Source organism: Sorex fumeus, unplaced genomic scaffold (assembly GCF_029834395.1).
Source record: "Sorex fumeus unplaced genomic scaffold, SorFum_2.1 ptg000092l, whole genome shotgun sequence".
NCBI classification, from domain to species: Eukaryota; Metazoa; Chordata; class Mammalia; order Eulipotyphla; family Soricidae; genus Sorex; species Sorex fumeus.
In genome coordinates, this window is record NW_026606149.1 from 7,418,694 (window position 1) to 7,490,782 (window position 72,089).

The window sequence follows — 72,089 nt, forward strand, 5'->3', positions numbered from 1 at the left end:
CCCTTGGGTAGCAAGGTGGCCACCTCCTCAGAGCTTATTGGAAATCCAGGTATGTATGAGCTGGCGGTGACAGGGCAACTGCAGTCTTATGGGAAGGGGGGCGGTACTGGCTTGTTCTTCATGCCCTACTGAGGTCACGAGTTGACCCCCACGAGAATGTCTCTGGCATGGCCATGGCTCCAGAGGCAAAAGGACTTAATCCAGAGCCCGGCAGCTTGAGGCAGAAAACTGAATGGACCATGCATTAAACTATGGCGCCATGCCTCCCAGGGAGGAAAAGGTTGTTGCTCCCTTCCACCTTTCTCCCCCCCCCCCCCCCAGTGGCAAGGTGGCCGCATCCTCGATGCTTATTGGAAAGCCAGGTATGTGCTGGTGGTGACAGGGCAACTGCAGTCTCATGGGGAAGAGGGGCGATAACGCCTTGTCTTTCACGCCCTACTGAGGTCATGAGTTGCCCCCCCACGAGCGGCCCTCCGGCACAGCCATAACACTAGATGCACAGAAACCAATCTCTAAATTATCTGGCTCTTTGCAGAAATCCAAAATTGCATGTCCGCAATAGCGGCCACGCAACATTATATGATTCACATAACCAGCTATAGAAAAAAAAATTTCACAATGCCTTTTCAGCAATTCTGATTGTTGGGGGGGGGGGATTCTAAACAATAATGGTGAATCTTTCATCGAAATGATGAATGTAATCGATGTAGAGAAGAGTTAAGTAGAAATCATCTGCCTCACAGGCATTGGGTGAGGTGGGAGGGGGAGTATATTTGGCTTAATAAATCACTTAATCACTTAATCACTTAACTTCCCGTTAGTCGTCGATTTGCTCGAGCGGGCGCCAGTAACGTCTCCATTTGTCCCTGTCGCATGCTAGTGTAGCCCAATGGTATCTCTTCGCTCCGGGAACATGAAGGGCCTCAAACCGATCGTTCATGATCTTGACGAAGAAGTCTGACCATCTGGTAGGTGGGCGGGCACGCGGTCTTTTGACATCCCGTGGAATCCAGTCGGTAACAGCTCTAGTCCAGCGGTTGTCTTTAAATCTCATTACGTGACCAGCCCATCTGATTTTCGACACCTTGGCAAATGAGACAGCGTCCCTGATTCTTGATCGTCAACTGATGTCAGAACTCCGGATTCTTTCTCTCATTTGAGTGAAACGTGATATTCCAAGCATAGCTCTTTCTATTCTTCTTTGCAAGACCTGAATACCGTTCTCATCCTGTTTGCATAGGGCCCAGGTCTCTGAGGCATATGTTAATGCAGGAAGAACAGTGGAATCAAAGAGATGTGCCGGAGCCGGAGGTTCTTCGTCCTCTCAGCTATTTCTTCCATGTTCTTGAAGGGTTTCTAAGCCACTCTCTTCATCCTGAGCGGCTCGGGTGCCAGGTCATTTGTCATGTTGAATTCTCGACCTAGGTACACATAGCTGTTGCATTCGGAGATGGTCGTACCGTTGAGAGTGAATGGGGCATCAGGAACGACGCTGTTTCTCATAAACATTGTCTTCGTAAGATTCAGCTGTAGTCCTACATTTCCACACTCATGGTCAAAGTCGGCCAGCATTTGTGCCGCTTGGCGGATGTTTGTTGTTATTAAAACAATGTCATCAGCAAAGCGGAGGTGGTGTAGTTGCCGACCATCTATCTTCACTCCCATTCCTTCCCATTCCAGTCGTAGCATGATGTTCTCGAGGGTGGCACTGAAGAGTTTCGGTGAAATAGTATCCCCCTGCCGAACCCCTCTCTTGACATCAATGATCACTTCTTTGTAGAACGGTGAGATCCTGGTAGTGAATCCGCAATACAGCTCAGAGAGGATCTTGATTTATTGGGCTTGAATGACCTGATTGGCTAGGGCTTCAATGACCGCTTCTCTCTCAACAGAATCAAAGGCCTTCTTTAAATCAATGAACGTTAAACAGAGCGGCATCTTGAACTCCCGAGAAACCTCAATGAGCTTGGTTATCATGTGGATATGGTCAATGGTGCTGAATCATTTGCGGAACCCAGCCTACTCGCATGGTTGTCCTTCATCTAGTGTTCTGCCAATCCTATTCAGGATGACTCGAGTGAACAACTTGTAGATGAGAGACAATAGGCAGATCGGGCGATAGTTGCCAATGTCATGGATGTCTCCCTTCTTGAACACTAGTACGGTCCTACTGGTTTTCCATTGGAACAGAACCTTGCATTCAGACAGGTAGCAAGTAGAGAGCTGAACCAGTGTATTGATGAGTACTGACGGCAGGTTCATGTTCTTCAGACCTTCTCTGGGCCGGGTGCTGTTCATTTCTTTACCAACGAAATGGCGTGTCAGATTTCGGAAGAGAGAACATTGGGAACGACATATCCGTCTTGTGGAATTTGGTATGTCGGCAAGTGGACATGGCTATCGAAGAGATTTCAGTAGAAGTCGTGGATAATCTTCTCCATTGCTGTTCTGGAGGATGTGATGGATCCATCAGGACGTCGGAGGGCAGTCATCTTGCTCTTGTAGTTGGCGAAGGACAGGCGGACGGTACGAATACTTTTCCCGGCTTCTGCCGCATCTACCAGTACTTCTGCTCTTCTCTCTTTGAGGTCTTCCTTGATCGCATCTCTGCACTGCTTTGCGAGCTCGGACGTTAGCTTGCGGTTGCCTGAGGCATGCGTCAAACCATGCTGGCGAATTAGCTCAAGAGTTTTCTAAGACTGGCGTTTTTTTGTGGCTATCTCTCTCTTGGCATTCCTCGCGCATTCATGGAGGTGCTGAACCAGTTGATTGTATTCCTCATCAATGTTTTCAACAATGGCATCTTCCCATGTTGCCGTAATAGTGCCAAAGAGTTCCCATTTGGTGGTCATTCTGGGAGTACTCTTTTTGAACTTTGCAGCCCTTTCTCCTCGCTCTGTGAAGTAGAATTTTGCACGAAGGAGACAGTGGTCCGATCCCGTTTGAAATTTTGGGACAACAGCGACATCAGTCAGGCAAAACCGTCGATTGAATATGATGTGATCTATTTTGTTGTGGAATCGTCCACCGGGAGACTCCCATGTCCAACGTTTAGATTCTGCCTTCTGGAATTGTGAGTTACCATGGATGGTCTTGGTCGACATGATGAACTCAGACAGTCTCTCACCCTGTTCGTTCTATTCTAGGTCATGGGTCCCGATATAAAGTTCTTCAGCTGATCTTCTCGGTCCTATCTTGGCATTAAAATCACCCACAATGAACTTGTAGAAGGTGTGGTCTTCTTTATAGAACTTCTCTAGCTCCATGTAGAACTTCTCGATTTCTCTTTCATCATAATCAGATGTTGGTGCGTAGACAACAAAGATAGTAACTGCAGGCAGTGAGCCACATCTATTCAAATGTAAACGTCCGATTCGGGTTGTTAGGCATTCGAATGAATCAGTGCTCATGGCCAAGTTTGTGTTCACAAGGACACCGACGCCTCCAACACCTCTTTTATCGCATGTTCCGAGGAACAATTTTTCTCCAGTGTCGAAAACGGCATGGTGAGATTCGTTCCTTCTTGTCTCGGTCAGACCAATGATGTCATACTTGATCATTCGCGCTTGTACCATCAGGTCCTGGATGGATGCATCTGATGCTAGCGTATGTGCATTGAAAGTACAGACGATCATTTTTGTCTTCCTTCGTTGTGGCAGCCTAGTTTGGCCTTGAGATTTTGTCGGCCTCTCCTTTCTCATCCTTCTCAGTGCTGCCATGTCGGTGAAGCCTTCAGGGTCAGGTGAATGAGACAAGTTGTATTTACTGGTTTGGGCATATGGAATACACAACAGATACCTTGCCAGGCTCTTCCGTGCGGGAGGAATACTCTCGGTAGCTTGCCAGTCTTTCCGAGAGGGATAGAGGCTTTTTGGGTGACCTCTAATCACCCTTGTAGGTGTTACCATATTTGCACCCTATCAAATGTGGTACCACAATTCCAGAAGATGGTTATTTAGTGTCTTATGATGTGTCCGGAAAGCATCCTGGAGTGTGGCGGTGGCTGGGTAGTGGAGGTAGTGTTGATAGTGGAAGTCTGCCAGTGGGGTATTTATCTGGGTAGGGTGGGTCTTCTGTGCGCAATCTGATCCCTATGTGGTTGGTGGAAGCAGACAGGGCAGGGTAGGGTGGGGCTCCTGATTAGAATCCCTTTGTCATCTTTGGTTGGTGGAAGCAAGCAGAGAATCTCTGTCCCTGGGTCCGCTGAGCCTGGAGTCCATGGTCTCAGAGAGTTCCACTTATCTTGTTCTGTGGGTCTTCAGTCGTGCGTGGGTCTCAGCCGGAGCTGCCGCGCGGGTCCGGAAAGCGTCCTGGAGTGTGGCGACGTCTGGGTAGTAGAAGTAGTGTGGAGAGTGGAAGTCTGCCAGTGGGGTATTTATCTGGGTAGGGTGGGTCTCCTGTGCACAATTCGATCCCTGGGTGGTTGATGGAAGCAGACAGGGCAGGGTAGGGTGGGGCTCCTGATTAGAATCCCTTTGTCACCTGTGGTGGTGGGAGCAAGCAGAGAAGCTCTGTCCCTGGGTCCGCTGAGCCTGGAGTCCATGGTCTCAGAGAGTTCCGCTTATCTTGTTCTGTGGGTCTTCAGTCGTGCGTGAGTCTCGGCCGGAGCTGCCACGCCAACACTACCTCCACTACCCAGCCGCTGCCACACTCCAGAACGCTTTCCGGACCCACGTGGCAGCTCCGGCCAGAGATTCACGCATGACTGAAGAGAGGTTATATATTAATTTGATTAATATTCAAGTGGAGAGTGAACATCTGTATCTCAGAGAAGCACAATTCCTTTTAGTGGTAGCAATACTTAGAAACCATATTCTGAGTAACAGGATGACTAGATCACACTTGATCACTTGATCACTTGACATCCCGTTACTCTTTGATTTGCTCAAGCAGGCACCAGTAATGTCTCTATTAGTCCCTGTCCCGTGCTAGTGTAGCCCAATGGCGTCTGCTCATTCTACGAACACAAAGAGCCTCAAACCGATTGTTCAGGGTTTTGACGAAGAAGTTTGACCATCTCGTAAGTGGGCAGCCATGCGGTCTTTTGACAGTCCGTGGAATCCAGTCGGTAAGGGCTCTAGTTCAGCAGTGGTCTCCACATCACATTACATGTCCGGCTCATCTGATTTTCAACACCTTAGCAAACAAGACAGCTTCCCTGATTCTTCTTTTTTTTTAGTATTCTTCCATTATTTTAACAAACTTTTAGGCAAGTTCTATGTCAATTATACCATCAAATTTTTTCAACACCCCCACCCCCATCAGGACTGTTGATGGAGGTCTGAACTCCAGATTCTTTCTCTCATCTGAGTGAAGTGTGAAACTCCAAGCATAGCTCTTTCGATTCCTCTTTGGGAGACCTGAATTGCGGTCTCCTCCTGTTTTCGTAGGGCCCAGGTCTCTGAGGCATTTGTTAATTCAGGAAGAAGAGTGGAATCAAAGAAATGTGCTCAAAGCCAGAGGTTCTTCATACTCTTAGCTATTTCTTCAACACTCTTGAAGGCATTCCAAGATGCTCTCTTATTCCTGTGCAATTCAGGTGCCAGGTCATTTGTCATGTTGACTTCTCGACCTAGGTACACATAACTGTTGCATTCAGAGATGGTCATTCCATTGAGAATGAAAGGAACATCAGGAATGAGAACTGTTTCTCAAAAATATTGTCTTCGTGAGATTCAGTTGTAGTCCAACCTTTCCACACTCACGGTCAAAGTTGGCCAGCATTTATACCGCTTGGCTAATGTTTGGTGTTATTAGAACGATGTCATCAGCAAAACGGAGGTGGTTTAGTTGCTGATCATCTATCTTCACTCCCATTCCTTCTCATTCCAGTTGTCAATGATGTTCTCGAGGGTGGCACTGAAGAGTTTCGGTGAAATGGTATCACCCTGCCAAATTCCTCTCTTGACATGGATAATCACTTCTTTGTAGAATGGTGAGATCCTGGTAGTGAATCCTTAATACAGCTCATGGAAGATCCTGATGACACGTATTTTAAAATATATATAGTGAATATAGCACTATCCTCCCATTGTTCATCAATTTGCTCGAGCGGGCCCAATAATGATTCCATTGTGAGACTTGTTGTTACTGTGTTTGGCATATGAAATATGTCATGGGTAGCTTGCCAGGCTTTGCCGTGCAGGTGAAATACTCTCAGTAGCTGGTGTGGTTCTCCGAGAGGGGCGGAGGAATTGAACCTGGCTCTGCCAGGCCAGCTGAGTGCAAGGCAAACGTCCTACCGCTGTGCTATCGCTCCAGCCCTATATAGTGAATAGAGTAAGAAAATATACATTTATGAGTGCATAAATGTAAAACAGATCTTCATTTACAATTTTAACAAGTTGGTGTTCTTGATCTCCTTGTTCACGTACTAATATCTGTATAGAAAAGCTCAAATGCAGCCTTAAATGTGTTTTTTAAAGTGATTGTATCCTATTACAATTTGTAATGTTAATTTCAAAGAAACAGTAAAAGAGTACATTTTAAGGTTTAAGGCTTTTTGTTTTTTTTTTACTTAGAATCCCAATGGGGAATTGTAACCAAAATGCCATGTTGTGAAGATACTTCGATAAATTGAGTAGATTAGAATCTCTGTATGTGTTAGAAACCAATTTTATACATGCTCCAATTAATTTATTCCAGCTGACTTTTCTACTATAGGATATTAATTGATTTTGAAGCAATGTATAGTAAAAAATCCTCTATTCTAGAAGTAAAATTATAAACAACTGGGGGAACAATTGTTTTCAATTTTATTGAAGTGTACATGGGATAAAGTATTTCCAAAGATGCCAGTCACACTAAATTTAAAATAAAAATCTTTTTTCCTTGTTTGATTGACATTAACTTATGTAATACACGGCAGAGCCTTACAAGCTACCCATGATGTATTCGATATGCCAAATATGGTAACAATAACGGGTCTCATTCCCTTGACCCTGAAAGAGCCTCCAATATGGCAGCATTGGGAAAGATGAGTATGGCGAAGCTACTAAAATCTCAGGGACTAATGAAGACATTACTGGCGACTCTGGAGTAAATTGATGAACAACGGAATGATAGTGATACAGTGATAACTTATCTAATGCGTTATATGGAAATACATCATTTATAAACATATCATCTATATTTGTATACATATAAAGAAGGGGGATGAATAATAAAAGTAATTTGGTATATAAATTCATTAATGTATCTACATGATGTGTGCTTTGTTTCAGTCAGATTCTGGTTCAGAGTTTCCTTTGGGGTGATATTGGTTGATTAGTCCTTCAAACTGCAGAGTGATGTTCAGTCATAATTACCACTAATCATGGTAATATGATACCCGGAGTGTGGGGCACCTTTGAGGCAAAGATTTTAAAGCTTAAATGAGTAATGTCACAGTTTAGAGTTTAAACAGTGCAGTAATGTCACCGACTTTCAGGAGTGAAGCAATCTATCCACACGTTGGTTCCCTGGCAAAGGCACCCTGGGATTTGGCTGACAAGTGAGGCGATCCCAGACATTTTCCCTGCTATTCCTCTACAATTCTGTTCAAACTTTTCAATAGAAAATCTGGCAAATGCAGCAAAAGAAAGAAGAGAAAGAGGAAGAAAGAATGGAAGTCAAATGTTAAAAAATAAAGGTAACAATGAATGTGAACTCTCTGACCTTAAATAAAAGAGAAAACCAGTACAAAGTAGCGAGCTCCACAAAGCACTGCAGGAAGAAAGAGACCGTTTCTGTCCACTACCTGTGCAGATTGTTTAATAGACCTGCTTGAACTCTGGGTCTTTTTTTTTTTTTTTTGCAATATGCTCTTCAGTTCCTTAGCATTGTTGGTGCACTACCAACGTCAACAAGTAATTTAGAGTTTTCAAATAAATTAGATATGCACGAGAATACTCTGACCCAAGCATAGCTGGTCACCTGAGTTTTTAACTGCTCTTAACTATTTGGGGAATAAAATAAACTATAAATTCTGAAGACTTCACAAGGGAACTGAACTTTCAAGATAATTCGCAAAGAATGACAGTTAGAAAAAGACATGATCAGGAAGTTGATTTTCGCAACCAAGGTGCTTCCACTACTCTTGGGAGATGGAGCCCCCGTAAGTCCCGTTTTGCAAGAAACTCAGCTGCAGAATTTCTTGCAGTTCAGGACTATCTGCTTGTTAACTGATAAGGAACTCACACTAACACACTGAATTCACACTTATCTAGTTATCTCCACTTAACATTATACTTTGTTTTTGTGTGTGGTTTGGGGGAACACTTCCAGAAGTGCTCATGGGTTACCCTGCACTCTGCACTCAGAGAAGACTCCTGGCAGGGATCAAGGGATCATATGTTGGTAGGGGGATAGAACCTAGGTCCACTACATTTATCATATAAATGCCATATGCACTGCACTATTTCTCTGGTCCACATTATGCTCTATTTCAAAAGCATTAAATCTTCTAAAATTATTTTACTTTGAAGGACTTCAAGTCAACACTATACTTATGGATATACCATTACTATATTTTTATAATATCATGTTAATTAATTTGCTGTAAATAGCAAAGGGATTAAGATGTTTTCTTTCATTTCAATGTGTTACATAGAAGAAAGGGGCAGATATTTAATATTATTTGCTTAAATATCTGCGAGATATTTAAGATATTTAATATCTGGGAGAAGCATGAGAAAGGTAGACTATAGACTAAACATGATTGTCACCCATTGGCTCTTTTGCAAACCACAACACCCAATAAGAGAAAGAGAGAACAAAAGGGAATGCCCTGCCACAGAGGCAGGGTAGGATGGGGGGGATGAGGGGTGGGAGGGATACTGGGATCCGTGGTGGTGGGAAATGGGCACCGGTGGAGGGATGGATATTTGATCATTGTATAATTGAAACCCAAGTTCAAAAATGTGTAAGTCTGCAACTGTACCTCATGATGTCTCACTATTAAAAAATTCTTTATAAAAAAAGATTATTTGCTTCCTTGATTTATACTTATGAAGACAGTATGACGATAGGACTTAAATCATAAATTTTTTTCCTAGATTCCCAAAGACAGATTTGTACACACCCCAGACAATACTCTCTCAGTTGTCCCACTGCTGATAAACATGGCTGAGATTCATTTTACCATAAGTTAGTCTTGCTTGTTTTTCAATAAATAAATTGATACTCGATAGTAAGCAAAATTCAATCACACTGTAGTAAAGGTAAACATTTTAGTATTGACAAAATTGACAAGCTATTTTTTTATTAAAAAAAAAACTTCTGGAGGTTCACATTTAAGTACAGAATGGGATGCAAACAACAAATCTGATATGTTTTACCTTTGTCACCCACAAAACATTGATTGACCAGGATTGCCACAGATGGTCCTAAATATCAGGAATATCTCTTTGGTTTCTTGTTTGTTTGTTTGTTTTAATTAAAAAAATTTTAATAGTGAGACATCATGAGGTAGAGTTGCAGACTTACACATTTTTTTGCTTGGGTTTCAATTATACAATGATCAAATACCCATCCCTCCACCAGTCCCATTTCGCACCACCACGGAGTCAGGCTCCACTCAACTTTTTGTAAGCTTGGGATCTCTCTATATGGTATTTTGTCCAATTATCAGTCTTTTCTCACATGTGAACAGATCAGAATGACAGGATAGTCCACAAGACTTTGCAAAGCTCTAGGCGTTTCCTCATTGCTGCATCTCCTCATAGCAGGTATCTGGATTCCGTGAGGCACCACACAGAGCCTGGACATGGGCAGGATGCACAGAAGCCCACAGGAGTGACTGTACAGAGTGGACAACACCATCCCAATCTCCACACTCAGTTTTCTCTCCTTGCGCAAAAGATGTGTAGAAGTCAAAGCATGAAGTAAAGCACATTTTTAGGAAATCTGTGGGAGCAGAGAGCATGGGGCACCCACGTTTAGAGTGAATACAGGTTCCACCAAAGTGAAGAAGCATCATGAGGTTAAGGACTCACACACTCCAACTTTGGGTGTAGGCACACTCCAGGAATGGTTTGAGCCTCATAAAGTTAGTGAGAAGGAGACACACAAGCGTGGATAGGCAGTAGGTGTGAACAGCTGTGGGGAAACTGGAGAGGTGCCATGGGAATTTCCCCAAAGCTGATCATACAGTGCTCATGCCATGGGGTCCATTTTTAGGTCACTATCCAGGAAGCTGCTAAACTATCTCTTGATGGGGGCTTTTATGTATCCTTGTTGAATACAAGCTGGGTCTAATGTTATTAAATTCATCTTTAATTCATTGGTAAATGTCACCTGGACCTGCCTTGCCTGTTTCTGATAGAATCTTCGCTAGGCTTCAACTGCGCCAATCATGGCCAATCATCATTCATCTGCATCTCCTGGAGACTAAGTCTCAGTCCTAACTCATAATTTTGGTTTAGACTGTGATAGGTTGTGACGTACTAGGTTTTGATCGCATCTTTCCTTTTTCAAGTTAGCTTCCCTGGATTATAGCATAGTTTATGCAGACATGAACACACTTGAGTCAACACATTCTGGGATACTAAAATGGAGAATGGGCAAGATGCCTTCTACACAGTGGACCCAGTTCAGATCCCTGGCACAGCATATGCTACCCTGACCTGGAGCAGTAGAAATTCCTAAGTGTGGAGCTTGGAATAAAACCTAAGGACCACTTGACATGGCCCCCAGAAGTAAAATACGTCATGGTCAAGTGTGGGGGTATCCCCGAAAGGATTCTAGAAACCTCGGGGTCATCTTAAAAACCCCAGAGTTACACATACAATGTATATTTTGCCATATCATTTTCTTTGATTTTGTTGCTATGGGTTGGTAGTATTTCTGAATAACACATTTATCTGTAGAATTGAGCAAACTGATGTTGGACATTTTACCCAACATGTACTTCAAGAAGTATATAATTTCTTTCCCACTTAAAACCGATCACTTTTCAGTGTCAGAACCCATCTCTATTTCACTCAGTATTATAAAAGCAAGTTTCTTCCCTCTCTCATTCCTGGGGAATTTGGTTGTTTGTACCCTTATCACTTTTGCATTCCATATTGAACATTGACTTTAACCTAAAAAAATATGGTAATGAAATGTGAATACATATATCTCACTTTCAATAGCCATAGGGCAATGATTTATGATTGCAGCCTTTAAAATAGAAGATAAAAAATTCTTGAATCACTAATATACCCTTGACATATCCTTCTCTTTATGTCTGTATCAGTAGCAACATCACTTACTCAGGCTATCCGGATTCATCTTCATTTTCAGATCAATGAATTTACACTTTTGGCAAATTAGTTGATGGTAACTTTGCACATATGCTTAATCATGCTTTGGGGATATATTTGATTTGACCACAGTCCTCGTGTTCTGCTAAAGAAAGCACTATCTGTCACTGGACTACTTTTCTCTCCCGGGGTAAGTTAGAGAAAGAGGGAATTTGTGTACTAGAGACACAAAGAAATGTCAGAAAGCATAATTTGAAATCATAATTTGAAATCATAATTCTCAAAGATTGAGAAAGGCGAGGTGGTCAGAGCAATGATCTGAGTTGGACCAAGTCTACCCCAAGGAGCAATGACTATGGGCTTCAGAAGTCTGGGGATGGCACCATATTTCCAAAAACATTTTTCAGTCTCCGTTGTATTCACTAAAAGACTTGGCTACATGAGATGTGAACACGATGGGAAACTTACTGATGGGTCTGGGTTTTAGTCTGCTTGTCTTCCTTGGTGATCTTGTGACAAATATCAGCATTAGAAGAATTCTTTGGATTTGCTTCTCTTCCTTGAAATCTGATCTCACCAAATAGCCAACACCAAATAGCAAATGCAGGCAAAAATATGATATACAAACTTAAAATTTACCAAACACAATTATGTTGGGCAATATTTTAGCCTAAGCAATGCAAATTTACAACTGAAATACCTTTGTGTGTGCTATTTTCATTGCTAATATATTTCCCCCTCTTTAATTATGAGACCTTTCTTTGTCATTAAAAAGGGTGACATTATTGGTGGAGTCTATGAATTTATGTATTAAGGAGTATTCCATATCACACCATACCTCTCAGCACAGCTGATGATAAAATATGATCATGAATAATATCAGGAAATAAATATTTCAAAAAACTATCTTAACTTTTAATAAATACATAAACTCTCCCTCTACATCATTTTTAATTAGCTAGATGAATCTCATTCTATGAAAGAAACAAAATTTAACCTTATTGTTCACTGTTTGGTTTGATACTAATATATTTCTATAGTATACTTCTATACAACAGTCTTATCTTAATGGCTATATTGAAATCATTAATTTTGCAGAAATTTATTGCTTAAAGGATAAACTAAAGGATAAACTAAATTCAAGATATTTGAAATAGACTGGTGGATTTCCAAGAATTCATTAATTCAAAATATTGCGTTTAATTGATTTTCCTTCTAATTATTATTTAGTTATTTTCTTTAACCTGGTGCTATTTTTTTCATATCTACTTATACAGGCAAAAAAATTATTATTTTTTGCATTTCTTTCTTTTTTATAATTAATTACATTGAGGTCCTTTATGTTGTTATTTAAACTTATTTTAATTATGTTTTTCCAAGGTAATAGAAAATATCAAATGTGGGCAAACCTTTGTCCCTAGATTACAGAAGTGTGAATGCCAAGGAAAGGCGGAGTGGGAAGTGGAAGGAAGAACGGGCAGGTTGGCGGTAACAATGTAAGGACTTTGGTTAGGTGACCTGGACACTCTGGCGGTAAAGAGATGAAGTACCAGTATACACTAAGGCCATAAGAGGCAAAACTGCTGCAAAGTTGTGATTCAATGCATAATATTCAAGAAAATGAGTTTGCTAAGGAGGTGCGGTGAAAGTGAGAGGGAACGTGATGGAGGGATATTGACGTGAATGGTGGGAATGGAGTTAAAATATCGTATATGTGAAATTATATTATTTTTGTTTTGTTTTTGGACAATACCCAGCAAAGCTCAGGAATTACTTCTGGCTCTGCACTTAGGAATCACTTCTGTAAGTTCTTGGTGGGGATATTGACATGAATGGTGGGAATGGAGTTAGAATAATGTATATGTGAAATGATATTATTTTTGTTTTGTTTTTGGAAATACCCAGCAATGCTCAGGGGTTACTTTTGGCTCTGCACTTAGGAATTACTTCTGAAAGTTCTTGGTGCACCATATGGGATGCTGAGGATCAAATCCAGGTCAACACATGGAAGGAAAGCACCCTTCCCATTGTACTATCTCTCCCACTCCTCAAACTACAGTATTAAGGCATTGGAAATCACAGTGCCTACATTAATTTATAAATTATGTCTTATGATTGTGCCCGGAGCCGGAGGTTCTTCGTCCTCTTAGCTATTTCTTCGACGTTCTTGAAGGCGTTCCAAGCCGCTCTCTTCCTCCTGCACAGCTCGGGTGCCAGGTCATTTGTCATGTTGACCTCTCGACCTAGGTATACATAGCTGTTGCATTCGGAGATGGTCGTTCCATTGAGAGCGAATGGGGCGTCAGGAACAAGGCTGTTTCTCATAAACATTGTCTTCGTAAGATTCAGCTGTAGTCCTACCTTTCCACACTCACGGTCGAAGTCGGCCAGCATTTGTGCCGCTTGGCTGATGTTTGGTGTTATTAAAACAATGTCATCAGCAAAGCGGAGGTGGTGTAGTTGCCGACCATCTATCTTCACTCCCATTCCTTCCCATTCCAGTCGTCGCATGATGTTCTCGAGGGTGGCACTGAAGAGTTTTGGTGAAATGGTATCACCCTGCCGCACCCCTCTCTTGACATCAACGATCACTTCTTTGTAGAATGGTGAGATCCTGGTAGTGAATCCGCAATAGAGCTCACGGAGGATCCTGATGTATTGGGCTTGAATGCCCTGATTGGCTAGGGCTTCAATGACCGCTTCCGTCTCAACAGAATCAAACAGAATCTTTGATTCCACTGTTCTTCCTGCATTAACATATGCCTCAGAGACCTGGGCCCTACGCAAACAAGATGAGAACGCCATTCAGGTCTCCCAAAGAAGAATAGAAAGAGCTATGCTTGGAATATCACGTTTCACTCAAATGAGAGAACGAATCCGGAGTTCTGACATCCGTCGACGATCAAGGATCAGGGACGCTGTCTCATTTGCCAAGGTGTCGAAAATCAGATGGGCTGGTCACGTAATGAGATTTAAAGACGACCGTTGGACTAGAGCTGTTACTGATTGGATTCCACGGGATGTCAAGAGACCGCGTGGCCGCCCACCTACCAGATGGTCAGACTTCTTTGTCAAGGTCATGAACGATCGGTTTGAGGCCCTCCATGTTCCCGGAGCGAAGAGATGCCATTGGGCTACACTAGCACGCGACAGGGACAAATGGAGACGTTACTGGTGCCCGCTCGAGCAAATCGACGACTAACGGGAAGTTAAGTGATTAAGTGATTAAGTCTTATGATTATTTTTCTTTGATGCTTTTTTATCTTATTCAATGGACATCGTAAGAGATTTTTTAAATATTTCAGAATATTAAATTTAGTCTAGTCCTAATCTTTTTTACATCAAATAGTTTTTAAACATTTAATTCACTTAAAATGTTTATAAGTGAAATTGGCCATTCATTCTGTATTATGTAGAGCAATTAGTGATGCTTTTTATGGTCATATTCTTTGAGATTTGATGCACGTAACTAATTGCCTATTGTGTTTCCCACTTGATGTCATGTTTCAAGGTTCAATGACTATTCTACCAGTTTGTATGTGCTCACACATCTAGATTACGCATGTTTATAAAACATTCTGCATGTATTAATGATGGTTAGCACTAAGATTAACACTTAAGTTAGCTGACATTTCTGCACGATTTCAAGGGCTTAATACAAACAGTGAAGGTGCTGTCTTTTCCTGGAAGTATGTCAGTACTCATGATCCATTATCGTTGCCGTGGAGATTTGTTTTGATGATTCAGCACTATGGAGCTTATAGTGATCCTCGCACTAAGCAGAATAGATTCCTGTACTGACGAATCAACCTACATTATACGGATTCAGAAAATGTCAGAGTACTGGTGAACAGTCGTAAAAATACAACAAAGTAGAAACACAAAATTGCTATGAGTAAGAACACAAGGTATTCACTAGGTCTAAACATTTTCCCATCGCCACCTTTAAATGTTATTTCAATTCTTATATCTTTATGCTTGAATTGTTTTGGTGGTCACCTAATGATATCCTCACTAATGACAGACTTCCCTTCCAATTTATGCAGGTGCATAAACACATGATGAAAGTAGCTGTGACTGGGGGAGCTTCTGACTGAGGTACCCTATAGGATAATATTGGTTTGTCCTTTCTGCCTTTCAGCAGAGAGCTTAGGTTTATTGAGTTAGTCCCATCATAGTGCTCCCCTTCCTCTGTGTTTACCTGTAACCTCTTTCCTTGTGCTCTATTGACTTGTAGTTATTGTCTTCCTCCTCTCCTTCAGTCCTTTGCATAATTAATTCAAAGCAATGTCCTTTTTGTATGGGCACAGAAGACAGTTAATACTATGCTTTTATAACTTGAGAGTTAATTGACTCTGAAAGATATTTTCCTCCTGGACATTTGTTCTCTCAACTTTAGCCTCAGTTTCCCTTACTTTGTAGCAATGCAAAAGGAATGATTAATCCAGCCTGAGCACTGTAGTGGCTGTAAAACCCAGCTCTCAGAAGCAAAAGCAGGGCTCCGACGAGGGACTGGATGGAGCCAGGGCAAGCTGTGAGCTATGTGCTACCCTGGCATCAAAATGGACCTGGCCACAGTGCCATAATGCTTAACTATAAGTTAAGATCATGATCATGGACAAATGCTGTCATGATCCAAAAAGCAATAACTAGATTTGGACCCTGATTTATCCAGCCTGAGCCCTGTAGTGGCTGTAAAACCCAGCTCCTGGAAGCACGCGGCCACATTTGTGGCTGCGTGGCATCTTATTATCTCATTTTTCCTTTGGAGAACCCGGCGGGCTACCGAAAGTATCCTGTCCACACGGCAGAGTCTGGCAAACTTCCCGTGTCATATTCAATATGCCAAATACCAGTAACAATGATGGGCCTCATTCTCTTAACCCTGAAAGAGCATTGAATATGGCTCTTTTAAAATCTCAGAGCTAGAAAGAAGGAGACGTTACTGGTGCCTGCTCAAAGCAATCGATGAACAACAGGATGATCGTGATTGTGATTGTGAGCACTGTAGTCTGAGTCTGTGGCAAGATATTCCCAGGAGAGCCAACCCTCCAAGCTCAATATATCTCTTATTGTGTCCATACAAAATAACTAATATTAAGAAGAATTAAGATATTCATTAAGATGTTAATTAAGTTATTCAACCCTAGTATTCTACCCTTGAGCCTGATGGGCCATCAGGAAAGGCCTTTGCTATGTTGATTCTGTTACCCCCAATGCCAGGAGAGTTGGAGAGAGAAGAGAGAGAGAGAGAGATGCCAGGGCAGTAAGATGAAGCTCAGAGAGACTAGCAAGGGGGGCAGAGGAAGAAGAAAGTAGGGGAAGAATGCAGGAGCAGGCTGTGGAAAGAGGAGAGACGTGGCTGCGAGAGGGAGAACAGAGAGATGAGCAAGAAGACAGGAGGAGACGGGAATGAGGGGCAGTGGGAGACTAGAATGGGGGGCTCAGTGGGACTGGGGCAGGCACATGGGGAGGAGACAATAAACGTCAATTGATCATCAACTGCGTTTGCCCTTGATTCCTCCTTCATCCGCCCCATGGCCTGGGCTGCCGGGGAGGGCGAGTGGTCCAAGTCCACCGAACCTGAGAGGGAGGGAAAGCGGCCGGGGCTTACCCTGGCCGCCCCGGAGATTATACAGTACCCATTTAGTTGTACATTTCCTGTCCATTATCAGTAGTTCGATATGCCAAACACAGCAACAAGTCTCATGATGGAGATGTTACTGGGCCCACTTGAACAAATCGATGAACAACGGGAGAACCGTGACCATGACATCAGTAGTTAGCAAACTTTCTCTGATCAGTGAAATCATAAGACAAGCTAACGAAGCTTTTTCTCAAGCCCCCATTGCCAGTAGTTGTATCATTGAGATGATGACTCGGGGTATAAATTCAGAATATAAATTCTACTGCGTGGAGAGCAGTGATTAATCTATGGTGAAGGGACATGTGAGAAGCCATCCCAGCTGGTAGACACCGAATAACCTTGGGACGAAGCACTTTGCCTTCAGGCTTGGGCATGAAAGTGGATATTTTTCTAACAATATGAATCAGATAGCAGTCACTTCAGTATGCTATAAACTCAATAAGGCAAGGACGGGATTACTTTATTGGACTTTTGAGGCAAAACTCTGATGTTGATATTTCCTCTGGTTTGAATAATATTTTATACATTTTCTGAGATGAAGTGTTCTGATGTAATTATATCTTGGCTGGTATGATTTTTCTGGTGTGTTTTCACTCAATGATAGAAATCAGCGAGGAGTTCCTCGAAAATGAGAGTTAGAGAAGACAACACATTCATAAGGCAAACTCTGAGGCTAGTTTGACTTGTTACTCAGTCTTGCAAAGAGAAAAACCTAACAGTTTAGGAGAAAGTGGTAAGTTAGTATAAGGAACTAAGGATAAAGTCAAATGCTTTGCTTAATTCTTTTCTTTTGCTTTCTAGCTTCTGTTATGTATTTAGCCTCTTACTCAACATACAAAGTATATAACTGTAGTGAAATTTTAATGGAAAAAGCTTCCTTAAGGAAATGTGAGAGGAGAGAAAAAGGAAAAGAGATATATGTTCAAGAAAAAAAGCTTTTTTCTCTAAATTGGGAAAAAAATCATAAAAGTTTATTCTTGATGTACAAGTATTAAAAATATGCATTCATATTATTTATATCATGGATGATCTATTTTGGGAAAATAGTGCAACATTTATGCACTACTCTATCACTGCAATCCCATTGTTCATCAATTTACTCGAGGGGTGCCAGTAATGTCTCCATTCGTCCCAGCCCTGAGATTTTAGCAGTCTCTCTTTACTCGTCTTTCCCAATGCTGCCGTATTGGAGGCTCTTTCAGGGTCAGGGGAATGAGACCCATTATTGTTACTGTTTTTTGCATATCAATTTCATCACCGGTAGCTTGCCAGGCTCTGCTGTGTTATGCGTTACTATGGATAGGAATGAATCACTTAATCACTTAACTTCCCATTAGTCATCGATTTGCTCAAGCGGGCGCCAGTAACGTCTCCATTTGTTCCTGTCGCGTGCTAGTGTAGCCCAATGGCATCTCTTCGCTCTGGGAACATGAAGGGCCTCAAACCGATCGTTCATGATCTCGACGAAGAAGTCTGACCATCTGGTAGGTGGGCAGCCACGCTGTCTTTTGACATCCCGTGGAATCCAGTCTGTAACAGCTCTAGTCCAGCGGTCGTCTTTAAATCTCATTACGTGACCAGCCCATCTGATTTTCGACACCTTGGCAAACGAGACAGCGTCCCTGATTCTAGATCGTAGACGGAAGTCAGAACTCCGGATTCTTTCTCTCATTTGAGTGAAACGTGATTCCAAGCATAGCTCTTTCTATTCTTCTTTGGGAGACCTGAATAGCGTTCTCATCTTGTTTGCGTAGGGCCCAGGTCTCTGAGGCATATGTTAATGCAGGAAGAACAGTGGAATCAAAGAGATGTGCCCGGAGCCGGAGGTTCTTCGTCCTCTTAGCTATTTCTTCAACGTTCTTGAAGGCATTCCAAGCCGCTCTCGTCCTCCTGCGCAGCTCGGGTGCCAGGTCATTTGTCATGTTGACCTCTCGACCTAGGTACACATAGCTGTTGCATTCGGAGATGGTCATTCCATTAAGAGCGAATGGGGCATCAGGAACGAGGCTGTTTCTCATAAACATTGTCTTCGTAAGATTCAGCTGTAGTCCTACCTTTCCACACTCACGGTCAAAGTCGGCCAGCATTTGTGCTGCTTGACTGATGTTTGGTGTTATTAAAACAATGTCATCAGCAAAGCGGAGGTGGTGTAGTTGCCAGCCATCTATCTTCACTCCCATTCCTTCCCATTCCAGTCGTCGCATGATGTTCTCGAGGGTGGCACTGAAGAGTTTTGGCAAAATGGTATCACCTTGCCGAACCCCTCTCTTGACATCAACAATCACTTCTTTGTAGAATGGTGAGATCCTGGTAGTGAATCTGCAATACAGCTCACGGAGGATCCTGATGTATTGGGCTTGAATGCCCTGATTGGCTAGGGCTTCAATGACCGCTTCTGTCTCAACAGAATCAAAGGCCTTCTTTAAATCAATGAACGTTAAACAGAGTGGCATCTTGAACTCCGGAGAAACCTCAATGAGCTTGGTTATCGTGTGGATATGGTCGATGGTGCTGAATCCTTTGCGGAACCCAGCTTGCTCGCATGGTTGCCCTTCATCTAGTGTTCTGCCAATCCTATTTAGGATGACTCGAGTGAACAACTTGTAGATGACAGACAATAGGCAGATCGGGCGATAGTTGCCAATGTCATGGATGTCTCCCTTCTTGAACAGTAGTACGGTCCTGCTGGTTTTCCATTGGGACGGAACCTTGCATTCAGACAGGTAGCGAGTGAAGAGCCGAGCCAGTGTATTGATGAGTACTGACTGCAGGTTCTTCAGGTGTTCAGGTCTGACCTTGTCTGGGCCGGATGCTGTTTGTTTCTTTACCAATGAAATGGCGTGTCGGATTTCGGAAGGGAGAACATTGGGAACGACATATCCATCCTGTGGAATTTGGTATGTCGGCCAGTGGACATGGCTGTCGAAGAGATTTGAGTAGAAGTCATGGATAATCTTCTCCATTGCCGTTCTGGAGGATGTGATGGATCCATCAGGACGTTGGAGGGCAGTCATCTTGGTCTTGTAGTTGGCGAAGGACAGGCGGGCATTACGAAAACTTTTCCTGGCTTCTGCCGCATATACCAGTACTTCTGCTCTTCTCTCTTTGAGGTGTTCCTTGATTGCATCTCTGCACTGCTTTGCGAGCTCGGACGTTAGCTTGCGGTTGCCTGAGGCATGCGCCAAACCACGCTGGCGAATTAGCTCAAGAGTTTTCGAAGATAGGTGATTTTTTGTGGCTATCTCTCTCTTGGTGTCTGTACTTTCAATGCACGTACACTAGCATCAGATGCATCCATCGAGGACCTGATGCTACAAGCGCAAATGATCAAGTACGACATCATTGGTCTGACCGAGACAAGAAGGCACGAATCTCACCATGATGTTTTCAACACTGGAGAAGAATTGTTCCTCGGAACATGCGATAAAAGAGGTGTTGGAGGCATCGGTGTCCTTGTCAACACAAACTTGGCCAAGAGCATTGATTCATTCGAATGCCTAACAACCAGAATCGGACGTTTACATTTGAATAGATGTGGCTCACTGCCTGCAGTTTCTATCTTCGTTGTCTACGCACCAACATCTCATTATGATGAAAGAAAAATCGAGAAGTTCTACATGGAGCTAGAGAAGTTCTATAAAGAAGACCACACCTTCTACAAGATCATTGTGGGTGATTTTATTGCCAAGATAGGACTGAGAAGATCAGCTGAAGAACTTCACATCGGGACCCATTGCCTAGAATGGAACAAACAGGGTGAGAGACTGTCTGAGTTCATCATGTCGACCAAGACCATCCATGGTAACTCACAGTTCTAGAAGGTAGAATCTAAACGTTGGACATGGGAGTCTCCAGGGGGACGATTCCACAACGAAATAGACCACATCATATTCAATCGACGGTTTTGCCTGACCGATTTCGCTGTTGTCCCAAAATTTTGAACGGGATCGGACCACCGTCTCCTTCGTGCAAAATTCTACTTCACAGAGCGGGGAGAAAGGGCTGCAAAGTTCAAAAAGAGAACTCCCAGAATGACCACCAACTGGGAACTCTTTGGTACTATTGCGGCAACATGGGAAGATGCCATTGTTGACAACATTGATGAGGAATACGATCGACTGGTTCAGCACCTCCATGAATTTGCGAGGAATGAATAAATTTATAATTTTATTATATTTTCTGACATAAACCATATGTTAATAGAATATTTAAATATGTAACTGCATAAATAGAAAGAAGTCCAGTCGAGTTGTAAATTATAAGTTTGACCAAATTTCTCTTTGTTTGACTCTCATATCCAATAACAGCCTCAGAATCTCCACGGAGTGAGTAAACAGGTACGTTTACTCCCTCAGAGATCCACAGCTGGCTGGTTTGGGTTGGTTTTGTCTGAACCTGGCTGACTTTCTATGTGTGAGTGAGGTTCAGTTCTGCTTCTGTGTGTCCCATAGACAAGGAGTACCTAAGGCTGCAAACTTTGCATTCACAGCAGATGATAGAAACACTGGGGACAAAAAAAAGAACAGAAATATTCAATATGCTCTGTTGCTGTGGGCACAAATCTTAAAACTGCATTTTCCAGGAGCAAGGGAATGAGTAGAAGGAGTAAGACATGTATACCTAACATGCAGCAGACCTTGGTGCCATCCCTGACCTCAGAGGGGCCCTTGCCAAATGGGGCACTGGGGGATCTTGAGTACTTAGAAGCCTGCACAGGGAACCCTTGGCACTTCAGGGTCCAGGCATTGAACCACTGAGTTAGCAGACCAAGAATTTCCAGGATTTGGCTCAGTGAACATCACTTGGCATCTTCCATCCCATTACCACGGTTCAGATTAAATTCCTCGGAGAGAATCAGAGAAACAATTTTTGACTTGGTTAGAAAGTCTGCATTGCATGATCAGGAAATGAAATACAGCAATCATTAATGTCAAATACTTCAGATAGTATATCTAGAGTGGTAGAAATTAATTTTAGTTTTGCATCTCATTTAAAAAATAAACATCCATTATTTAATTCCATGTGTTTGAAAAAATGGTCTCCATTTTTTCTTTGTCAAGATCATGAACGATCGGTTTGAGGCCCTCCATGTTCCCGGAGCGAAGAGATGCCATTGGGCTACACTAGCACGCGACAGGGACAAATGGAGACGTTATTGGCGCCCGCTCGAGCAAATCGACGACTAACGGGAAGTTAAGTGATTAAGTGAAGTTAAGTTTGAAAAAATGGTAGGTACTGATATCAGAGGTCAATTCTTATCTACTTGGTCCCCAACTCTAGGTTTCCTTTGTTGTGTTTATTATTCTCTTAGCAAGCCTCTATTCACATTTTAAAATACATCTTCTTTTGAATTCTATTATCCTCAAAACTAAGGACATTGCATTTTGCCCTATTTCTGTTTCATTTTAGGACATTTAGTATGTTATATTTAGCAAAACAAAATTAAAATATTGTATTTTTCTTATAATAGCAATCCTGTTTTTCTTGGGGTCCATACTCAGTGACCCTCAGGTCTTACTTCTGATTTTGTGTGTTGGCAATCTTCAAAGGACCATATGTGGTATGTGGGATCAAACTGAGGTCAGCTGCATGCAAGGTGAATGACATAATACTTTTGTCTTTGTCCCTACTCCAAAACAAACTCCTCCTCTCCTGTGCTACTCTGGCACATAAGAGTTACGTATTTTGAGAGCATAGTCCCTTTGTATATAATCATTCTTGTATTTCATTAAAATATATGTGCTATATATATGTATATATATGTATATGTATATGGGCTGGAGCAATAGCACAGAGGGTAGGGCGTTTGCCTTGCACATGGCGGAAGTAGGTTGAATTCCTCGCCCCTCTCAGAGAGCTCAGCAAGCTACCGAGAGTATTCTGCCTGCACAGCAAAGCCTGGCAAGCTCCCTGTGGTATATTCGATATGCCAAAATCAGTAACAAGTATCACAATGAAGACGTTACTGGTGCCCAATCGAGAAAAAAATGATGAACAACGGGAGGGCATTTCTACAGTGCTATATATATCTATATATCTATATATCCATATATCTATATATATATATATCACTTGATATTCCATTACTCATCGATTTGCTCAAGCAGATACCAGTAAATCTCCATTTGTCCCTGCCATGTGCTAGTATAGCACAATGGCATCTGCTCACTACAGGAACAGGAAGAGCCTCAAAAAGATCGTTCAGGATCTTGACAAAGAAGTCTCACCATCTCATAGGTGGGTTGGCATGTGATCCTTTGATGGCCCCATGAAATCCAGTCTGTAATGGCACTAGTCCAGCGGTGGTCTCCAAATTGCATTATGTGTCCAGCCCATTTATTTTTCGAGGCTTTGGCACACGAGACAGCATCCCTGATTCTCAATTGTTGACAGAGGTCAGAATTCCAGAATCCTTCTCTCACTTGAGTGAAGCGTGATACTGCAAGCATAGCTCTTTCAATTCCTCTTTGGGAGACCCGAAGAGTGTTCTCATCCTGTTTGCGTAGGGCCCAGGTCTCTGAGGCGTGTGTTAATGCAGAAAGAACAGTGAAATCAAAGAGATGTGCCTGGAGCCGGAGATTCTTCGTCCTCTCAGCTATTTCTTCAATGCTCTTGAAGGCATTCTAAGTCACTCTCTTCCTCCTGCATAACTCAGGTGCCAGGTTGTTCGTCAGGTTGAGTTCTCAACCTAGGTACACATAACTGCTGCATTCAGAGATGTTCAATCCATTGAGAGCAAATGGAATGTCAGGAACTAGTCTGTTTTTCATAAACATTGTCTTTGTGCAATTCAGCTGCAGTCTGATCTTTCCACACTCATGGTCGAAGTTCACCAGCTTTTGTACTAATGTTTGGTGTTATTAGAACCATGTCATCAGTGAAGCAGAGGTGATGTAGTTGCAGACCATCTATCTTCACTCTCATTTCTTCTCATTCCAGTCGTTACATAACTTTCTCGAGGGTGGCACTGAATAGTTTCCGTGAAATGATATCACCCTGCCAAACTCCTCTCTTGACATGGATGATCACTTCCTTGTAGAATGGTGAGATCCTGGTAGTGAATCCGCAATACAGCTCACGAAGGATCCTTATGTATTGACTTTGAAACACCCTGTTTGGCTAGGGCTTCGATGACTGCTTAAGTCTCAACAGAATCAAAAACCTTCTTTAAATCAATAAATATTAGACAGAGTGGCATCTTGAACTCCTGAGAAAATTCAATGAGCTTGGTTATCATGTGGATATGGTCGATAGTGTTGAATCCTTTGCAGAACGCGGCTTGCTTGCATGGTTTTCCTTCATTTAGTGTTCTGCCAATCCTATTCAAGATGATGTGAGTGAACAGCTGTAGACGATGGACAACAGGCAGATTGGGCAATAGTTGCCAATGATGTGCCCTTCTTGTACAGTAGAAATATATATATATATATATATATATATATATAAAATCATGTAGCACTGTCCTCCAGTTGTTCATTGATTTGCTTGATCAGGCCCAGTAATGTCTCCTTTGTGAGACTTATTGTTACTGTGTTTGGCATATTGAATACATCAAGGGGAGTTTGCCAGGCTTTGCCGTGCGGGTGAGATACTCTTGGTAGCTTGCGGGGCTCTCCAAGAGGGGCATAGTAATCGAACTGAGGTTGGCAGGGTCAGCATGTGCAAGGCAAATGACTTACCCGCTGTGCTATTGATCCATTATTATTATTATTATTATTATATATAATGTATGTATATACACATTATACATCAAGATAGAACCAGAGAAGATCAGTCAAAGAATTCCACATCGGGACCCAAGGCCTAGAATGGAACAAACAGGGTGTGAGACTGTCTGAGTTCATCATTTCGACCAAGACTATCAATGGTAGTTCACAGTTCCAGAAGGCTGAATCTAAACATTAGACTTGGGTGTCTCCCGGTGGACAGTTCCACAATGAAATTGATCACATCCTATTCAATTGATGGTTTCACCTGACCAATGTCGCTGTTGTCCCAAAATTCCAAACAGTCTCCTTCATGCAAAATTCTACTTCATGGAGTGGGGAGAAAGGGTTACAAAGTTTAAGAAGAGAACTACTAGAATGGCAATATTTTGGCAATATTTTGGCAACATGGGAAGATGCAGTCATTGACAACATTGACGAGGAATACGATTGAATGGTTCAGCACCTCCATGATTGTGTGAGGAATGTCAGGATAGAAATAGCCACAAGAAAACACCTGTCTTCAAAAGTCTTGAGCTCATTCACCAACGTAGCTTGGCACGACCCTCAGGCAACGGCAAGAGAATGTCTGAGCTCACAAAGCAGTAAAGAGAAGCAATAAAGGAAGACATCAAAGAGAGAAGAGCAGCAGTGCTGGCAGATGCGGCAGAAGCTGGGAAAACATTCACAACACCTGCCTGTCCTTTACCAACTACAAGACCAAGATGACTGCCCTCTGACATTCTGATGGATCTATCACATCTTCCAGAAGGGCAATAGAGAAGATTATCTGTGAGTTCTACTTGGATCTCTTCAATAGCCACCGTCCACCTGCCTACATACCAAATTCTGCAGGATGAATATGTTATTCCCAATGTTCTCCCTTCCGAAATCCAACATGCCATATGATCAGTAAAGAAGCGAACAGCACCTGGACCAGACAAGGTCAGACCTGAACACTTAAAAAATCTGTCATCAGTACTCATCAATACACTGGCTCAGCTCTTCATACACTACCTTTCTGAATGCAAGGTTTTGTCCCAAAGGAAAACCAGCAGGACTGTACTACTGTACAAGAAGGGAGACATCCATGACATTGACCACTATTGCCCAAACTGCCTGTTGTCTGTCTTCTACAAGCTATTCACTTAAGTCATCCTGAATAGGATTGGCAGAACACTAGATGAAGGTCAACCATGCAAGCAAGCCGGTTTCCAAAAAGACTTCAGCACAATCGACCATATACACATGATAAACAAGCTCACTGAGTTTTCTTGGGAGTTCAAGATGCCGCTCTGTCTAATGTTCATTGATAAAAAGAAGGCCTTAGATTCTGTTGAGATGGAAGCAGTCATCGAAGTGCTAGCCAAACAGGGTGTTCAAACTCAATACATCAGGATCCTCCGTGAGCTATATTATGTATTCACTACCAGAATCTCACCATTCTACAAAGAAGTGTTCATCCATGTTAGAGAGGAGTTCAGCAGGGTGATACTATTTCACCGAAACTAATCAGTGCCACCCTCACGAACGTGATGCGATGACTGGAATGGGAAGGAATGGGAGTGAAAATAAATGGTTGGCAACTATACCACCTCAGCTTCACTGTTGACATCGTTCTAATACACCAAACATTAGCCAAGTGGTTCAAATGCTGGCCGACTTCGACCGTGAGTGTGGAAAGGTTGGACTACAGCTGAATCTCATGAAGACAATGTTATGAGAAACAGTCTCATTCCTGACATTCCATTCATTCTCAATGGAATGAACATCTTCGAATGCAACAATTATGTGTACCTAGGTTGAGAAATCAACATGATGAATGACCTGGCACCTGAGTTATGCAGAAGGAAGAGAGTGGCTTAGAATGCCTTAAAGAGCATTGAAGAAATAGCTAAGAGGACAAAGAACCCGGCTCTGGGAACATTCTCTTCGATTTCACTGTTCTTTCTGCGTTAACATATACCTCAGAGACCTGGGACCTATGAAACAAGATATAAGAACGCTATTTGGGTCTCCCAAAGAGGAATCGAAAGAGTTATGCTTGGAGTAACACCGTTCACTCAAATGAGAGAAAGAATCTGGAGTTCAAGTGTCAAGAATCAGCGACTCTGTCTTGTTTGCCAAGGCGTTGAAGATCAGATGGGCTGGACATGTATTGAGATTTGGAGATGACTGCTGGAATAGAGCCGTTACTGACTGGATCCCACAGGACGTCAAAGGACTGCATGGTTGCCCACCTACGAGATGATAAGACTTCTTCGTCAAGACCCTGAAGAATCAGTTTGAGGCTCTTTGTGTTCCTAGAACGAGCAGACGCCATTGGGCTACACTAGCACGGGACAAGGATGAATGGAGATGTTACTGGCGCCTGCCTGAGCAAATCAATGAGTAAATGCATGCATGCCTTTATCAAGTGATCAAGTGGTATATATATATTTATATATATGTATATGCATATATATATGTATGTATATATATATATATATAAAACTCAATATCAGTAGAGGTTTGAAAAGCCATCTAAATCAGTGCTTTTTCATTAGGGGTTTTGTGCTCAGAGATCACTCCTAGTGGTGGTCAGGGAACATTTGCTGCATTGGCGATCGAATTAACATGGGTTGGCTTCATGCAAAATCTTATCCACTGGACTATCTCTTCAGCCCAATTTTCTATTCCTTAATAATATGTTGGGATAATTCTTCAGAATTAATGAAGTAGTCAACTATTTTTATTTGTGCTGTTCTCATTTCTATACAATTACTATAAGAAAATTTACACACTTAAAATATTTTTTGATCAAAAACACATAAATCAATTTATGCAGTTATTTCAGTTCTTGTACATTCTCACATGAGTATGAATATAGAGCCTTTGTTCTAATTTTTTATTTTTTCTTTATGTTTGTTATTACAAATGAGAATTTTCCCCATTTACCTAATTTTCACTACCTATAACTAAGCTATTGATTTAAACTATTTTATAAATAGAATAATTAGGGAACAGTTTCTTGGCTCAACAGTATGTGGATGTTACATCATGAAAGCTCATATATCTTTTCCATTATTTTTTCCAACTGAATTGGGTAGAAATTTTAGAATACCATTACATTTTGTAAAAAGAGGGGAAAGATTTATTTTCCTCTTGGTTCTTAATTAGCATGCTTTTCATATATCTCCCTTAAACATTCTGCAATTTAGTCTATACTTTTCATAACATCACAAAAGTGTTATCTTTTGGGATTATTCTTTCATGAATGCCTTCTCAACATCTCAAAAAATTTATTCATTTTAATTTTTGACCAGTGAATATTATAAAATGTACTTAGCTAATTTCCCAGTTCTGAATTATTTCTACCTTGCCAAAATAAATCAGGTTTGTTTGGGTATATTATTTATATGCTATTTTATTTCATTCCATGTGTTAATGTTTTATTTATGATTTTGAATCAATATTCATAAGGAAATAGTCTCTATCTTTGACAGCATAACACTGTTTTGCAAAATATATTGAGACACTATCTTTTTCCTGTGTGCTACAGAGAGTATAAACATTGTGAGTTACATATACCACCAAACTTATGAGAATTCACCAATAAAACCATCTGTGTCTGGAGAATCTACTGAGAGAAATTTGAGAGCTGTCTTTTGCACATATCTCCATCACATTTGCCTGAGAAAATAAAGAAATATTTTCTATATTTAATTGATCATTCCCCTGAATCTTCATGTCATTTTCTCTGTGTATTGCTAATATCCCGTTATCTTACTTTGATTAAAAACGATGCCACTTGAGAGGCTGGAGCCTTAGGGCAGTGTGTGGGTGCTTGCCTTGCATACCGTCCATGAGGTTTGATCTCCAACACAACGTATTCATGCTCCCTGAGCCCCGCCAGTAGCGATCTCCAAGCACAGAGCTTGAAGTGAGTCTTGAGCATTGCTAAGTAGGGCTCCATCCCAAATATTCATTGATTTGCATTTTTAAATTATTAAATTGATTTCTGTTGAATTCCTGCTGAATGTTGAGGATTGAGTACTGAGTAAGAAAACAAGATTCACCTTCATGGAACTTACATGACAAGTATCTTGGAAACCATCAGAGACAGAGCAAGCCACGAGTGGAGAAATTGCTGTGTGATGTTATATTATAATCAGACTGCTGGTCTGAAATCCTTCCCAAATAATGTGCTTTGATACAAACAGTAAAAGTAGATGAGGAAGCAGAATCAATAAGTAAATTAATTATATAATATATCACTGTCACTGTCACTGTCCTCCGGTTGTTCATCAATTTGCTCGAGCGGGCCCAGTGATATCTCCATTGTGGCAATTGTTACTGTGTTTGGTAAATCGAATACGTCACGGGGAGCTTGCCAGGCTTTGCCGTGCGGTAGCTTGCCGGGCTCTCCGAGAAGGGCAGAGGAATCGAACTCGGGTCAGCCATGTTGGCTGCTTGCAAGGCAAATGCCCTACCTGCTATGCTATCGCTCCAGCCCAAGAATTCAAGACTCTCCGAGAGGGGCGGAGGAATCGAACCCAGCTTGACCAGGCTGGCTGCACGCAAGGCAAACGCCCTACCTCTGTGCTATATAATATATATAATTTGATACACGTATAATATAATATGCATTATATACATATGTAATGCAATATATACATTATAGAGAGGGGGAAAGACAAGTCTCGGTAAAAAGACAAATGTTTAACCGATCTATGCATGACCATTGGAATATTTTGGGTGTCAAACATTCTAAGTTTTTTACCTCCAATTCCCATAAACTAACCACATCATTTTAAGAAATCACCCATTACTTCTTCTGCTTCAGAGTTTTATTGGTGTGTCCAAGGATTGGGTTCCACGCCACTCTTTCAGTTTCAAATAAGCCAACTCTCCCAGTTCTGAGACATTTTGGTGGCAGTCAGCTAAGCATTATTCTGCACCTTCTCTTCTTTCATCACCGATTTAGGTTTCTTAGAAGCAAATAGCACAGTGGTAGGGCGTTTGCCTTGCACGCAGCCAGCCTGGCCGAGTCAGGTTCGATTCCTCCGCCCCTCTTGGTAGAGCCTGGCAAGCTGCCGGGAGTATTCAATATGCCAAACACAGTAACAAGAAGTCTCACAATGGAGATGTTACTGGGCCTGCTTGAGCAAATGGATGAACAACGGGAGGACAGAAGCAAATAAGGACCATTCTTGGGCAAAATATTGAGAGAGAGGTGCATGATAAGAGGGAAAGTCTCCATTGCTCTCCAGATAATTCTTCTCAGTGTGCAAATGACTGCAGTGATATTCTATCTTTGACCAGTCACATGAGAAAATCAATGCTGATGTTGAGAATGAACTCTGGGTCAGAGCTCTGGCATGGCAGTAATGGAACACTTCCGGTGTGCGGCGCACTAGAGTGTTTCAAATCCTGGCCCTTCCTAAGTTCCCCAAGTACCATCGGATGTGGCACCCTGAGCACTGTCAGAGGTGTTCATCCCATCCCCCATAAGGAACTGGAAACCTGTATCTTTTTAGAACCTTAAATTCCTTATTCATTTGCACAAGATAATTACAGTACCCTTGCTGATTAAGAACTGTACCAGACATGTGTTTCTTTATTTCCATCATGGTAAAATAGGAATCTCTAAACACCATGGTTTGCTCCCTTGCCACATCTCATTTTATCTCCTGGCGAATTTTTAGGGTGTGGCTCTGCAGGCTTTTAATTTTTTTTTTAGACTCTCTAAATCATTTTTGAAGTGAAATACTTGCATGACCTTAACCAACTCCATTTCTTTTTAGTGTTGTAATCCTTTATAATTTGTTTTCCACTCACAAACAAAGGTGCTCAGGAGTCATCATACCTGGCTCTGTTCTCAGGGGCCACCCCAGCTGGTGCTCAAGGGTCATATGCAGTGCCAGTATTTGAACCAGGATCACATGCAGGCACCTTAGTATTTGATCTGTCTCTCTGGTCCCTCTTTTTAGACTTGTACATGTTGAAATAACAGGTTCAAAGACAACAGTTTGAAGGGCAAAAGGAACAGTTTTTAACTTACATTAGAAGTAGTTTTTTTTAACATAAATATGGGCTTGGAGAAGTATTATAGCAAGTAGAGAGTTTTCGTTGTGTGTCATCAACCCGGTTCTATTCCTGGCTCTGTATATGGTCCCTTGAGTACCACCAGGAGTAACTCCTAAGTGTAGAGCCAAGAGTAACCCATGAACATCAATGGGTGTGGCCCACCACACCCCAAATAAATAAAATCAAAACCAAATCCAGAATACATCAAACTTTATAGTATTCCTGGAGTTCTCAGCAATCCTTTTCAGTGGGACTTTACATATTATCACTTACAAACTAAATGATAAAGTCAACAGAAATTTCCATCTTAATTTACTCAGTGAATGAATTAGTCATTGAATGTGAGCATATTTTTCTATTTCTAAAAGCATAGAAAGAGCAATTGAAATAAGCCCGAAGTAGCAATTTCTGGGTGAAGCCACTGCCTTTATAAGCCTTGGTTGTAAATTCCTGAATAACAAAAATTTAGCTTGCAAGAATAATTTACTCAGCTATTCATATGTATTAGTGCAATACATACTTCCCATTCTGGGTGCAGTTGTTGGCTATCACTTTCTTACTGATTGGAAAGATTTCGGCACTCCCAGAGCACTGTCTTGGGAGCAGAGCTGGGGCACACGGCAGATGGAGGCAGTCGACTCCTGACACATTGCGTGTCCTCAGTGACACACATTTTCACAAAGAATTATTTTATCCTAATTTTTTTTCAGGAGAGGCTCCTTTCTTAATTACTGTTTCTCTGTCTTGCCATGAAGTACAAGTGTTTAAAGATGGTCTTGAGAAGTATTTGCAGTTAATTAAAGTATACCTTGCTCCTGAGGGTTTTTATTCCTTCCTACTTACTCAAGGCCAGATGTCTCTATGAAAGACAGTCATTACATACAGGAAGTGAGTTGCGAACTCCAGCTCACCAACATCTACCTTCCTCTTTCACGGAAAAGGAGACTGTCTTATAAAATATAAATTTTGATCTCTATCTCCTGGGGAATTTTTAAATATTTATACCCTACATGTGAAAATTACCAAAACAGAAGAATTTATAATTTTAACCTAATGATTATGTTTCATTTATTATTACTGGATAATAATAATTTCGTTGGACATGGGAGTCTCCCGATGGACGGTTCCACAATGAAATAGACCACATCATATTCAATCGGCGGTTTTGCCTAACCGATGTTGCTGTTGTCCCAAAATTCCAAACGGGATCAGACCACTGTCTTCTTCGTGCAAAATTCTACCTCACAGAACGAGGAGAAAAGAATGCAAGGTTTAAGAAGAAGACTCCCAGAACAACCACCAACTGGGAACTCTTTGGCTCTGTTGCAGCAACATGGGAAGATGCCGTCATTGACAACATTGATGAGGAATACGATCGAATGATTCAGCACCTCCATGATTGTGCAAGGAATGCCAAGAGAGAGATAACCACAAAAAACCGTCTTTCTTCGAACACTCTTGAACTTATTCGCCAACGTGGCGTGGCACGTGCCTCAGGCAACCACAAGCAAACGTCCGAACTGGCAAAACAGTGCAGAAAAGCCATCAAGGATGACCTCAAAAACAGGAGAGCAGCAGTACTGGTAGATGCAGCAGAAGCTGGGAAAAACATTCGTAATGCCCGCCTGTCCTTCACCAACTACAAAACCAAGATGACTGCCCTCCGACATCATGATGGATCTATCACATCTTCCAGAAGGGCAATGGAGAAGATTATTCATGACTTCTACTCAGATCTCTTTAATAGCCACATCCACTTGCCCACATACCACATACCACATGATGGATATGTCGTTCCCAATGTTCTCCCTTCCGAAATCCAACATGCCATCTCGTCGGTAAAGAAACAAAAAGCACCTGGCCCAGACAAGATCAGACCTGAACACCTGAAGAACTTATCATCAGTACTCATCAATACATTAGCTCGACTCTTCACACGCTACCTGTCTGAATGCAAGGTTCCATCCCAATGGAAAACCAGCAAGACTGTACTACTATACAAGAAAGGAGACATCCACGACATTGGCAACTATCGCCCAATCTGCCTATTGTCTGTCATCTACAAACTATTCACTCGAGTCATCCTGAATAGGATTAGCAGAACACTAGATGAAGGACAACCATGTGAACAAGCTGGATTCCGAAAAGGATTCAGTACCATTGACCATATCCACACAATAACCAAGCTCATTGAGGTATCTCGGGAGTTCAAGATGCCACTCTGTCTAACGTTCATTGATTTAAAGAAGGCCTTTGATTCTGTTGAGACGGAAGCGGTCATGGAAGCCCTAGCCAATCAGGGCGTACAAACTCAATACATCAGGATCCTTCGTGAGCTCTATTGCGGATCACTACCAAGATCTCACCATTCTACAAAGAAGTAATCATCCATATCAAGAGAGGGGTTCGGCAGGGTGATACCATTTCACCAAAACTCTTCAGTGCCACCCTCAAGAACATCATGCGACGACTAGAATGGGAAAACATGGGAGTGAAGATAGATGGTCGGCAACTACACCACCTCCGCTTTGCTGATGACATCGTTCTAATAACACCAAACATCAGCCAAGCGGCACAAATGCTTGCGGACTTTGACCGTGAGTGTGGAAAGGTCGGACTACAGCTGAATCTTACGAAGACAATGTTTATGAGAAACAGCCTTGTTCCTGACGCTCCATTCGCTCTCAACGGAACCACCATCTCCGAATGCAACAGTTATATATACTTAGGTCGAGAAATCAACATGATGAATGACCTGGCACCTGAGTTACGCAGGAGGAAGAGAGCGGCTTGGAATGCCTTCAAGAGCATTGAAGAAATAACTAAAAGGACAAAGAACCTCCAGCTACGAGCACATCTCTTTGATTCCACTATTCTTCCTGCATTAACATATGCCTCAGAGACCTGGACCCTACGAAAACAGGATGAGAACACTATTCGGGTCTCTCAAAGAGGAATCGAAAGAACTATGCTTGGAATATCACGATTCACTCAAATGAGAGATAGAATCCGGAGTTCTGATCTTCGTCAACGCTCAAGAATCAGGGACGCTGTCTCATTTGCCAAGACATCAAAAATCAGATGGGCTGGACATGTAATGAGGTTTACAGACAACCGCTGGACTAGAGCCATTACTGATTGGATTCCACGAGACATCAAAAGATCACGTGGACGCCCACCTATAAGATGGTCAGACTTCTTCGTCAAGACCCTAAATGATCAGTTTGAGGCTCTACATGTTCCTAAAATGAACAGATACCATTGGGCTACGCTAGCACGCAACCGGGATGAATGGAGACGTTACTGGCACCCGCTCGAATAAATCGATGAATAACGGGGATTAAGTGATTAAGTGATTAAGTGATTATGTTTCTGGTATTCGCAAACCTAATTTTTATTTTCATCTAGGTGATTAATTAAAGTCACTATTCATAGGAAAGGCATGGCATAAAAATGACATAAAATTGTCTTTTATTGGCCTGAAACAATGGCACAGCAGGTAGGGCATTTGCCTTGCATGCGGCCAACCTGGCCAACCCTGGTTCGATTCCTCCACCCCTCTCAGAGAGGCTAGCAAACTACCGAGAGTATCTCGCCTGCACAAAAGTCTGGCAAGCAACCAGTGATGTGTTTGATATGCCAAAAACAGTAACAACAAGTTCTCACAATTTTTTGTGAGACATTGCTGGTGCCTGCTTGGGCAAAATAGATGAACAATGGGAGGACAGTGCTACAGTCCTACAGTTTTTAATGGACAAAGACTTTAGGGAAAAGTATATTTTTCATAATACACTATGGAAACATCCTGTATACGTCTCCAACATATTGCAATTTTTCTATCAAAATGAAATTGAACATAAGAAATTCAATATTATAGTCTTTGTTATTCATTGAAAATTTCTTTCACATCTAGCCAAGTATCTTCACCAATTTTTGCAGTATGTTTGGCCAGAGGAATGCTGAAATTACCGGAGAAGGGGAACATATTCTTATTTGACTGCCCAAAGAGGGAAGAGCAGGGCTTTGGGTGTCCCATAAAGGCAAAGGTAAAGGCCCTCCCGTTGATCATCGATTTGCTCGAGCGGGCCCAGTAACGTCTCCATTGGAGACTTTGTTGTTACTGTGTTTGGCATATCGAATACGTCACGGGAGCTTGCCAGGCTCTGCCTTGTGGGCGAGATACTCTCGGTAGCTTGCCGGGCTCTCTTAGAGGGGTGGAGGAATCGAACTTGGGTCGACCATGTTGGCTGCGTGCAAGGCAAACGCCCTACCGCTATGCTATTGCTCCAGCCCATATGGGTGTCCCATACAATTAACAATGCCCACATGTGCTCTCAGTAGAGGGTGTTACTAGCACATGTGGGACAGTTTCATCTGGATGACATTTTGCAATGATCCAGCATCTGTGAGAGACTGGAGGCCAGGCGTTAGGTGTAGGAACGTAGGGCAGAGACTGATGACAAAGAGTCGGGGAGAGAGCCAAGGTGGGTTGAAGGAAAGGGTTCTGGGAAAATCATTTTCTCTGAGTTGAGTAACAAAGTGGAGAGGAATGATAATCATTTCAGTAAGTCTATTGTCAGTAACTCATGAAAAATGGACCTAAAGTGAAACAAATACAAATAAAAACAAAAAATACAAAAAAAACCTCCAAAAATACAAATAAAAAACAACAACAACAAAAATTATGTCATCTTGTTTACCTTTCAGCAGGACTGGTCTCTGTTCATCAACCTTCTGAGGATGTGAAATTGAGTAAAATAACATTATTTGAAGAGATTCTGTTCAAGGAAGGGGAGAACGGGGTTGCCACATGGTCAGGGTAGAGAAGATTCAATGGAAGCAAGCCAGAAGAAAGTCACCCCAAAAGCATCTCCACCCCAAGAATTGGCACGTGAAGTGGATGGTTGGCTTGATCCATTTGATTGCCATTATTTATTTTCATCTGGTTATAAAATAACTTCAAGATCCGCCTGTTAGTGAGGGGAGGGGAAATCACTGGGATTTAGTGATCTGTGGGCTGGAGCCATAGCACAGTGCACATAGCACATTTGCCTTGCAAGCTGCCTGCCCAGCCGAGCCAGGTTCGATTCCTCGGCCCGTCTTGAAGAGCCGGGCAAGTTACCGAGAGTATCTCACCCTCACAGCAAAGCCTGACAAACTACCCATGATATATTTGATATGCCAAACACAGTAACAACAAGTCTCACAATGGAGATGTTACTGGGCCCGCTCGAGCAAATCGATGAACAATGGGAGGACAGTGCAGTGCAGTCTTTACAAAGCGATTATTTCTATGGTCTGTTCGCTTAAAGATCTATCTACATTTGTGGGATCATGTGACAACACTCTTCAATTCACTGTCCTGATTGTTCAGATCCTGCCCCTGAAAGCCCACTTGGCCTCCCCAGTCACATCTCTGGGTTCTGCTGTCACGGGGTCTGTGTCAGCAGGAATCTGACCAAGCCCGGAGCTGCCGTTGCCCCCTCCCTACCCTCGCCCCAGCCCCTCTGCCTCTCATCAGGCTTGACTCCTGCAGTGTTAAATTGTTCCTCAGGAAAGAGGAGACTCATTTTACTTCTGGACATAGATTAAAGTTTCAAATAATATCTTTCTAATCACCAATGTTAACTCTATTATAAGCTCCGAAGCTTGGCTCTGAGCCACTATGTTAATTCTTGTGTCTTTGTGTGTGGGTTTCTTTGAATGATCATCCCCCAGCTTAGCAGATTTTGGGGAATTCTGACACCAAGCAGCAGATTAAAAGAAAATAAGAGTACATCAAACATCTCCAGTCATCATCCCAATTACATTGCCTGCTCATTTTGAAAGTAAGTGTAACAAGAAATATAACATATATCTCTAGGGGCTAGAGACCGTAAAAATCCTTGGGAAAAATCATTTATTCATTCTAACTCAGAGGGTTTATTGAGTCTATGAATACCTGTTGTAGAAATTTATACAATCATGAAATCACAATGATGTATTTGAAATGTATACAACCTATAGTGAGGTTTCAGATAAACTAAGTTATCAAAACCTAGAGGTCTACCGTAATGAAATGCTTACTATATTTTAGTAGCTTAGATATACTTCGAGTGTATACTGTAAGTGAAAAGACAGAGCAGAGAGGGAAAACATTTTTTAATCCTGAAATAGAATACTCTGGCTTAGAAACCAAAATGCACAAAGAGATTCAACTAATCAAAAGTTAAATTTTAAACAGCACAAGAGACCGACGAACAAAGACTATAAAGAGGTTTATCCCATTTTAATAAAAATTATCATAAACAAGCATGCCAAACATTAAAATTTGATTTAGATGGGTTGTGGATATATCACTCTTTTCTCTAATATCTTTATTTGATAAATATTTCATGATAAAAGTAAAAGTTATTAGTTGGCAAGAACAATAAGCATTTGCTTCAAATATTAATAACATCCATAAATCTGGACTTTTGATGAACCCCTCAGTGGTAGGCTGAATAGTGAGTCTCTCAATGAATGTGCAGCCCCTGCAAATATCTGAACCTAGAAAGCAGGGAACATGCTAACTGACAGAGAAAGAGAGATCTCCCCAGGATCCGAGAGATTTCACAGCTCTGGGATGCCTACCCGGGGTGGGTGGGGGGGGTGTCCTGCACACACACACACACACACACACACACACACACACACACACACACACACCCTGATCATGAAGCCCAGAATAGCCCTGAGCACTTTTAGGTGTCTAATCCCCTCTCCCCCCAGATTATTTTTTATTTTGCAGAGCTGACAAAGTGAAGGGCTTTGAAAGAAGCTTTGACTCTGGGTTTCCAGGACCAGTCCGGTTACCACGGCCCCTTGCAAAGATGGGGAGGAGCTCAGAGTCCAGGAGAGTGTTGAGGTCAGACAGGGTTGCCCATGAGGTTGGACAGAGTGACCTGAAGAAGCAGGAAGGTGTGGCTAGCCAGGGAATATGGACGCAGCCTTCCTCAGCTGCAATGGCAGAGAGACAGACCAGAGATGAAGGCTAGGTCAAAGAAGATCTTGTGGGCCCTGATTGCCTAGGCTTAGCCTTCTGGCCACTAGAATTATGCAATTAATACATTTATTAACTTTCAAGTATCCACATTTGGAAGAACAAAGAACAGGAAGCTCAGACAGTTGCTTCTACCTTCTATTTATGCGGCTGTTTTCTTGTGTCCCTTCGAATCCATCATGCTCTATTAAAGAGTAAATCACCGCTAATCTTCTCTGATGTCTTATTGATCTAACTGCTTCTTTTGCTTGGCTTTTGGGCTACACCTGGCAGTCTTCAGGAGCTTCTGGCTAGGCCCTGGGACTGGGGTTTGCTCCCTGGTGGAAACACGGTGGGGTCTACAGTGCCAAGGATCAAATCCTGGCCTCCTGGCAGGGAGGCATGTGATTTCCCTGGATCCCCATCTAATTTCACCTTGAAGCCCTAAGGAAATGGAGAACAGTTCTTTTTTTTGTTTCTGGACTACACTTGTGTACGGGGCTTATTCTTGGTTCCGTGCTCAGATATCATTTCCAGAGGACTTAGGGGACCATCGGTGGTGCTGGGAAGAAGTGAGGTCCACTAGGCGAAAGGGAAGCCCCTTACATAAGTGATCAAGTGATTTTTCCCAAGTCACAAAGGTGGAAAGTCAATGTTAGGAATTAACACAGAGCTAGGAAAGTCATGTTTTCAGCAGGGTCTTTATGTACTCACCTTTCCCCTTGTCAGAGTTCATGACCAGAAGAACATGGCTGGTGTAAATTGCTTAAAGGTGAGCCGGGCTCTCAACCTGGCCTGGAGGTAGGGCTTTAGTTTGGCCCCTCTGGCTTCTTCCCCAATTCTTCGCTGTGGGAGGAGACCCGGAAGTGAAATCCCCCCAAAGCCCATTCTCTATATCCCACTCATTTTCTATAACCACTTTCCTTGGACGGTGTCTTTCTCAGCAAGGGAGAGGAAGACTGTTTTGTGACTTATTTTATCTGGACAGGGTACATTGTTGCTCCCCATGATTAAAAGGGAGAAACAAAGAAGGAAAGGAAAGTATTGAAATTGATCCCAGGGTCCTCAAATGGCAGAGACTCTTCCCATCTCCATTCTGAAGTAGAAGAGGCAGGACACACTTATTGAACTTAAAATCTGGAAACCGTTGATGTTCAAAATTGACTGTGAATTGATTGAGTTTGTAGTTTCTCACCCACATTTAGGATTGAAATTATTCTTCAAATCCTCTTTTAAGTCAATTTATTTTTTCCCACTCATTTTATATACTTGCTTCAAGGCACATCACTTCCAGTGATTTCTTAACAACAACCAAGGTCGCAAAGAAAATGTAAGGTAAGTTTTACATATAAAACTTCAAATCACTTCAGTCTCTTCAAATCACCATCATCTCCAGACCACACTTTGTGTACAAGGTGAAAACAATAGAGAAATTGCCCCCACCTGCCTATTGATCCTGTGATCAGGGCCCTGTAGGAAATCTTTTGTTCTTTGCAAGCAAATATTAGATTAATTTGGGATAAATTTTCTCTCTCTCTGGGTACTGCTGTTCTCGCCCACCGGGGGCCCCTCAGAGGAGAGCAGGTTGAGTTTCCCTCCCCACCCCATCCAGGGCTTTGGCAGCCAAAGACCTCCAGAACCAGCCACCACCATGCTGAGACCACTCTCCACACGCATGAAGGTACCGGCAGAGGTATAAAGGCATGCAGGTCCTGGGGCTGAGATCTCCAAGCCTGCTCTGATTGGGGCTGAGAATCCTCCACCCAGATCCTCCATATTCTAGTAGTCAGGGGTCACACACACCAACTGGTGCCCTGGCGCCCTGGCGCCCGTGTAATCCCATCAACGGCCAAGACTCAGAGCCTGGCAAGCTCCCCGTGACGTATTCGATATGCCAAACACAGTAACAACAAAGTCTCCAATGGAGACGTTACTGGGCCCGCTCGAGCAAAATAAAACCCAGCTCCCGGAAATCTTCTTATCTCATTCTTACTTTGGACAACCTGGCAGGCTACCAAATGTAACCTGCCCACACAGCAGAATCTGGCAAACTCCTCGTGACGTACCTAATAAGCTAAATACCAGTAACAATAATGGGTCTCATTCTCCTAACCCTGAAAGAGCCTTGAATATGGCACTTTTTAAAAAATCTCAGGGCTAGGGTGAAGGAGACGTTACTGGGGCCTGCTCGAGGCAATCGATGAACAACAGGATGGTCATGATCGTGATCTTGGGTACTACTTTAAAATTTAAATGCCATCAATCAGTGGGTCAACTCCTCGTTTAGAGCTGACCTTCCATTCCTCAAATACTTAGGATTGTACCAAGTGCTTCTTCTGGTTTTCATGCGTACTTTTTCAAGTAAATACCTAGACATACTTACTGATTTCTCCCTATCCCTCAATAACCCGATTTAAGTCCTTATCAAGATCAGTCAAACCTACTATTTTTACTACAGATCTATCCTCATCCATTACCCTTTTCCTTGGGAAACATTCTAGAAACAGGATGAACACTAAACAATTTTTAATACTATGGAGGTAAACTGCCACTTTCTTTCTGAAAACTGGTGCCATTGCACTGAAAATATTTGGTGACCACCTACTTTATTTATACTTAGTGCAATACCTTAACATAGCTTATATTCTTTCATTTGTTAATTGTACACATAATAGCAATTAAAATATTATTTCATTCTCAGTTAATTGCTTGTTCTATTTTTTAAAACATTATGTTACAGACACATATTTCCTGTTCTTGAAATGATTATCTAGCTATTTCTGTGCTTTAATTTTGCCTTTTATTTTTTCCCATGAATGTTTTTAATTATCTATATGTGAAAAAGGGCTGGAAAGATAGCACAGCAGGTAGGACGTTTGCCTTGCACACCAGCCGACCCAGGTTCAATTCCTCCGTCCCTCTCAGAGAGCCTGGCAAGCTACCGAGATTATGCCTTCTCCGCATGGCAGAGCCTGGCAAGCTCTCTGTGGCATGTTCGATATATCAAAAACAGTAGCAAGTCAAACAATGGAGACGTTACTGGTGCCCACTCGAGCAAATTGATGAACAACGGTAGGACAGTGCTATAGTGCTACAGTGTTACTTTTCTAATCGCCATCTGCATGTGTTTCTGTGGGTATATACACTGGTATATGATCACATTGTGATATAGTTTCAGAAGTCAATGAAAATGCACATTGATGAATCAGTTGTACCTACAGACATTAATGTGCTCACTGATTTCTTTCAGATCTTTATGATAATAAGTGCTATTAATCGTTTTAACTTTCTAGTATATGGCTTCCCTTCCCCTTCTAGTTTTAATTTGAATTTAGTTGCTGACTAATAAAGTTAAGTACCTATTTACTGGAGTAAAACCATTTGTTTCATGGTCAGCATCAAATTGATTTAGTTCTATTGAGCACTCTCACCTTTCCTTGAGTTGCCTGGCTCTTGTATTGACTTATATTCTAAACAGAAATTCTTTAATGAATAAATTAATTAGCAGTTGCAAATGTCTCCTTTCTTTTATTCGAATTTTCATTCTGGTAAATTTTTCTAACGATTTGGGCCATAGCTCTATTCTTTGAGTTTTGTATTTATACAGGTATACTGAGGCACCATGACTTCTAGCACTATTAATGACAGAGTTTCATGCATACAATGTTTTGCCACCCACCACTAGAGGGTCAGCTTCCCTCCATCATTGTCCCATGGTCCACTCCCATCTCCTCCCCACTGACCTCCTGCCCACATATGCTCAGTTCTAAAGGTCAACTCTGGCTTTGTGGCCTTTGATCCCTTGTTATTCGCTTTTCAAGTCTATTTTTCCACAGTTGAGAGAGATCGTTCTGGATTTCTCCCCTTACCCTCTAACTGACTTCATTCAGCATGACACCCTCTAGTTTCATCCATACAATGGAAAATTGTATGATTTCATCTTTTCTTATAAGTTACTCTTCATTACTCTTCATAAGGTAACTTGAGTATCTTTTTTAGAAGTAATCTCATACCAGAAACATAAGAAAAGTTTGCCACCAGCAGGTCAATATGTACCTGTGAAGCAAGTGCATCAGCAGCCTGATGGCGCCTTCAGACTTCCAGATCCCCCAAATTGCTGCTGTACCTTTGGCCAGACCCCAAAAACTTGGGGCAAAGTTTACCAAGAAAGTAAACGGCCAAAAGTTAGGTATGTGGGAGACACACCCACAAACCACTTCCAGCTCAGCTATATAATTGGAGGCATGGCCTCTCTGGTTCCTGATCGAACTGCTTAATGGCCATGATCCCAGAGTCTCAGAAACAAATCTAGAAACCCAGCGGCTTTTGGCAGAAATGTGCTGGACCCCACAGTGTGCTACTGTGGCCGGGCCACCTCAGGGGGAAAGGGTGCTGTCCCTCGGCCTGCTCCCACTTGGAAGCTCAGTGACTGCTATCTGCCAGAGGCCATTAGACAGTTAGGTTTGAGCCCACAGTGACAAGACACACAGGGCCTCCGGGATCGGGGTGAAGCGGGCCCGCTCCTCCCTATCCCAACGAGACCCCAAGTCTCCATCCATGAACGGCCTTTCTGGCTCCTGATGAAGGTGCTTAATGGCCATGATCCAAGAGACTCAGGAACAAATCTCGGAACCCAGTGGCTTTTAGCAGAAATGCGTCCGAATCCTGCAGTAGCTTACTGTCGCCAGGCCACCCTAGGGGGGAAAGGGTGTTTTCCCTCCACCTGCTCCCCCTAGGCAGCTCGGTTGCCACCAACCTCCAGAGGCCACTGGACAGTCAGGTTTGAGCCCTCAGTGTCGAGACACGGTGGGGGCCTTACAGGATGGGGGTGGAACCAGCCTTTTCCTCCCCGTCCTAATGAAACCCCGAGTTGCTAGCCATGAATGGCCTTTCTGGCTCCTGATCAAGCTGCTTAACAGCCATGATCCCAGAGACTCAGGAGCAAATCTCGGAACCCAGCAGGTTTGGCAGAAATCCCTCCAGATTTGTGTTAAAATTTTGGAATTTCAAAATTGCACGGCCACTACTGTAGCCACGCAACATCATATGTTATTCATAACCAGCAGTAGAAAACAAACTGTCTACTGTTGCCTTTTCATCAGATCTGAGTGTTGGGGTAAAATCTCAAATAATAATGGTAGGTCTGGTGTCAAAATATTGAATGTGATCAAAGTAGAGAGAGAGTAACGTGGAAATCATCTGACCCACAGGTTGGGGGAGTGTGTGGGATGGGGGTATACTGGGTTTTTTGGTGGTGGAGAATGGGCACTGGAGAAGGTACAGTGTTTCATTGTATGATGGAGACTTAGACCCCAAAGTTTTGTAACTGCTCTCATGGTGATTCAATAAATAAAATTATAAAAAATGAAAAAAAAGAAAAGTGTGCTCTATTCTTTGCATTTATATTGGGAAAATGCATTTTTGTACTTTGCTAGATAAGCATAAAAGTACATCTGTTTTTGCCTACATGTCCTGTTGACCCTGAACAGCTTACGGGACAATAATGCTTTCACTCTGTTGAGTCATTTTGTCATAAGTTATGTGACCAAATAAATGTCTCTACTCTGGACCCACCTTTGCTAACAAGGGGAATAAGACCTTATAAAAATTTACACTTAATAATAGCTACCCATGACGTATATTCGATATGCCAAACATAGTAATGACAAGTCTCAAAATGGGGACGTTACTGGTCCTGCTCAAGCAAATCGATGAACAGCGGGAGGACAGTGGACAGATAGTGACAGTACCACAATAATAACCAGTTGAATTATAAGACAATTTAATAAATGTATGACAGAGAGGGGTAAAGATGAGTTCATGAAAGCTCTAAAATAAGTTAAATTTTTAAAGGTGTAGAATTTGGGCATTTATTTTTAAAAAAATGTTTATTTTTTTCAAAAGAGTGAGGAAGACAAAGGGAGCTGCTATTTTTAAAATAGAGATAACCTCTTACATTATTTCATTCCTATAAATCTTCTCTTATTATTTCATTGTTATTAGTCTTAAATTACCGAATTCTAATTTTCAAAAATAGTTTCTCTTTGAAAACCATATAATCCAAAGTTTTATATATTACTATATAAATACACATATATTATATTCATTCCATCACTCCCAACATTGTCTTTTAAAATCATCCTCAAATTCAAACTTATTAACTGACTAGTATGACTTCTATTAAATGAAGTCAACACATCAAGAAATCATAACTCATGATAGTTAAAACCGAGAACTATTTTTTCTACCTGTTTACTTTAAGAATTTTTTTCTTGCATCATTTAATTGCAGTGAAATGTACACAATGCTCAAAGTTTTGTTTTTTTTTTTTTTTTTGCTTTTTGGGTCACACCCGGCTATGCCCAGGGGTTACTCCTGGCTCTGCACTCAGGGATCACCCCTGGCGGTGCTCAGGGGACCATATGGGATGCTGGGAATCGAACCTGGGTCAGCCGTGTGCAAGGCAAATGCCCTACCCACTATGTTATTGCTCCAGCCCCATGTTCAAAGTATTTTTAAAGGCGTTTTTGACTTCTAAAATCTGTCTCTTAGGGCAATGCTATATCTCTCTATATCTCTGAATAAATCATAGAAAAAAATTTATGTTTTTTATTATAATAAAAGAATAAATTGTCTTATACTTGTCACTCGTCCGGGATCTGGATTTTATAGTCTCTGAGTCTTGGCCGCTGATGGGATTACACGGACGAGAACAGTGCAGTCTTCTGCCCCCGCGCCTGGGTGTTCCTTCCCGGAGTCCCTTGGAGGGGAGCGGGTTGAGCTTTCCTCCCCGCCCCGACCAGGGTTCCGGCAGCCGAAGACCTCCAAGACCAGCCGCCACCATGCTGAGACCACTCTCCGCACACATGAAGGTACTGGCAGAGGGACAAAGTCACGCGGGTTCCGGGGCCGAGACCTCCAAGCCTACTCAAATTGGAGTCGAGCATCTTCCACCCAGATCCTCCAAATTCCAGTAGGCGGGGGTCACACCCACCACCTGGCCCCCTGGCGCCGTGTAATCCCATCAGCGGCCAAGACTCAGAGAGTATAAAATCCAGATCCCGGAACCGTGCGGCCGCGACATCTTATCAGAACTTTTTTTATGACATCTTATTGTCTTATTCCTACTTTGGACAAACTTGCAGGCTATCGAATGTAGCCTGCCCACAGGGCAGAGTCTGGCAAACTCCCCGTGGCGTACCAAATATGCCAAATACCAGTAACAATGATGGGTCTCATTCTCCTAAAGAGCCTGGAATATAATCTCAGGGCTAGGATGAAAGAGACGTTACTGGGGCCTGCTCGAGGCAATCGACGAATAACAGGATGATGAAACAAAATGAAATGAAATACTTGTCACAGAAAAGTACATTTTAGAAATTTAATGATCAGGTCAAAATAGATAACAACTTTCTATTTATTGAAAATTAAATATTTCCTTCTAATTCTTTCAATGATTAAATCTCGAGTCAAATTATGAACTCTTTTGGGACAGGGAGATACTGCAGGGGATGGCACTCGCCTTGCACATGATCTGGGTCAGATGCAAATTCACCCAGATCTCCACAGGTGCTCTCCTGAGTACCACGAAAGTGATCCAAGAGCATTAAGACACGAGTAAATCCTGAACCCGACTGGGAGTAGCCCAAGACCCCTCCCCACCAAAACCCAAAACACAAATAGAAAACCTGTGGAATATAGACTTGCTTAAAGAACTAAACAAAACACCCTAAGTTGAAAAATGTTTAAGAATGAACAGAGGTGACCTCTCTGGTTCAGAAAAATAAATATATAGATTTCTGTAGAGGTCGTGCATGAATAATAGATTACTGGAATTTGACAAAGAGTGGAACACATCTAGACCAAGTATTCAAGAAAACAATATACCAAGAGAAAAGTGTCTTGTCACCTGCCATCTACTAAGTGGAACCAGTCTGGCCCCAGTCCCCCACCAGCTAACAGTGACCAGGAGTTAGTAGATCAATAGACATTGAAGCATTTTAAGGGAAGAGGTGTATGGGCCAAAATTTCTAGACTCGTCAGGAAACACGATATTTAAAATAGTATCAGAGTTATGAAATCCCATTGCCACAGCAAGAACACCATAGTGCCATTTTGTTCAAAATTGACTTCATTCTATAATTTAAAAGCAAGTAGTCACCTAAATATAAAATTTATTCTAATATCCCAATTTCTGTCAATTTATAAGAATAATAGCATTACCATGTTTGTATACAGACACACTTTACCATTCCAGTTGGAAAGTTTCGGGAATTTCTGATATTAACTTGATCTTAAAAATTTCAGGGGAAAGGGAAGATAATATAAATCTCTCATCTGGATGCATTTGCCTCACATATGTGCCTTTTGCTTTCTGTTTACGGATCAGAACAAATGTAACTATTTCCCCCCCAAAAAAATTTTTAACACAAAAGGGATGCACAGTTCAAGGGAGGTACACTGACTCATTCCCGATGTGTGAGAGGCAGGATTCACCCCAGTCTGGTCCAGAACCTCTAGGCTCCGTGCTGGTCCTCAGCACAATCACGGTCATGGTCCTCCTGTTGTTCATCGATTTGCTTGTGCAGGCCCAGTAACGTCTCCATGTAAGACTTGTTACTGTGTTTGGCATATCGAATACATCACGGGTAGCTTGCCAAGCTCTGCCGTGAGGGCGAGATACTCTCGGTAGCTTGCCGGGCTCTCCGAGAGGGGCGGAGGAATTGAACTTGGGTCAGCCATGTTGGTTGCATGCAAGGCAAATGCCCTACCACTGTGCTATCGCTCCAGCCCCCCTCAGCACAATAGCAGCAACTAATAAAAAATAAGCATCAGAAGAACATGAGGCGAGCTATTTGACTGGATTTTTTGTTTTATTTATTTTTTAGTTTCTTATTGTATTGCACCATGATTTGCAAAATTATTCATCATTAAGGGTTAACATATAATGTCCCAGCTCCAATCCCATCACCACTGTCAACTTCTCTCTCACTGCATCCCCTGGCTGCTGCTAACCCTCCAGCCTGCTACCTGAACAGGCGCTCTGTAGGTTTGGTTAAAAGCACCTATTTATATAAAATTGGAAGTCTTTGTGAAGAATAACCATTGTGTTCTAAGGTAGGTAAAAGGGGGACTTCAGAAAATGTGTGCCAATTTAATTTTTACACTGTTAAGGACGGCAGAGTCTCCTGCCCCTGCGCCTGGCTGTCCTCACCAAGGCCCCTTGGAGGGGGGCTGGTTGAGTTTCCCTCCCCGCCCTGAGCAGAGCTCCGGCAGTCGAAGACCTCCAGAACCAGCCACAACCATGGTGAGACCACTCTCCACATGCATGAAGGTACCAGCAGAGGAACAAAGGCATGTGGGTCACGGGGCTGAGATCTCCAAACCTGCTTGGATTGGGACTGAGAATCCTCCACCCAGCTCCTCCATCTTACAGTAGGCAGGGGTCACACCCAACAACATATACCCCCCCACCCCCCCACCCCCGCACCGTGTAATCCCATCAACGGCCAAGACCCAGAGACTATAAAATCCAGCTCCTGGAAGTGTGCGACTGCATTTGCGGCCGTGCGACATCTTATTATCTCATTCTTACTTTGGACAACATGGCAGGCTACCGAATGTAGCCTTCCCCCCACACGGCAGAGTCTGGCAAACTCCCTGTGGCATACCCAATATGCCAAATACCAGTAACAATGATGGGTCTCATTCTCCTAACCCTGAAAGAGCCTTGAGTATGGTACTTTAAAATCTCAGGGCTAGTACGAAGGAAACGTTCCTGGTGCCTGCTCGAGGCAATCAACGAACAACAGGATGATTGTGATCGTGATTGTGACTGTTAAGAACATTGTTCAGGACATCTCTAAGTGGGACATATGTTTGATGTACCTAAAAACCTACCACACATCTCATTGCTGAGCCATAAATCCTAATGAATTTGATGGGCATCTGAGGCTGGTGTTTTCACTTGCTTCTAGAACATTCTGTCGACCCCATCTCCAGCCCCCATGCCTAGTACATACTCATCTTTCCATTACAACACATCAGTCTAAGACTATTGCTTCTTGAGGGAATATCAAAATCAGACCCCACTCACTTATGAATGCACTATTTTGGAACTATAAATCATATCCAGTGACCATCAAAATAAATCCCCTAATGTAAATGTGACTATAATTAAACTACTACATTGCAGAAGGTAGAATAAAAACTGTGCCATGAAGGTTTGCAATCGCTGAGTTTGACTTAATCCAACACTAGCTTCTCTTCTTCCTCTGAGTTTACAATCCCTCTCATTCAATCTGTTCTTTGATCCTTCAAGTCAACTGTTGACTCACTGTCAAGTGTTTTGCAGCATGATTTATATTAAGCCACTCTACTCTTTAAATACTAATAAGGCTTCCCTAATTTTGAGAAGAACATATAATTCCATTGGAATTTCCTTTAAGTATGAAATTAATTAGATTCTTGAGTTTTAGAATGTTCCAATGAGAAGTTTATGTGGAATTCAATACAGAAGATTAAATAAAGAAAATCGAGACCTATTTATGTACATGAGAAAATTGAATAATTTAGGAACATATAATTCCATTGGAATTTCCTTTAAGTATGGAATTTCCTATCGTGTAATAGAAGTAGAATTTCCTTTAAGTAGTACATCTTCCTATCATATGATCATATGATCATATGAACCAGGTTACTTTTATAACTGAAAATACTTTTTATTCATATTCTGGAAGAGCTGGTATAAAACCAGGTATCCCCAAGCATTCTGCCTGCTTGCTTCCCTGCCTTGCACATCTCTGAAACTGAACATTTACTTCTGCTCTTTTATCCCTGTGTGAATTATTCCTGGAGCAATCACAAACCACTCCATAGATTCAATTTTCTCATGTACATAAACAATTCTAAATTTTCTTTATTTAATCTTCTGTATTGAATTCCACATAAACTTCTCATTGGCACATTCTAAAACCCAAGAATCTACAGTTAGTTAATACTTTATCATTTTTGTGCTATTATACATATTGCTTTAATATCCTAAATAATCACGAGTCAATAAATGCTTATGAATTGCTTGCACAAGTTCATGCAAAAAAAAGGGGGGTGGAAGAAAGGATGGGTGGAAGGGAGGAAGAAGGTAGGAAGACAAAGAGAGGTACAAATTTTTTTACAAATAAGAGTAAGCATTTCCCTCATATTTTTTCCTTACACAGTACTTTATGTAATTTAATATTGTTAATTAAAAGTCTCAAACGATCTCTTTGTTATGACCACAGAAGATAGATTTTTTTGAATTATGTAAGTGAAACAATATCAAAATTAGTTGGGCTGGAGCAATAACACAGCGGGTAGGCGTTTGCCTTCCATGCTGTCAACACGGCCAACCCCGAGTTCAATTCCTCCACCCCTCTCAGAGAGCCTGTCAAGCTACTGAGAGTATCTCACCCACATGGCAAAGCCCGGTAAGCTATTGTGATGTATTTGATATGCCAAACACAATTGTCACAATGGAGACGTTACTAGGCCCACTCGAGCAAATCGATGAACAACGGGAGGACAGTGACAGTGACAGTTATTTTGTTAACTATTTCTATGGCTCCAACCCATTTTCAAGGCAAATGATTAAAAATTTCCGTGTAAAAATGCAAAATATATTTGCCCAAATACGTAAAAGGTAAAGGTAAAGGCCCTCCCGTTGATCGTCGATTTGCTCGAGCGGGCCCAGTAACGTCTCCATTGGAGACTTTGTTGTTACTGTGTCTGGCATATCGAATACTCTCGGTAGCTTGCCGGGCTCTCCGAGAGGGGCGGAGGAATCGAACTCGGGTCGGCCATGTTGGCCGCGTGTAAGGCGAACGCCCTACCCGCTGTGCTATTCAGATCGCCCAAATACGTAAAATATATTTTTAAAGTAGTGTATTTGCCTTTTTTTTCCTGGAAAAAATGGTTCAAACCCCAGGGCCAGGAATCATCCAGACTGTGGAATGAATATTTTGCATGCGAGAACCCCAGGTTTCATTGATGCAGATTCTCGCCTGGCATCCCTCCCACACCTAGGATTGTCCCTAAACCAGAAACAAAAGAAAGACAAAATACTACCCATCTCTCAGAGAGGCATGCATCGATTTTTTTTCTTTTGATTTGGAACAATCTCACAGCCTCAAAAAAAAAAAAAAACCATAAATAAACCACAACAGCCAAAAGTCATATCATCCTGCTGGAGTTTTAAAAGATCTTGTTTATGTAGCCTTGTGAATCTTTGCAGTGAATAATAATTATCTTCCGAAGAGGGTTAAGAAAAGTACTGCATATAAATGCATTGCAGCTTAAAATTACATCTCTTGGATGCTGGTAAAAGAAGAAAGTAAAACTAAGGAAACAAATAAGGCAATATTACATCCCACCGTGGTCCCCTTAGTGGGCTGCCTGATATTTTCTTCATGAATAAAGATGGGGGAAACCACATTTGTAGCATAATAAGAAAAGGTAATTAGTGTCATCTATTCACCACTGTTAGAATTTGACTAGAGCAATTTGATTACGTTTATCACATTTTAAACTTTGAGTAAGTTTTTCAGCTCTGTAATTCAGTTAGTGGTGAAGTGTGGAGAATAGAAGTCAGCTTTCCAGCGTGATTGATGAGCATGAGCTCAAAGGGATAGGAATGAAAAAATATATATATACACACACACATACCACAAATAAACAATACAGAAAGAAAACAGCAGTGGAAATAGAGATACTGGTTTCAAAGTGAAGCTTTTGAAAATCAGGCCGACTCTGACATATGAAACAGGACTTTATCGGCAAACAAAACCAAACCGGATTACAGGTGATGATGAAGTCTGTGAGTCTATACAGAAGAAAATAGAATAATAGGAAGGAGAATAAACAAGAGTACTTTGACAGAAAGAAAATTAATTGGTAGGCCAAGGAGGAGGTTCAGTGATGGAGCAGTTTCCTTGTGTGTGTGATGTGTGTTGGAGGTCTTGAATATAATCCCCAGTACTACTAAATGAATAAATGCATAAATAAAATCTCTTTGGAAATTTAAAACCAAGTAGAAAAGGTATTTTTCTGTTTGGTAGATTGGACCTCGATATTTATTTTTTGAAGTTGTGCTGGAGGTTCCCGTTTTCCTATGTCCAAGGGGAGAAGCATCTTTCTGACAGTGATCCCATTCACCTCTAAAAATTGAGTGCACACATGGAGGCCATTTTTCAATGTCATTGTGTTCGTCTGATCTATTTAATTTTACCGCAAAACTAAACTCTGTTGGTTATAACTATTCTGAAATGAGATTTGAAATAAATTTACAGAGGTAGTTAGTTTTGTTGCACAAAAGATTATTTTAATTTTAAGCAATCATTTTCACTTAAAATGATTTACAAAAAATTATTTTTAAATTATTTTTCATTTATGAGTATTGATGTACGGGAGTGTTTTAGTATTATTTCATGATTTTGACAGTGAAAGTAGAATTCATTTCATGAATGATTTATTTGTAAGCGCTATAGCTACAATAGCTTCAATGCTACTAGGACAATATTCTCCTCTACCAAAGGGCCATATTGTTTTCCTTACAGTAAAACAAAATCTTATTCTGTGTAGTATCAGTTGTTTGAACCAAAATGTATAAAATCTGACCTGTTGTTGACAGACATTTTCAGTTACTAACCTTAGAATATTATAAGAGCTAACTGCTGTCGAGATGAAAAGTTCACTGCATAATTTATATGAAATAAAAGAATGACAGAAGTCAATATACAGAGATCTAATAGCCTCTCTCTATGTTAGAACAATCCTGATCACAAACATCATTTATTTTTTGAAGTTTGTCATTTTAAAGTACTTCTAATTTGGGGGAAAGCTGAAGACAGTCACAGCATCGCAGAGAGCTCACAAAGAACTTGCCAATGTAAGACCCCAAACTGCTTAGTGCCGAAGCTTCTATTTCTAAAATAATGACATTCTCTTATATAACCAGGGCTCAACTTGTAACTCTAGTAAATTAATATCGATCTGATATTACCATCCAATCCACCGAACTCAATTTCATTTTGCCAATTGCCCCAAAATATCATTATTATATTCAATCGGGATTGTGTGCTATTTATTGACATTTTATGCTTTTCATTCCTGCCTTCTAGAACAATCTCTGAGGCTTCTTCTTTTTTTTGTAATGAATTTGCACTTTAAGAAACTAGACCTATTGTTTAGATGCGCATCTCCATTTGGGGGTGCCTATGACCCCTCACCAAGCATGCATTTAAGCCCATAACCAACAGAGCTGCTTTTCCTTTGAACATTGTATTAAGAAGTACAGTGATGTTGGTTAGCAGGGGTTTAAGACGTGTCACTTGGTTAACATGATCTCTGTTGTATTCAGACATGAAGAAATTTTTATTATTAAATAAAATTTTAGTTATTAAAAATAATTGTTCCAGGCCTGAAGAGATAGTATAGAAATTAAGGGGCTTTCCTTGCATGCACTTGGCACTGATTTGATCCCAGACACAGAGCGTCTGTTGTGCACTGCCAGGAGTGAGCCCTCTGCTTAGAGCCCAGAGTAAGCCCTGAGCACCGCCAGGAATTTCGCAAAAACAAAAATGAAATTCAGTGTATTTCCTGGGGACATATTTAAATGTATGGAATTACTCTGATCTTGTTCAAATGATCTGTAGACACATTGATAATTCTTGCCTACGTCCCTGATTATGACAATGGACACATGATGAGATTATAATGCCACGCTTCTTAATTATTGGCATTCTAGCAACATAAGAAATTCCCTTTTATCCCTTGTATTCGTAAAATCATTTCATTTGACTATCATTTCGACCTATAAAGGAGACTTTTACACAAATGTGTATGTCATTATTCTCATCATTTATTTTATCTCAACTTTTACCAGAAAATGGTATGTGGCCCTCTTTCCCCAAGCTTTTAGGTGCACATGTGAAAATTATTCTTTTTGTCTTACTTTATTTTCAGGAACAAGGGATTCTAGAATCATTTTGTACTCTTCTATCCCAAGCCTAGGAAACCATTAATTCAGATACTAGACCTGAATGCTAGTTACACTCATTATTGCTGGAATATTACTGTTTCAAGTTGCTCTCAGAAGACTTTGTTAAGAAATATAAATGTACACACAGATGTATATTGAAACACTCATGCATCTGTATAATTTTCTACTTCTGTTGGTCTAGATATAAATTCAAATCTAAATTATGTTAATATGTTCAATTCAAACCCCATGCCAGAGAGTGATTCTGTCCTTCCCCGTTCATATTTATTTCTTTAATTGTAAGAAAGCAAGCATGCTCTATCTGTAAGTACCGAATGTACTTACAGTCATTTGGTTACATTCATTTACCCTGAATGTAATTAAACTTCCTGTATACTGATCAAAATTTTGGTTTTAAAGAAGTAAAGAAAACATGTTAAAGAAGAAAAGCGATACAAAGCAAATAAAAATAAATATAGAATACATCAGATACAGTTCTGAAGAAGTTCTAGAGCCAGGTCATAAATGCCATTATTCTGGAAAACAGAAAACTCTCAGTAAGATCACAGGTCTAGTCTCGGTATAAATGATGCACACTTTATCTCTCCAAGTTTTATTTTCTTCTCTGCATTGAGCAAGTTAATCTGGAATGTCCCAGAAGTAAACAATTTGCTTTAAGAATCTGAAATAGATAAATTGGGGGCTGGAGCAATAGCATATGGCAGATAGGATGTTTGTCTTGCACATGGTCAACATAAATTCAATCCCTGGCACCCAAGAACCTGGTCCTCCAACTCCCCCAAGAGTGATCCCTGGACACAGGGCCAGGAGTAAGCTTTGAGAATCGTCTTGTGTTGCCCATACCCTGACTTTTTAAAATAGACAAATTGTTCTCAGCCAAATCTGTCCCATTTAGCAGAACTTTCATAAATATCTATTAATGATTTAAATGTTTGTGCAAACAAAATGTTGAACCTTTTTTCATTAATCCCTGCCCTGAGGTGTAGAGCAGGAAATACTTTGATGGCAGATAAGTTTTAAATTAAAGTTTTAAATCGAAGTGAGCTCAAATGGATATGTATTGTATGAAAAAGTCCCCTTCCTCCCCCAAGATGACAAAGGAAAGAAAGAGCAAAGCATGGGTGAGACAGTCCGGAGGCATTTGATTCAACGGCACATTGTTTTCTAAGGATACTTGCTATCCCCTTCACCACACCAAGTACAATGCCTGACCCATGGTCCAGATCCTTCACTAACAGCACAAAGTTTTCATCTATATCCACTCAGTATGTTCCTTTGTCATCGAACCTGCATCTCATACAAATACCTCAGAGGCCATTTACAAACTCTAAAACTTCAGCATTAAAAGATTGTTCAATTGCTGTATCAACAATATTCTGATATCCCTTTCCATAAGCTTGCAAGCTTTTCATCTACACAGCTTATTTTTTAAGAAGCCACAGTCTTTAAGAAAAAGTCCTGCTCTAACAAGAAGACTATGTGTGTTGGGAAGAGGGAAAAGTGAGGTGCTTTGAAAGCCGGGAAAAGCAAATGTGCAAAGTACATCCTACTGAGGGCGTCTTGAAAAATGCAAGCTACAGATGAAAGCAAGTTCCTTTTGACGCTCCCACACCCATCTTCTGACAATCAGATGCTTTCTTCTTCCAACCACAAGGGTAAGAGAAACATTTTCTCTTCTTTTCAGTAATCCCCTCTATATGTTCTCAGACGATTCAGAAAATAGCTCTGTGGGGAACTTACATAATCATATTCTAGTGCAGGAAGAGAGACATTTGCCTGTGATGGCGTTTCTGGGCACGCTATCAAATTGCACTGTGTCGGTGGGTGCCGAGAAGCTCTCTCCAGCAGACAGTGGCAGTAAATCATGAAACCTTCCCAGAGAAGTAAATCACAGAAACATTCTCGACGCTGGCAGGTGCTTCTCCGAAACCTTTGTAAAATTACAACAATGCAGGCACTTAAAGTCAGGCACATGCTCACGCATGCACACCACACCACACCACACATACACACACACACACACACACACACACACGTGAACACCTATAAATTTTCAGAACATAAACTAAATGTTAAAAGGAGGACTCTGGTCTTGTAGTCACACAATATGAAACAGGACAGACTTATTGCAAAGGTTCAAAATTTTCATCTGCTAGGATAAAATATTATGCTTTTTGCTTATTTCTGCAAACTAGCTTACCTCTGTGCTTCTCTGCTGTTGTTATATATGTTTGAAAATAATTGGGGTACTACGATGGCACAGCAGGTAGGGTGCTTGAATTGCATGTGGCTGACCTGGTTTCTATCCCCAGGACCCATATGCCACCCCCAATGCCTGCCATCCCCCAGGACTGATCCTTGAAGCCAGAGCAAAACCTTGAGCACTGCTGTGTGAGTCAAAAACCCTATCAATCAATCAATCAATCAGTAATAGCATAAGTGTATCAAAAGTAAATAAGTAGTACAGTCATATATTTAAAGACATTCATGAAGACATAGAGAGTAGATATAGATAGATAGTTGATCAGTAGATAGATGACAAATGTATATATACATAGTTGCACTACTTACCAGAGAAATTGTTGTTTAAGCTAAGGTCAGTGCTGTACTTGGTTTTATAGGTTTTCTTTGCACGTTTAGCACCAATATTGGTGTATGGAGTACCTGCCCTATGCTAATGGATATACAGAAATACCAAAATACTTGATATAAGATTTTTTCACAGTGAAAGACAATCTCCAGAATGAGGATACTAATGATACCCTATGTGCTATGTGCTGGAAAGTTACTCCATAGAAAAATCTTAATTTTGCTGGAGTCTGGAACATAGGAACAGGAAAATAATTACTGGTGGAAGGTTTCTTAACAATTATAAGAAGGTCTGAAATAGGACAGTGTTCAGGGCTGTACATATTTGTGAATGTACTAAAATCACTAATTTTTGCACTTCACATGACTAATAACATGGCATGTTTATAGTATTGCATTAAAGCTGTTTTAAAAAATGATGTCAGTTCACATGAACACATGGTGTATGTTATGAAACCTATATTTTAATATATACAAAAATATCTTATGAAACCTACGTTTTAATATATACAAAAATTGAGACAACATATTTTACTCAATTTTTAAAACAAATCATATGGCAGTGGTTAAATAATTTGGTTTCTGGATTTCTTGAGAATATCCAGAAAAGTTTCAATGCAATTGGATACTAAAACTTGACTTTTGTTTTTGATACAGATATAACTAAAACAAATAATCAATATACCTTCATATTTTAGATATAACAAACATTTAAATATTCCAGGGTGGTATCAATAAAAATATCTACTTTATGAAACATCCATATTATTATTAATGAAAATCTAGGAAGATTTTCAAAGTCAGTTATCAGTGTATTATTATCATTGACTAGCTTATTCCATAATTATTTCTAAAATGCTTATGCTAAATAAAAATGACTGAAAAGCCATAAGTTATTTTGATGGTTATGAAAAATAATTACCATAAAATATTTTTCTTTGTAAAATTTCAGTGTCAATATAACATAGTTAAGATTCTATTTAATTTTTAAAATGTTTAAATATGCTACAGATTCCCTCTAAACTTCTGTACATTAAATTCTCTAATGTTAAAAGTTTTGCTTATTAGATTCTCTAAATTCTCTAACTTAGGGCATTGTGAAAATTGTCACTTATAACACTTATCTCACATGTAATCAATTTTGATACTGGCTAAGTGAATGTGCCTCCTGCTCTGGTCATTCTTCTCTGTTTTCCTGAGGGTATCCTTGGGCCCTCTCTTAATTGAGGGCTCTCAAGATTGCTGAATTTACACCCTTCCCAACCCTTTAGAATTCCCAAGTCTACAGTGTCTCCTAATCAGTGCTCACTGACTTCAACTCCATGCTATGGAAATCCTGCATACTTGAAATAGCTTGTGACACAGTTTAAAGTTATGGGTAAGTATGAGAACAAGATGATCACATGATGAAATATACTCAAACTTCAGGTGATGGCTCACCTATTCAAACACAGCAACACACAAATAAAACCTGACACCCTCCACAAACACAAATATCAAGTTTTCTCCCTATTATTCCAAGTATACTGTATTAGAATTTATAGACAGCACACAGCGGTACACAGAGAAGAAGGACCACATGGAGGGCTGGCTCCACAGCTCCCGGAGAAGAAACCAGGTTCCAAAAAGAGCCAAGATCACCGGGAAGTCCCAGATGGGGTAGGTACTGCATCCCGCCTCCCCCAGATGGAACCCCAGTGACCAGAAGCCTCCACAAGCATACCTCGAGTATGCAGGAACTAGGACTTTTCCTCCAAACCGACATCTCTATATATACAAAGTGATCAATGGGAATTAAATCACCCAACGTTTCTCCCTGAAAATCAGAGTTAAGTTTGGAGCACGGCCACAGCCCCAGAAGCACAAGGACTTAATGCAGAACCCGGCAGCTTGGAGCAGAAAAGTGAACAGACTATGCGTTAATCCAGGCCATCATGTCTGCTCTGAGGGGATAGGGTGTTGCCCCATTCGCCCTCTCCTCTCTGGAAAGAAGATAGCGGCCACATGGGTGCCTTGTGGAGAGCAGGTGTGAGCCGGGGCTGTGGGGGCGACTAAAACCTCATGGGAAGGGCGGCATTCCAGTCCGTCCTTCACGCCCTACCGAAGCCACCAGTTGCCCCCCACGAGCGGCTCTCCAGCACGGCCACGACTCCAGAGCACAGAAACCAATCTCTTAATTATCTGACTCTCAGTAGAAATACTTCCAGGGTTAATTAGCAAAATAGCGGAAATCCAAAACCAACATTTAATTCTTGAACCCAGCTGTAGAAAGCGAATCACTTCACAATGCTTTTTCAGCATGTCTGATTTGGGGGGGGGGTAAACTCTAAATAATAATGGTGCATCTTTTATGGAAACAATGAATCTAACCAAAGCAGATAAAGTGTCAACTAGAATTCATCTGCCACGAAGGCATTGGGAGGGGTGGGGGGTGGGGTTTTATTGGGGTTCTTCGTGGTAAAAAATAAGTATTGGTAAAGGGAAAGGTGTTTGATATGTGCATGACTGAGACCTAAACCTGAAAGCTTTGTAACTTTTCCCACAGTAATTCAATAAATAAATAAATTATATAAAAAAAAGAATTTATAGAAGGATTGCCAAAATCAAGAAAATTATAGAGAGTGAAACATTATCTCATTTTACCTGTGCACTGGAATTATTAATTCTTCTCTGTCACCTCCTTATTCTATCCTTTTCTTTTATCCTGCCCCACGTAAAGAGATAAAGGAGTCATGGGGAGAGAAAATGGTTAAGAAAGATGTTTGAACAAAGGAAAAAGAGAATAGATATTGGTACAAAACTCATGGAAAAATAGCATCATTCTGCAATTGTTAAAAGAAAAAAAAATGTCAGAGCCATTTGATATGAAGATAGTCATGTCGGAAGGTGTCATATACTTCAGGAGCATCTATTAAGGAGCTCTAAAAACCAATGCTCCTTCTGCAAGAAAGGTACATCTCAGATCTCAAAGCAAGTTGGCATAGGCTTTGCTTCATTTGCAAATGCTTTTTTAACAATTTGTGTGTTAATCAATTATCAAGTCCCCACAACTAAAATTCAAAATTTTAAATTAAAATTCTGATTAAAATTGTAAGCCATTTTCAAAACTTATATTTGACTTGACTTGACTTCAAGACTTTAAAAAAAAACAACAACGTCTGCTTGGAGCTGCCTCCATACTAAGGAATTGTTGCCATGATATAGGGAACTTGGGAGAGCATAATACATTCCCTGCAGATACTATCCCAAGATCCCATATCTGACAAGACTGAGAGAAACATCAGGCTGAAAACCAACATTCCTCATCACGCTCAGCAAAGGAGTCTAAGATAGAATTAATCTCATTTATTTTTCTGCAACATATCTATGAATTAAAAAAATGTTGATTCCCCTTGTTTGAAATTACTTGGAGTGTAGGATCTCTTTGAGAAAGTCAGGTATAGAAAACATCAGTTCTAAATGTTGATGTAATTTAGAATTCTGTGATAAATTAATCCTACAAGGTTTAATGTTAGCCTTGGTGCTGACAGTCCCATAGGGACCATCTGGATTATTTATCAGCACTTAGGAAATATTGGTCTATTTTGAGTGATTTTCAAATTGTTTAGGAAATAACCTTGGAAAAACTTTTTTGGATCTATATACTTGCATGTACATAAATTGTTCTTTGTGTGTCATTTTAGATTTTAAAAAGACTATTGGAAGATTACCTAAAACTTTTAAGTTGGTGGCAAAAGACTGCTAATGCATTTCTATTTATAGACACAATAAACAATTTAGAAATAAAATACACTTTCTTAATAATAAATTCTTATTTATCCAAAGTATTCCAAAGTCAATACTTTCACTTTCTTTCCCCAAAAACCTTTGCATCACTTGCTACTTCAATTGGTATCATTCTTTTTCTTATCAACTAATAGTTAAGACAGTGCTGGAGTGATAGTACAAAGGTAGGGCATTTGCTTTGCACATGGCTGACCTGAGATCAATCTCAAGAATCCCGAGCACTTCCAGGAGTAACTCCTGAGTGCAGAGTCAAGAGTAACCCCTGAACATTGCCAGATGTGACCCAGAAAGAAATACGCATGCGCGTGCGCGCACACACACACACACACACACACACACACACACACACACACACACACACCGTATAGTTTAAGACAAATTCAGTGCTGTTCAGAGACCATACATGGGTGACTGAACTTCAAAATTTATCTTTTAATATTCCCAAATTCATCTAGGAAACCAATGGAATGGAAACAGTAATAGATTGTTGAAGTAGTCAAAAGTTCTCCTTGATTCTGATATCTGCACAAAATGGAAAGACTCAACATATAGTTCAGACAAAACTCTTTGTAGGTTCCTGTTCATGTCCCCAGAAAGTCACATCCTCAGTAATTCTCTAGCAGCCAGACAGACTGGCTCAAAGTTCTCCCTAGGATTCTCCAGTTCCACTATTCCAGCTGCCTGGACCCCAGCGGTTTCCTGTGCACACCAACAATGATGCGATCAGACTATTTTCATAAACTACCTCCTTCCTTTGGGCGCCTTCATTCCACTTACTCTTTGTCTTCTTCTGTTATTGGGTCCAGCTAGCACTTACTCAGGGATAACTTCCTGGCTGCTGTCTGATGTGTCCTAACACACATCAGTCTCTGTTGTCCTAACTCTTCTTCACTTCATCTGTATTTTTCTCTTCAGAGACACTTCTCAATTCTAGCAAATAGTGCAGCTTATTTACATAGGACAGCTAGTGACAATCATCTATCCCTCTCTGCTTCAAAATAAGAGCCATGGGATTGGAGTCTTCATTTCACTAACACATATTTATGTGTTTTACTAATACACAGAAGCTGCTCTCCCAATGCATAATCACCAAATGATTCTCACAGGCATATAAGATGATTAGTGTGCATATTCATAAATATTCTCTAATATATTATTGATGTCTCATGTATGAAAGAACTGGCAAAGGAACCCAGGCATGTGGGTCCCAGGGCTGAGATCTCCAAGCCTGCTCAGATTGGGTCTGGGCTTTCTCCACCCAGACCCCCCATCTTCCAGTAGGTAGGCATCACACCCACTAGCTGCCGCCATGTTGGTCCCATCAATGGCCAAGATGCAGAGACTATAAAACCCAGCTCCTGGAAGTGCGTGGCCACATTTGTGGCTGCGCAACATATTATTATCTTATTTATAGGGCTCATCCTTCTCATCCTTCCGAAAATCAGATGGGCTGGTCACGTAATGAGATTTAAAGACGACCGTTGGACTAGAGCTGTTACTGATTGGATTCCACGGGATGTCAAGAGACCGCGTGGCCGCCCACCTACCAGATGGTCAGACTTCTTTGTCAAGGTCATGAACGATCGGTTTGAGGCCCTCCATGTTCCCGGAGCGAAGAGATGCCATTGGGCTACACTAGCACGCGACAGGGACAAATGGAGACGTTACTGGCGCCCGCTCGAGCAAATCGACGACTAACGGGAAGTTAAGTGATTAAGTGATTTATAGGGCTGGAGCGATAGCACAGCGGGTAGGGTGTTCGCCTTACAAGCGGCCAACAAGGCCGACCCGAGTTCGATTCCTCCGCCCCTCTCGGAGAGCCCGGCAAGCTACAGAGAGTATTGGATATGCCAGACACAGTAACAACAAAGTCTCCAATGGAGACGTTACTGGGCCCGCTCGAGCAAATCGACGATCAACGGGAAGGCCTTTACCTTACCTTACCTTTTCCTTTGGAGAACCTGGCAGGCTACCAAAAATATCCTGCCAACACAGCAGAGTCTGGCAAACTTCCCGTGTCGTACTCAATATGCCAAATACCAGTAACAATGATAGGTCTCATTTTCCTAGCCCTGAAAGAGCATTGAAATGGCTCTTTTAAAATCTCAGGGCTAGGAAGAAGGAGACATTACTGGTGCCTGCTCAAGGCAATAGACGAACAACAGGATGATCGTGATCATGATCGTGATATTATTCATGCCGAATCCCAGGGTTTTAAGTATTTGGGTGTAGGAGAAATGCCTTTTATTGTTTCCTGATAATTTGGTAATCAATGAAGTCTTTTGGCCATACATTTTCAACGGGCCAAAAAAGTTGTGAATTCCCAGTTTCTAAGACAGAGATTTTAAAATTTTAAGAAGCTGGAAGGCTCTGCAAAAACAAACTAATAACACAGAGGATAAAGAATCCAATGTATTTTTTGTTTTTTTCCCCCTTTTGTTTTGGGGCCATACCAATAGTGCCCAGGGCTTAGTCCTGGCTCTTCGCTAAGAGATCACTCCTGTTGGAATTTGGGGGACCATAGAATTCCAGGACTGAACCAGGTCAGTTACATGCAAGGCAAGCATCCTACCCACTATACTATCACTTGAGCCCTCAAGTATATTTTTAATAAAAAAAATCTCATAAGCTTGTTTTTAATTTAGTTTGAAAAATGATTTAATTATTTCAAAGTGTATCTGCATAAATTTATTAATGACAAAGTTTGTCTAGCACTTAGGTAGAAATGCTATGATAAATATGATGTATTCTTTATAGATAAAAAATTACTGAGAAAAGCAAGATGTTAGTATTTGCTAAGAGTCTCCTTAAATTGTGTCTTTCAATTTGCATACATCCTTCACACAATGCCCAGAAAATTCTTAACTCATATTTTTCTCGTGGAAAAATGCTAACTTTGGATCTCATGTGCACACACACTAATAATTCATTATAAAATATTGAATGCAGTAACTAATATCATGTTTGGAGCTAAAGGTGCCAGCAGCAAAAGCATACAAATTAAAATCATTTTTTTATTCCTATTCTGTATCAACAGAAGGTGTTAAGCAAAGTTACTGTCATTGAGAGCCAAATGTTTTCCTGATTTTGTTTGTTTGGCTTTGATGTTCAGCTGTTCTTCTCAACTGTCCATCATTCTCAGAATCACAATTTTAAATTTAAATAAGGCTTTTCTTTAAAATTGTAGTTGCAATTTTTAAGAAAGTTGGTCTTTAGAGATTTTGGTTAGGAGTTGAATGCATTTCTGCTAAGAACATAATTTCCTGGTACCCCATGTTGCTTGCAGATGTGAACGCTTGTCCTTTGAAAAATCAAATAAGCAAGTAGTAAAGATGATTTTAGGGAGTATAATTACTTTCTTGGCAAAAACGAAAGACTGCACATCTCCAAGTGGGTGGTCGAAGCGTTCAAGGGTTCAGCAGGATGAGGGTCTGCCCAGAAGCTCTTAGCGCGTTAATGGCTGCTGTACAAATGCTTGGCTGAGCCCCAGAGCTTCAAACAGGCTGCAGGTAGAACACCTAGACCTGGAAGCAAATCAAAGCCCGTATCAGCAACTGTTCTCATCTAGACTAGCACAGTCAGATATCTGCAGGACTGTCCTAGCAAGGCTGGTCCACAAAGGGACATATCTCAAAAGCAACGCGAGCGAAGACATTAACTAACAGGGGACAATTAATCCTTTAGAATCAGCTCAACTTTGATCTATATGTGTCATAGCCGACAGCTGTATTTTAAATTTTGGTCTTTTCGTGCTTGCAAAATATTGCAAACTAAATTTGTTCAGTTCTGAGTTTGCCCAATAGATTGATAATTTTAATGTGAAGAATATTTATCTTTAATCTTTTCTTTTCATCTAAAAGGTTCAGTTCATCGAAAAGGTTATGTATCTTTACAGGAAAATTTGAAACTATGTAAGATGCTTGCAATATATTTGTATCTATTTATACCTCTACATAGGCAAGAGAACACACTTGTTTTTATTGATTTTTAATAGTAGTGTGTGTAAACTCACACAAAGTGGGCATGGCACCCACAGTGGCGGTGGCTCTATCTCTCCCGCCACCCACGTTCGGTAATCTCATCCTTCTCCCACCCCGGAGAGGTCGATGGCGATGGTCAGGCAGAGGAAGGAATGAGGGCCAGGCTGGTAGGTATTAGTCGTAGCTTATTCTGATTCTCTCCTCATCTCTCCTTCTGTCTCTGCCCCCCCTGCCCAATCTACAGTCTCCTTATATCTCTCTCCAAGAGGAATTGGGGGAACAATTACATAGGTGCGGTCACAATCAATAGGGGTAGAGATCAACAGGGGTAGAACTCTTAGCCTCAGGGAAGACCGCTCCTAGGACAGATCCTTCCTCAGCATGATGACCCACCCTAGAGCAGAATCCCATGGGCGTGCCTCTCCTCTCCTTGTCCGACAAGCATACAAGAATATAATATAAATCATTTTGTATGGATACAGTAAGAAATATCTTAAACTTATAGAATTGCTCTCCTAGGGCCATCTTGATCTCAGACTACGGTGCTCAGGCCAGATAGTCTTTCCCACCCCTAGCAGGATCCTAGTCTTGTCGTTACCTTGGATCATGACAGCATTTGTCCATGATCAAACTCTTAACTTATAGTTAAGAATCGTGGCACTTTGGCCTGGCCCATTTCGCTGCCAGGGTAGCTCACTGCTTGCCCTGGGTCCATTCAGTCCCTCGTTGGGACCCTGCTTTGGGGTGTTAGGAACTAAGGGCAACTGAGGCTAAGTCGAGAAAGCAGATGCCCAGGAGTGAATAATATTCAAGGCCAATCAAATCCTAAGTTACAAAGCATAATGTTAACGGTCTTCCTGTATCTATACAAAAAGGATATTACTTTAAAGTAAACTGTTCATAAGGCATAAGGAGAGGAAAAAGGCAATATTTCACTCATACATATAAAATCATAGATTTCTGGGAAACTGATCTTACAAATTAACAAAGTCTGAGTAAGGGGAAAGCTGATTAACTGGGTGGGAAGGAGAGCATAGGGAAGACTGTTTACATGTTTACATGATTAATGGGTATAACCAGATAAAACCTAAGCTTCTTGAAGGACAAAGCAATGTTACCCAACAGTAGTGAAATATTAATTTCCAAAATCTTTATTGACTGAGAATCTAAGTAGTATTGATATTACTTGGCCCAGAGCCAGAATATTCTCCCAAACAAAGGATATTTAAAAATCAATTAAATAAACAAATTTTGTTCATCTCAAATGTCTTTAAGCAACTGTGCAAGTAAAATCATGGTCAATATAGAGCCACTGAAAATTATTTTTTAATGCTAAACAGATGAATGGCATTTAATCTAAAACTTAATGGACAGCTAATGTCTCCTTTGGCCCTTATCCTTGTTTTCCTTTTCATAAACATCAAAAAATATTTTCATAAATATCAGCTAAAGAAGGACTAAGTCATCTTGAAGCATTTGGTCAACTGATCCTAGCTCCTAAGAGCAATGAACAAGTTTGCCTACTTCTCTCAAGGAACACATGATAATGCCTCTAAGAAATGCTTCTGAGGCCAGACTGATGGATCAGCAGGTAAAGCACTTGCCTTGTGGTCTACACTCCTGGGTTTGATCCCAGCCTTGCCAGGAGTGATCCCTGAGTGCAGATTCAGGAATAAAAACTGAGAACCACTGAGTGTGACTCAAAACATGAAAACAAAGAGATGTCCTCAATTTCCCGTCTCCTGACTGGACATCCTGTTGGCAGAAGTTTCTCTCCATACTGGCTGTATCCTCTTCCTGTTTCTTCCCCACCTTCCCTAGGTAGTCAATTCTTTTTTTGGGGGGGTTGGCACACCCACCTATGCTCAGGAATTACTCCTGGTGATGCTTGGGGGACCATATGGGTTGCCAGGGATTGAGACGAACATCCTCCCTAGTGTGCTATCACTCCGACCCAGCAGTCAACTTTTGAGAGCAGCTGTGTCTGCTCTAATGGTGACTTGTACAATCAAAGGATACTCGTGGGTGGGCCCCTGTAGGCCAATCATCTGTATCTGGTCAAGTTGGAGGCAGGGCATGCAAGTTTATCTCTGGAACACTGTCAAATCCTACAGAGTGAGACGATCACATGGGGTGTTATCAACTGGCTCCCAACTGGGGCAGTCTGGCATACAAATGGGTTATGGGTAGGGCACTTGCCTTGCAAGCAGCTGGACCAGGTTTACTCCCTGTTTCCCCGTGTAGTTCCCTGAGTACTACCCACCCCTAGCCCTACACCAGAAGAATGGTCCCTGACCTCAGAACTAGCAGTAGACCGTGGGCATCTCCAGGTACGGATCATTGCAAAACACAAAACATTCACCAGGATTAGCATTAGCTTGGGCTGGAGCGATAGCACAGCGGGTAGGGCGTTCGCCTTACAAGCGGCCAACCTGGCCGACCCGAGTTCGATTCCTCCGCCCTTCTCAGAGAGCCTGGCAAGCTACTGAGAGTATTCGATATGCCAGACACAGTAACAACAAAGTCTCCAAAGGAGACGTTACTGGGCCCGCTCGAGCAAATCGACGATCAACGGGAGGGCCTTTACCTTTTTTTACCTTAGCATTAGGTTGAAGCATTGTGCAAAGCTGCAGGGCAGCCCTCAGTAACTAGATCATTCCTAGTAAGCAGGGGTGGACGTTGGTGGGACCATACTTACACAGGCATGTAGCTGAAGATGCGATTTCTGTACCCAGGAGACCATTAGGAAAATCTCAGAATGGGAGCTAGCAGACTGAGGGGTTGACTGGCACCAATTAGACAGCTATTTCTGTCAGGCCCTGCTGTGCAGCTGCTCTCCAGGGGCTGCGTTATATGACACAACAGCCAGAGAGGTTTTATTCCCCTCCAAGTGTCCGGCCGAACGCCTCTGTCCTAAACTTCCTTGCACTAGTTTTCCAATCTTTCTTTTAACTGCTATCAAGTTGGTAAGGCCTCTATAAGTGAAATTTTGTGTGTGTGCTTATGGGGGTGGGGAAAGGGGGTATACATATTTTCATGTATTTGTTGTAGCTGGCTTTCTGTGGTATACAATATTATGAATACCGGTTTCTCATGCACATAGCTCCAACACTGTGCACCCTTCACCAGTGTACCTACCTCCTTCTCAGCACCCCTACATCCAACATGATTGTATGGAACAATTCTCCCATTGGTTACTTTTGAGCCTGTCACTGTCACTGTCCTCCCATTGTTCATCAATTTGCTCAAGCGGGGCCCATTAATGTCTCCATTGTGAGACTTGTTGTTACTGTGTTTGGCAAATTGAATACGTCATGGGTAGCTTGCCAAGCTTTGCCGTGCAGGCAAGATACTCTTGGTAGCTTTCCGGGCTCTCTGAGAGGGGCAGAGGAATCGAACCCAGCTTGGCCAGGCTGGCTGCATGCAAGGCAAATGCCCTACTGCTGTGCTATCACTCCAACCCACTTTTGAGCCTATGTTACATTTATTTTCTTCCTTTTTTTAATTTATTTTTTTTTTGTCTTGGGCCACACTTGGTGGAGGGAGGGGTACTGAGGGCTTACTCCCGCTTGAAGAACTCAATGCACCATAAGGGGTGCCAGGGATCGAACCCAGGTCTGCTGCCTGCAAGGCAAATGCCTTACCCACTGCACTATCACCCTAGCCCCCGCATTTATTTTCTTAATTGAGCACGTCGCTATTCCCATTCCAAGTAGAGTCCTAGGTATCCTATCCGAAGACCTTCATGTTGCTAAGGTGACTCCTTAGTGATTTATAAGAATTTTTTGAAAAGGCTTAGCAGTAATTTCTCTTCATCTTACAAAATCCAAGATTGAACATATTTTCGTATGTCAATGCAATGCCTGAAAATTACTGAAAGTTAAAAAAAATGAATTAACCCGATTCCACATTATAGTAGGGTAGAAGGATTTAGTTAAAATTGCACTATAGAGGGCTGGAGCAATAGCACAGCGGGTAGGGTGTTTGCCTTGATGCAGCCTACCCGGGTTCGATTCCCAGCATCCCATATGGCCCCCTGAGCACCACCAGGAGCAATTCCTGAGTACAGAGCCAGGAGTAACCCCTGAGCATCACCGGGTGTGACCCAAAGAGAAAAAAAAATGCACTATCAATTTCAACTTTTATATTGTAAAGATAAGAAAAAAAATTCTACGAGTTGGACACCACAAATATGTTTTTTGTTTCTTTGTTTGTTTGTTTGTTTGGATGCAATATCTGATTGTGCTCAGGGTTTCCTCCTGCTCTGAGCTCAGGGATCATTCATTATTTCTGTCAGCACTCAGGGGACCATACAGGGTGTCAGGGATTGAACCCAGCCTGCTAGCTCCCAACCTACTATACTATTTGTCTGAGCCTGCCACTGCAAATGTTTTAAAAATAATTTTAATTGTGTTATGATTTAAATAATGTAAATCATATTGGGTAGCTATTTTAATCACTGTTCCTTATAAAGACAGTTTTCCCTCTTCTTTTAGGGTTTTTTATATCTTTGATTTTATTTTGGAAATAATATACCAAGGATGAGTTCACTTTGTTATTTGCTTTGTTTTCCGTTAATGGGTTCTCAATACTCACTGATCTCTCTGCGAGCTTACAGAACCTCTGAGCCTTGGTATCTGACAACAATTTGGGGGAACTCTGCCATTATTATTTCCTTATTACCTTGTTTCCCTGGTCTCACTTCTCAACTGCTGGTGCTTTCATTACATATTTATTACACTCTGCCTTTGTTCCACCGCCCTTGTACAGTCTGCCTTGGTTTCATGTCAGTCCTTGTTCTCCTTCTTTTCAGTTTTGGTGGATTCTATTGACACATCCATTAGTAGAGAGATTCTTTCCTCAGACATGTCTAATCTAGCTCTAAAACGTACTCTTTCTGTTGAAATGCATTTGATCTCGGCATTTCCTTTTTACTTTATTAAACTCCCAGTCTCTCTGCTTATATCACCCATCTGGTCTCCTAAGCAGTCTGCTGTATCCATTAGAGTCATTTGCATATTAATCTCTAGCTGTTTTAAATTCCCAGTGGGTCATCCCTGCATCCTTGATATGTCTGGTTCTGGCATTTTCTCCGTCTCTTCAAATTGTGCCATCCTGCCTTGAGGTGCAGTTTATCATTTCACTTGTTAGGGAGACATGATGTACCATGGAAAAAGGGACTTCTGTGAATAGACCTTTAGTGATGTGAGGTCACTGTGTGGAGAGGGACATTTCCATTGGTTCCCATTAGGTTTCAGTCTTTAGTGACCGTGTCTCCACAGTGGGAACCTTGTGCCTCCCATCCCCCACCTCAGCACCCACAGGTGGAGCCGGAGACCAGGGTCCCCACAGCTCAGCATCTTCTTCCGTTGGGTCTGTGAGGCTCTGCTAACACCCAGGACACTCCATTTCTGCACTGACGACTTTCCTCTGTGTGGAGACCCTGCTCAGAAGAGATGCTCTGATGTATTTCAAAAAGATCCCTCTGCAGAGCTGTCCTGTCAAATCCTAAGGGTTTTATTCCTCTGATACTTACCGTAGAGGTTTGTTCAAGGTCATGGAGTCAAACTCAGAGCCTGGTGGGTCTCCCTCTGCCTGAGCTTCTTGCAGTTTTGAACTCTCCGAGTGGCTCACACTGAGACTCAGACACTCGCCAATGAAGGGGGTTTTTCTGAATGCCCACTAGACTTTGGGGTAGTTTCCAGCTGCTACAGCATCTGTTCTCTGATCCTTTTACCTCAAAATCTTGTGTCTGGCATCTATTGGAAAACTGTCTTTTGAAAATATTCACATGAAGTCATTTTTTTGTTGTTATGAATTTGAGCCACACATAGATGTATCAGGACTCAGAGATCTCTCCTGACTCTGCAAGGTCGGCAAGGCAGGCACCTCACCTGCTGTTCTCCCTCTCTCTCTCTCTCTCTCTCTCTCTCTCACACTCTCTCTCTCTTTATCATCCCTTCATCCCTCTCCCTCCCTCTCTCTGTCCCCCGCCTCTCTCTTCCCTGCCACATGAACTTATTTTTCTAATAGGCATCACAAAATGTCCATGGATGCAATAATCTCTAAGGCTTTGATATACAAACAAAATGAAAATTAAGTTAAAAAATAATGACAATAAAGTTGGCTGACAATAAACTTGGAACAAACAAAAACGAGTTTTAGTTAGCAAGAATAGCAAGACTGGCTTCAGCAGTAGATTTTTTTAAAATTTTTTCATGATTATTTATTTATTTATTTATTTATTATTTTTAGTGAAACACCATGAGGTACAGTTGTAGATTTACAATTTTTTGTGCTTGGGTTTCGATTATACAATGATCAAATACCCATCCCTCCACCAGTGCCCATTTTCCACCACCATGGATAATATCCCTCCCGTCCCCATCCCTCCCATCTCACCCTGCCTCTGTGGCAGAGCAATCCCCTGTGTTCTCCCTCTCCTTTTGGGTGTTGTGGTCTTCAGCAGTAGATTTTTAGATCGCTTCTATCATAAAACCCATCTTGCTTGGGCCTCAGTGAACACAGTTTGCAAGTAACTGGTATCCATGTTAGCAAGTAATCTAAGTGGAAAATCATTAGACATGGCCTTCCATTAATATGATTTGCAACTGAGTATAGGTTTAAGCCTAGCATTAAAAAAAGTGTTAACCTCGTTTTTATGTGTATGTGTTTTTAAAAAAAAAACAAAACAAAACACCAATTCATCACATTGATCTGGTGGTCAAAGAAAACACAAACTCTCCTTAAGACAGATGCAGTTCCCAGCTAAATTTTAATATAATTGCACTGCGTTTACAATCAAGTGTATTCATCTAGAGGTAACCAATAAGAACAAAGACTATTTCACTGGTTTTACCATAACTTCTCGAGTTTTACTGAGAAAAATGATCATTTTCTGGTATGGAAATGATGGTATGGAAGCAAAACCATATCCTCTATCTCTTCATTCTCTGAAAAACTTCTCAACCAGGGGCCGGAGCAATAGCACAGAGGGTAGGGCATTTGCCTTGCATGCTGTTGACCTGGGTTCAATTCCCAGCATCCCATGTGGTCCCTGAAGTACCACCAGGAGCAATTCCCGAGTGCATGAGCCAGGAGTAACCCCTAAGCAGTGCCGGGTGTGACCTAAAAAAAAGTAAAAAACAAAAAAACTGCTCAACCTTGCAAAAATTAGTAATGGATAAATGATTAATCCTTCTATGTGTTAATTTTTTAAAATAAAAATAAAAAAATTAAAGAAATTCACCAATACTATTAAGACAAGCGTGCTGTTTCAGGATTTTTCTGTCATTTCCAGCTTTCCAATAAAATGCTGCCAGGTGAAGTTCGTGCTAAACAAGATTTGCTGTCAAATGTCATCATGAGAGTGAGCTAGCTCTGTCTCCAGGGACTTCTGTCTGGGAGGCTCTATTCATTATTTTCCAATCCTCTGGCACTGTCATTTCCATGCTCTCTTTAGAGTACCTACATAAAAAAAAATAATCACAATTTGTAAGAATGTAGAGAAAAATACTTGCCACCCCCCTCCCCCCCCACACACAAAGTGCTGTTTTCAAAAGAAGAAAGTAGATGTGGAGGAAAGATGACAGACTGTATCTCCCATCAACCTCTCTGCAAGAGGAAAATATTAGCAGCTACTTTCCAAAGGAAAGAAAATATTTAGAAACGAGGGTCGAATAACCTCTTCTAGAACTATGGGTAAGGGTTACCTACGGCTGCAAAGGAAAGAAAATGACCCAAGGAATGAACTGTATTTTGTTCTCATTTTATTACTTGCTCCTCTGGCCTGAGTTTTTTTTTTTTTTTCTGTGAGAAACGCTGAGTCCTCTAGAAAGATCGAATTGCCAGGCTCTTAAGGACATAGCCCCTGAAGCTCCCAACCTTCTCTAAATAAAAGCTGGGGATGAAGGAAAGGAAAATGCCCCATCAGAACAAGTCATGAGCTGCCTTTGATCAATTGTCCTCTAACTTCCAAGCTGAACTTCTAAATGAGAGAGGCAGAAAAGCTGGTGGCAGCATTTCTAGGCCGGTGGAAGGACACAGACTTGATGTTCAATTTCATGCTTTCTAGATCACTCTTGGAGATTATTCTGTTGCCCTTAGTCTAATTACTCCTTTTTCAGAAAATAATATTTTGCCATACAGACAATAGATGTGATGGACATTTGCAAATGATATACTGACTACACTGGAAACTAGGAAATACTTAATAACTGATAGATGTCACTGATATTAACATTTATTACTAGAATCTGTATGAGGAAGGAGAGGCTATTTAAAATATTCACTTTGTATTTTAATTCACCATGGGAAATGTAAAAATCATTGACGTGCTAAAGCAATATATCACACCAGCTTAGGAGTCTCAGCTACTCATCGCTTACAAGAATGGGTGTTTTCTGAGCACCTGATGTAAAATCAGTTGTTTTACAGAAGTTTCAGCTGTCTCTGATATTACTCTATAAGAAAAGTTTTAGCTCAGAAAATCTTCAATCAAAGAAAATTACCTTAGGTTTCCTCTGCCAACAACTTATTCCTTGCACCCCTTCACTGGTTACTCCTTCATATAGGTCACTACATGACCTATATGTAAAATATTAAAGAACTGCAATCTTCACCCGGAGGGAATTCCAAGTTTTCCTTCACAAACCTGAAAAGAAAGAAAAACTGGTTCAACTATTCTGGTTAGGATAAGATCATCTTGAAATGGAAAGACTGCAAAACAGAGGAAGGAGAGAACTGGAATGTGAGACTGCTTCATCAGAAAGCAATCATAGCGAAAGCGAAATCAAAGGGAGCACCGATCTACCGGGAAGAGAATCAGCAGAAATAGTAATAAGAAGTTAGGTGGAGCTCAGCACTGCTGCAGATCTAATGTCAGATAACACGGGGATAAAATGAGAATCAATTATTTTCTCTGAGCGGTTTGAGAATAGATAGAGATAAAAGGGAAGCACGTGGTTCATAGGGCTCTATATTTGTAGACTAACTGTCGATGTAAATAAAATTTCACCTGGTAATAGAGGGAACGTTTTATTACGTAATCAGTC